Source organism: Acomys russatus, chromosome 8, assembly GCF_903995435.1.
Source record: "Acomys russatus chromosome 8, mAcoRus1.1, whole genome shotgun sequence".
In the NCBI taxonomy this organism is placed as follows: domain Eukaryota; kingdom Metazoa; phylum Chordata; class Mammalia; order Rodentia; family Muridae; genus Acomys; species Acomys russatus.
In genome coordinates, this window is record NC_067144.1 from 69,860,659 (window position 1) to 69,932,747 (window position 72,089).

Here is a 72,089-nt window from a genome sequence, read left to right on the forward strand (position 1 = left end):
GTGATGGGCCTATGATACATTACTGTCAAGAAGCAGTGAAGAAGGGCTCAAGGCATAGCTCACTGGTAGGGGGCTTGCCCATCATGTGTCCCCCACTCTGCCAAAACTACAGGGAGCCATCTCAGTCAACGAAGTGTTCCCCTGACAAGCAAGAGGACCTGAGTTCAAATCCCTGAACCCAGGTAAAGGTGGAAAGGGAGAATTGACTGTGCAGAGCTGTACTCTGACCTCCATGCATGCATAGGCACACACATGGCTGCACAATGTGCTCCCACAACAAAGAAATGAATAGTTTTGTTTTTACAGCTGAACATGGCAGTAAGAACTTGAGATTCCAGTGTCGGAGAGGTAAAGACAGATATCTGGGGTTCATTGGGCAGCTTGACCTTATCTGTGAGGCCTCAGGACAATGAGACATCCTGTCTCAGAAAACAACATGAGTGGCATCTGAGGGGTGACAAGTGGCTGCTATGTGTGCATGTGCAACGCACACTCATATACAAATTTATAGATGCAGATACAAACACTATACACACACACACAATAACAAGAGACTTGAACCCCCATGTTTGTGCTCCAAGAAGTGCTCAGAATGGCAGAGTGTGGCCTTCAGCACGTGGTGGAGACTGGGGACAGTAGAGAGATCAGAGGGAGGAGTAAGCCCAGAGCAAAGGGCAGGGGGACACAGAAGGCAGGACAAGGGGCCCAGACAGCCGGTATGCTAGCCCTAGAAATGAGGATGTGTCTCTGGGGCATTCTGTCTCCCTCAAGCGTGACACAGGTTTTCCATTAGGTCCCAGAAGAACTCTTTTTAGACCGCATGGGAGCCTCTCAGGGGCTGTGCTACACCTAGGGACACTAGGTCTCCCAAGGCGCCAACCAAATGAAACTCATTGTTCAGAACACAAGGAAAATCCTCCTGAAGGGCCTGAGTCACTTAGGTCTAGCCTGTCCCCACCCCACTCTGCCAGGCACATAGATGGTTTTCAGTCAACAACAAAGACTTCTTAAAGGGATGAGATATTCGGGTGACACATTGTGAGTTCTGCTGCCCTTTTCCTGAGGTGTCAGCACGCTGAAAAGGAACTAATTGAGACAACTGTTGAAGAATCCTGGAAGCTCCAGGGCACCTTTCCTTATTGATGGTTTCTGCCTCAAGCATGTTCTGTGTTTGTTGTTGCTTCCTTCAGCCAAGTAGAAAACTTTGAGGAAAACTGTTTTCTGTGGAGTCATGCACTTAAAAAGGTTCTTGACCTAGTGTGTCTTTAAGGGTGTACGTATACATGTTATGGTCGCCATTGCGTTCCATGTGGGCCTCTATATACCTTCCACACCAAACATCCACTGCTTTCTCCATTTGTCTGTCTGTCTGTCTGACCACTGGCTAGATTATACCCCTTTATCTCATCAAGGTTATTTGTTATCTCCACCCCTGAGACACATGCACTCAAGGGGGCCAACAAAGCCTGCCTGCGTGGTCTGGCAATTGAGATGCGTTGAGTCTTTGAGTAGAAGCCAAGTCCATGCAGAAGAAACCCTAAGCTAGACATCAACACCTCCAGATCAAATATGACCTCTGTCACCAAGAACCCAAGGCTGTCCCCACCAAGGAACTCTGTGGGGCCTGAAGAGCCCATTGCTCCCAAAGTGTAACTTTAAGAATCCTCCAATGCACAAACAGGGGTGGGGGGGGTGGACTCCTTGCCTGCATAATGAGGCAGTGGAGGGCTGGCCCCAGTCCCTGTCTCAAGGCTGCAATGTGGGTCCATGTAATTGTAACTGTAGGATACTTTTCTCATGGTGTAACACTACAAGGACTTCACACACACACACACACACACACACACACACACACACACACGATACAGGGTGGGATGGGGTGGGGGCGGGGAGTACTCACTGGGAGTGAAGACATCAGGCTTGTTTGGCCTCAACACCAAACTGGTGCAGATCCAACTTTCCCCCAGTGAACAGGCAAAGTCTGAATTCCCTTTGGCTGCTGCTGAAAACTTCTGCTTTTCCTGGGGACCGCAGGAGGCTCAAATGGGGTGGGGTGGGGGGTAGAGCGCTGGGCACTAAGCTCCATCCTGGCTCCACATAAAGAAAGAAAAACCAAAATGCAAGCGGGGTGGGGGGGGGCAACTAAATTTAATTGGCTAGAAAGCCGGATTCCTGGGGCCTCGGCTTTCCCAGCTTCCAGAAGGATTTAAGAAGTGATTCTTCCCCGCCCAGCCCCCGCAGCACCAAAAAAAGAAAGGGGTGGGGGTAACCCAGGTTTGGTCTGGCTAAGACAAATGGCATGCCCAGTATACAGTCGCTTTGCACACGGCCTGTGCTTTTCATGGAAGTGGAAGAGGAGAGAAGAAGGAGAGTAAAGGGGGGGGGGATATAGAAAAGGGGGGAACACTAAAAACAACTTACTGTTTGCATATGGTCGGCGGAAAACGATTTTGTCCCCAGCACTGTGCAGAATGTCAGTGGTGGGCACCGTGTCGTGACAAGTTTCTTTTTTTTTTTTTTTTTTTTTTTTTTTTTTTTTTTTTTTCTTTTTTCTCTTTCTCTCTCGTTTTAAATTAAGCTAAGCTCACCCCGAGCCTCGCGCCCCCCCCCCCCGAGGTCCTGCAGCTTTAATTGTGTTCGGTATGATCTGGCGAACAATATGTCTTGATAAATGTGACTGGCGATCCAGCGCGCGGCTCCCCTTGGCATTGCCGCAAAGCCAGGCCTCGCTTTAGTGAACCCGTTCAGGAATGTGGGTTAATTCGGCCGACCCTTTTTACCCCCACAGCTCTGTTTTTGTGAGGTTGGCAGAAACTGACACGTTTTCTTTTGCTTAATTAACTTGTTCAGTGGAAGGCTGGTCAAACAGTTGCATCTACGTGGGGAGTCTGGGGATGCGCAGAAAGCCGTGGGCGTTTCCAACATAAAAAGGGGGATTCTGTTATTGTTTGGGTGTAGACGGGTCATTTTTTCAAAGTTACTGCTGCCTGAATGACCACAACCTTGCACACAGCCCTGAAAGAACATTAAAGCTACTTAGATACAACTACCTTGGGTTCCAAAGTGTATTTCTAAAAAGAGGCGAGATGGAGTGCGCAAGAGAAGGAAAACTAAAGTTGTTTATGTGTAATATTCTTCCATCCTAGACTTTTTCATTTTATTTTAGGCAAAGCATACGTTCATTTAAATAAGAGATCCTAGGAATTAGGGCTGGTGAGGTACAATTCTCCCTTTTCAGTCAAACAAGACTAGTAGCTTGCCTTGGCACTGAGCAGAGAAGTGGGTCTAGTCACCTCGTACCAGGCACCAGGGCTGGCAAAACTCAGCGCCAAACCCAGCCGGCTTTCGTTCCTTGCTGATGTCACGACAACCACAGAAATATGGGTCTCGTGGGTATTCAGGGTAACTGGGGCTCTGATCCCAAGCACGCGCACGCGCGCGCGCACACACACCCCTACTCCCCGTCCCATTTGGAAGCCCCTATGCATCTAGTTCAAATCACCTTAATCATTCATGTGATCGCCTCACCCCCATGTTGTGTGGATGTTTATCTGGCCGCTAGAGGTTTCCCCATCACACGTGCTACCTGGTATTATTAAGAAAAGGCATGTGCTCAAGAAATGGGTCCTATTGCACACACTGGTCAAGATCTACTATATGAGCCTGGGTAAATTCTTATTGAATGCCTTTATGCCTCAGTTTACCCAGATCTCTAGGCAAACAAAACAAAACATCTATTTTGAGCTGTAGCTCCGTCTGCAGCGTTAACTACGAGCAAAACCAGCCATTGCCAGAGTTCTTTGTGTGTCCAAGATGTCTAGGTTGTATACATATAGGTTCCCACCCTTCAACACACACACACACACACACACATACACACACACACACACACATACACACACACACATACACACACACACACATACACACACACACATACACACACACATACACACACACATACACACACACACATACACACACACACATACACACACACATACACACACACACATACACACACACACATACACACACACATACACACACACACACACACACACACACACACACACACACACACGTTTCAAGGTCCTTCTAGCCTGAGTCTGTGGAAGGCTGAATTGAGAAGCTCTGGTTGTGTGTGTGAGAACTCCAGGAAATCTTGGGCGTCAGTCCCCACCTTCCACCTTATTGGAGATTGGATCGCTCTTTGCTGTCTGCTACCTCATGCATCGGGCTAGCCGGCCCACAGAGTTCTAGGTGTTCCCTCGTCTTTGCCTAGCATCTCACGATGGCATCCAGCTGGGGTTTTAGACATGCTACCCCGTGCTGTTCTTACGTGTGTTCTAGGGATTAGAACTCCTCCTGTCCTTGTGTTTGTGTGGCAGACACTTTTATGTCACTGAGCCGTCCCTAGAAGGTCTGTTTTACACAGCCATTCTCCAAATGACTTGTTCTAGAAAACTAAAGCCCAGCCACATGAAAATAACAAGTGGTCTCTCCAGCTCTGGTGGCTAACATTTAGGGAGTCTGTAGGATGATGGTCCCTTGGTGTTCTACACTTATTCTTCCCTCAGCCATGACTGAAGGGAGGCACTGGAATTCAGACCTTGTTCCAGCCTATGGCTCTGGGACGATGATGGTGGTGTTGCCTGACTTACCTTCAAAAAGGCAAGATTGAACCTACACGCCCTCACATAGAACTCAGAAGGAACAGCTGTCTGACCAGTGCCAGCGTCTCTCAGAGCGAGGGCTGTGAGAGGCCAGTGAAGGCCTGAGCAGATGGGAGCCGAGATGGCCGACCGGCAAGTGGCTGCCAGAGTCTTGCCACCTGGCACTCTTCCCACAGTTTGGGGGTGCTGTATGTGGCTGCTGATCTGATTCCCACTCTAAGCAGGCGGCCTTCTCCCCTTCTCTGATTCTCTGACAGCCTGGGCAGACTCTCTTACTTTGGCTTTTTAAAATCCAGGACACATTTTTCCCTCAAAGTCACCAAGTTCCAGCTGCCAGGGAGCTGGCCTTTCACTCTGTTGCCCCACCACCAACATTATGTCTTCACATCCAGAGAAACAGAAGGCCTTCCTCCGTGTGGGCAAGCCCACAAGAGTTCGGAGTCTGCATTCGGGTCTTGGGGACAGAGGGAAGGATTCACAAGAGCTGGCCAGAAGCCATCCCACTATCCCTGGCACTTGCGGCACCACACGGAGCTGTGTGGCTCCTCAGGACAAAGAGGAGTGTTTTCACCAGCCCAACGTTCTGCTGACAAATGCATAATAAACTGACAGAAAGCAACCAAGCAGCATTTCAAAACCCCCCAGTTACAGAGGAGGCCAAGCCTGAGTGGGGATGGTCACTTTCTGCAGGTGTCAGGCCAGTGTCCCTGCATTTGCATGTATTTGCATAGACTGTCAAACAGTTGGCTGACGGAGAGTCTGAGGAGGTCTGGACACAACCCAAACCTGTCAGTGGCTTTCTCCTTGCCAGTCAAGGTTGGCTTTGGCTGCAATTAAAACAGGAAACGAATACTTCTGACATTGCAATGGACCCGGCCACAGCTGGGCCAAGTTAAATTGAAAAGTGTGCTCGGTTTAAAAAGAGAAGGTGTGTGCTCAAACAAAAGAGGAAGAAGAGAAAGGACTAGTGCCACTGGTAAATGCAGAGAAAGACACCAAACACATTCTTCTAAGAAAAACTATTATTTCACAGTTCTTCTAAGCATTTGCGCTATAGCTCGGGGTGCGTGGGCAGCTCACCCCACTGATGGACACCAAGTGGCCATGCAAGAAGACCTCTCCAGACACCGCCCCTTCTGTATCCAAAGCATTGGGAAGAAACCACTTCTGCAAGTGAATTTCTACACCCTGCACACTGTCCTATAAAGCCCTACTGTGCCACTTGAGAGTTGACAAATAGGTGGCCTGGTTCAGAAGGGGTGAGAAAATTGAAGAGGCTGTTGTTCCACCACTGCGTGGGCGCAAGGATTACAGATCATATTAGCATATGGATTGCGGTGGGAAAGAAACAAAAATCAGAGCTTCCACTACTGTAACCATGAATGGGCTCTCAGGATGGCGGGGGCGGGCAGAGAAGAAAGCCAGGAGGGAGGCAGCAGTTGCTTTTAAGAATATGTGAGATTTCTAGTTTCTGAGGTGCTGTGTTATAGCAGCTTTAAGCAAGACCTAACAATTTGTTAAATACTTCATCTCCAAACAGCGGTGGGCACTACAGTTTCATGAGCAGCAGATAAAGGATCTGTTTATTCACCAACAATACCGACACTGTTTAGCCCTGGACTGCAAGTGGCTGAGCCATCTGGCTCATATCTCCACAGTAAAACATTGTCCGTGACACAAAAAAATGACTACATCCCCAGGACAAACTAAATAAAGCCTTCCTCTGAAGCTATGATATCACACTGCACAGGGGACACCAGCACAATTGAATCTGGTCACCAAAAGCCCAAGTGAGATAGGACTATGTAAATGGCCTTTTATAGGAGACGTTTTGTCCTCCGTGGCAAACCATCCAGATCCGTCCACAGCACTGAAACATCTTTCTCATTCACCCTGAGGACAACAGCGCAGTTCTTTTTAGGAGCTTGGCAGTCCTCTTTCTCCGGCCCCAGGCCGAGGAAGCACACATCCGTGTCCCAGAGGCGGCACCTGCAGTCACTCTCAGCTTCCAACAACGTGTCACTGACAGCCCCACCTGCACCAGCCTTTTCGGTGATACTTCACAAACAAACAGCCCTTTCTCTCGCCTGCCAGGGAGAGAGCCCAGTCTGCCAGTTTCTTCACAAATAGCCGAACAAGTCACCCTCAGCCTTGCGCCACCTGAATGCTCGCTTCATGAGGCAAAGAAGTGCACGCACGCGCACACACACAAGAAGGGATCTATTTCAATGGAAGAAATGTCATTCTCAGGAAAAGACCCAAATCCAGTTGTTACTACCAACACATCTGTTGCTGTGATGGGAATTTTTTATTACAGAAATGGAAAATGTAAGACCCAAAAGTGGGCTCAGCTTGTGTGCCTAGCTCCAACCCCTGTTTGTATTGCTTTGAGTTTTAGAGGAAGTCACTCATAGGCCTAAAACAGCTTGCACGTGGGATGTCTCAACAAATAATATCTCTAAATCCTTTCTCCACACAAAGTGGACCAATTTCGCAGCCAGAGCCATTTGAGGAGACAACAGAAAGAAAACCATCATGTCTGGGGCAGACAGGGAGAGTTAAATAATTCTCCTCCTCTCTTTCTTTTCATTTATGTATTTACATGTGCACATAGACAAGTGCATGTGTGCATGTGCACATGCTCATGCCATGCTACACACAAGACCATGTTGAGGTCAGGGGACAACTTGCAGGACTCGGTTCTTCTCTTCCACCATGTGGGTTCTAGGGATCGAACTTGTCAGGCTCGATGTCCAGGGCTTTTACCCCTGAACCATCTTGCTAGTCCAAAGGCTTGAATTCTTATGTGAGAACTTGCTAGTTCCATCATCTCAGAGAAATCAGGTAATAGCTATTCTCAGCTGTAAAAAGAGATAACATTTATTTATTTCACGTATTTAGAAAATGGAAAGAGAAATTCTTAACAAATCCCTGGCCATATAGTATGAGTTTAATAAACGGTAACTAACAATAATTGTAACTTTACAAATCTTAGGAGGAAAGTAATCTAGTGGCCACCTGTCATGTACTTAAATATGCATTGACCCTTCAGAGTAGTAGATATGTTAACACTGTTAAATTTTACTATAAAGGCAAACTGTTTGGCATTAGATTAGAAGCTTGGCTTACGCCCTGCTTTATTTCTGGTGTAGGACTTTCTTTATGCAGGATGAAGCTGGGCACAATTTTTCTGTCTATTCTTATGACTGCCAGGTTTTTAAAAAATGAGATGCCATGCACACAGTTGTCACCTTAGGTATATGGCCATCTGTACAGCTTGAACTTCTGAACTCACTTTGTAGGCCAGGCTGGCCTTGAACTCACAGAGCTCCGCCTGCCTCTGTCTCCCCCAGTGCTGGGATTACAGGTGTGCAGGCCACTTGGGATCTTAATTGCTTGCAAGTATTTTCTAAGTAAGTTCTGCACTAGGGGCAGACTAGTCTCTAGAAATAACACTTTGGGTTTGGGGACTTTGTTGTTTCTGTTTCTGTTTTTGTTTTTGAGGGCTGAAATTTGAAAATGGATTCCCCGACCCCACCCCAACCTGTTAAACTTGAGATCACATTCAGACCTAAGATATAAGGAATGATTCTTTGTACAAAAAAAAAAAAATGGGCACAAATGCCATGTTTGGCCAATTGTAAGCTGAATTCTGGCCCTTTCCTGCCTATACTTTCTAACAGGCATATAAATAATTTGCCACAGCCCAGTGGCTTTGGCTCCCTCCAAAGCACCCCTGTTGACATTTTCAGTGGAAATTTAAAGTGTAATATTCAGTAGAATATTCAAGCTAATTGAAATTTCCACCTGGAACTATAGGAAACCTAGATTTTCTTTGTATATGAAATGTTCACCGTGTATGTACAAGTCATACCCCATCCATGCAGGTAGGTTCAGGTGATGTTTTGGTAACTGTTTTGGTACGTAAATTGGAAACAGCTTCACATCACACTGTTTCTGTGCATTCTGGTTGATATGGATGGGAAACTGCTCCCAAGGTAGCTGTCACTAGGCAAAACACTCCTGACCCTGGATCCTGGGACCTACAGGAAGTGCAGTGAAGGCCAGACATGAGTGGAATTACATTTAGAAATACATCCTGGGATGAGAAAGCACACCGGCTCTTACTTTGCTGGTGGCAATGCAAATTGCGACAGTCTGTCTAGGCAGTAATCTGACAGTTTCTAGCAACGTGTATAATATTTACGCCCAGTGACCCGGAAACTACCCCCCCTCAGATTGTCTCCTAAAGAGCTCATCCTTCAAGTGTGCAAGGAAGGGAGGCACAGGGGAATTTATGACCACACTGTTTACAGGAGAGGGAAATGGGGATGACCTAACGCCCACTGGCAGGGGATGCTTACAGCCTGTGACCCGGAAGATCTCCTTCTGGGACTGGACCCTACAGAGCTGGCCCTTCAGGAATACAAGTACAAAGGGCTCAGCAGATAAAAGCGCTGGCTGCTCTTCCAGAGGACCTGGGTTCCATTCTCAGCACCCACACACTGTCTTGCAACCATCTGTAAATCCAGATCTGGGAGATCTGAAATGCTCTCCTGGCCTCCAGTGACTACTGGGCATGCATGTGGTACGCAGGCATATACCCAGGAAAAACACACAAACATAAATGATTTTACAAAGCAGAAATGAGTGGGCTGGAGAGACAGTTCAGGATAAAGACCTTGCTGCCCCTCCAGAGGACACTTGTGACCTCCATGGGCACCTGTGGTCAGGTACACACATTCACATGTGGGAATACATATCTATACATGATTTTAAAATGATTAAAAAGGATGTTTTATATGTGTGAGTGTTTTGCCTGCACATATGTATATATACCGTATGCTTGCCTGGTGCCCGTGGAAGTCAGAAGAGGTTGTCAGACGTGGCTGTGAGCTACACAGTGGGTGCTGGGAGCCAAACTAGTCCCTTTGTAAGAACAAATGCTCTTGACCACTGAGCCATATCTATAGACCCCCCCCCTTTATTTTTAATAGAAAAGAATGCAAGTACATTGATACAAAGGTTTGACTAGATTATTTGCAAAAGGGAAAAACTGGTGATTACCTACATTTCTAGCAAGAGCATATTAAATAACTTACAGTGCACTCCATAAAAACAAAGTTGGAAAGACACTGTGTGGCATCTGGGCGGGCATCGTGGCACACGCCTTTAAGCCTAGCACTTGGGAGGTAGAGCAGGCAGATCTCTGTGAGTTCATTTTTTTTTTTTTTTTTTTTTTTTTTTGAGAGGGAGGAGGAGGAAAAAGTCTAGAAGAACGCATGCCAAGTCATCCAGAAGACTGACTAGAAGACTCTTCAGTTTTACAGGTGGCTCCATGTTTGTAGTTTAAGTTGTTGTTGCTGTTGTTTTTCTTTTCCAAGACAGGGTTTCTTTGTGTAGCCTTGGGCTTTCCCAGACTCACTTTATAGATCAGGCTGGCCTCTAACTCACAGCAATCCACCTGCCTCTGCCTCCTGAGTGCTGGGATGAAAGGCGTGCACCACCATGCCCAGCTGTACTTTAAGTTTTAAAACCAAAACACACAATCCCTTTTTGTACTTGATGAAGTAACGCACATCCAAACAATGCCCCCGGTAGCTGTTCACTGCCAGGCTGTCGATGGCCTTAGCAAAAGGTACATGGACTCTATACTGGAAAGAGGAAGGATAGTTGGCCAGCCAACTTCCTGGATGCCCACTGTGTGGGGTGGATCCTGAAGGCTGAGTGCACTGCAGCCAGGGACAAAAAAACTCAAGTCCCTTCCCTAAGTGTCATACATCTGTAGCTTAACATACAGCATAAAGGAACTAAATGCCTTGACTTCGCCACCCATAGGATTTTAGTGACTTGTGATTAGTTTTGCAAAAATAATAAAGGCCATTTTTCACTGTGTTCAGCGCAGGGGATGCCTATTGTGGGACTTTGCTGCTGTCTCTGGGCCTGAGTTCCCTGGGATAATTGTGTCATTTGCCTCACAGATTTGATGCATTTGATGCGAAGCCTAGTATGTGCCGTGTCCTGGGCATGTACCATGAGTTCAAATCCTTCTTCGGTCGTATCTAGCCATTGTTGGTTTTGTTGCTATAGTAACCTCTATTATAGCTAATCAGTGTGGCCACTTACTTCCCTTCACCCAAAACGGGGGATTTTGACATTTTTGTATCTCTGAGTGCACATAACCCACTACTAGGTAAACATGGGTTGCAGGCGACTCCACCCACAGAGAGCCTTAAATTGCCACATGTGTGTAATTCACCTGGCACAAGGGCACATTCACTGGGACAGGCACAAGGACATATAGCTTGCCCAAGATATCATTAAGTCTGAAGGATAAAAGCACCCACCATACTTCAAGCCAGCTCCTAGTGACCTTGGCCCATAGGAAGATAATTTGTGTCATGAGATCCCTTCTCTGTTTGTAGTGAAAGGGCATCTAGATTTAGTGATCGGAAACTGTCTCCTCCCGTCTTCCACATCCGTCCTCCTCGAATGAGGCTGAAGATGTCTGTCTGGGATGTCCCCTAATCCTCGTCGCACAAGGCTGACATCAGAATGGAAAGCACTGGACTAAGGGGCACAGGTCCAAGCTGTCTTCTTTTCTCTGGGTCTTTGCTCCATCCTCCCGCCTTCTTTCCTGCAACCCCTACTTGGCCCTTACCGGCCACTGTACCCTGAACCTCACATGACCTCTTTACTGCTTCACCTGATGCCTTCACTTGAGGAATTTTCTTTCCCTCTCTCCCTCTTCCAGTGCTCACCAGAAGAATGAGAAACAAGAAATTATCAGCAGATAATATCACCAAGGGTCCTTTCAGCCTTTTATGGGACTCTGGGTAGAAGACTACCCAAGCCAAGACTAGCACAAGTCAACAAAAAGACCCAGAGAAGACCTGGTGGTGTCCTTGAGCCCTCTGGCTCCCTCTGGGTCAAGGACATCACAAGAAGACCTACAGAGCAAACTAACCTGGGCCCATGGGGGCTCAGAGAGATGGAACTACCAACCAAAGATCATACATGGGCTGGACTTAAGCCCCCTACACATATGTAGCAGATATGAAGCTGGTCATCATGTGGGTCCCCTAACAATGGGAGTAGGGGCTGTCTCTGTCTCTGTTGCCTGCCTCTGGATTAGAGGAATCCCAGTTGGGCTGCCTTGTCAGGCCTCAGTGGGAGAGGATGTGCTTAGTTCTGTTTTGACTTGAGGTGCCAGGGTGAGTTGGTACCCTGTGGGGGCCTCCCCTTTCTCTGAGAAGAGAGAAGGAGAGGGGGTATTATCTGAGGGGACTTGAGGGTGGGATTGGGAGGCATGGAGGGAGGGAGCTAGGATCAGGCTGTAAAGTGATTAAATAAAAAAATTAACTCTAGATGCTGCAAGACGGGGGTCGGGGTGGGGTGGGGGGGAAGGACTCAGAGAGGGAACCTTTTCTACTTTGGATTGGTCAGGGCTGCTTGTGGAGGCACAGGTGCAGAGAAAGCAGGGGGAGTGGCATTATAGTGACACCTGGGGTCAGAAGGTGGTGCGTGCTGGAAGGCCAAAACTGGAGAATTGGCTTTACAGCAAACCCTTGTATTAATTAATCAATTAATGGTTTGAACAACTGTGACCAAGAATCCCCTTTTAATGTTTATTTTGATTTGTGTATGAGCCTCTTGCCTGCTTATATGTATGTACAGTGTATACATGCCTCAGAGGTCAGAAGGGCACCATCTGAAGTTTACAGATGGTTGGGACTGGGAATTGAACCCAAGTCTCTGAAACAGCAGCCAGTGCTTTTCATCACTGAGCCATCTTTTCCCTCATCCTCAGAACGCACTTTTTTTTTTCCATAGCTCTTTTGCAATAAGGTGTAGCTCCCAACAAGAGTGGCCCACGCCATTTCGTCAGCATGCCTTGTTGGTTTGATGAATATTAAGGTTTCCTGCAAACCATCATCTCTCATTTGAAAACTGCTTCACACCTGCTCCTCTGGGTAACCCAAAGGTGAGGGGTGTTTTAACACCTTCATTCTCTGAAGAGGGGACAGTATTCTATAGAGAGGTCAGCTGTGTTTGCTCAAGGTCATGGAGCTGGAAAAGTTGAGAGTGAACTCAAATCCAGCCTCTTGAGCTTTTAGGCCAGTTTTCCTCACATGTTTCTGACTGTTTCTTGAGATGTTCCTAGCACCCTGGTCCTCACATCTCCTTCCTCTTGGTTTTGTTTTCTATTTAGGAAATCTTTCTGCTTAAGGGTCAAAATAGTAGACAAACTCAAACCAAAAAAAAAAAAAAAATGGACCAATGCAAAAATAAAACTTCTTAAAGGTAGGAAATGATTCAGGACTTGTGTGGAACCTACCAATGAAAAACTGACTCACGGGATGGGCCTGGCAAGGAGCAAAGTGTGTCCCTGGTGAAGTCTCCTTGCTGATCACCACAGCAGAAAAGACAGAGCCCATGCATACTCCCCTGTGATAACAGTTTCAATAGGAAAGCACATGGTACCCACCTCACCCAGCCTCTGTGGCTTTCAGTCCTCTTGCTGTGATTGGGTACCCTGGAGACAGTGAAGCATCTCCTCTTCCAGTATCGCCTATGTACACATCCCAGCCCACGAGGATGCTCTGGAAGACTTCCGTGCCACCCCACACTCACCACACCCAGAAGCTGCCAAGTCCTTCTTATTCACAAAGATAAGATTCCATTTCTTAAACAGAAGTGGATAGAAACCTCCGCGTCTTTGGGGCCTTTCGTGAAACCTCCTCGATGGCCGTTTCCAGTGGCCTCCTCAAAACCAAGTTAAGAGGACTACCACAGCCCCAAACCTCCTCGCTGAGCTCTGGATATATCCATTTAATACGGCCAGATAAGCAGCCAACTGCTGTTTTCAAAAGACAATCTGACAGATCCTATTCACTTTCAAAGTAGGTCTCTGTGGCTGGGATAATTATCACTCGTTTCTCTCACTCTGACATCGTTCAATGATTTGTTGACATCTGGAGAGTTGTGGGCGATCTCAGAAGGGCCAGCTGGACTTTCTACCCGCAAAGATACACAGAGGAAAGATTCCAATACAGCATCAGAAATAACTCTAATTTCTGCAGAGGGGCAGCCTGATCTACATATTAATAGGGCTCTCTTGCCTTAACCAAAAGCTCAAAGAAAGGAGAGGCAGCCAGTAACTCAATCACTGGCCGCTTTGAAAAGTTCGCTTCTCCCTCCAAACCAGGGTTCCCTCACTGGACTCACTAAACACACACACACACACACACACACACACACACACACACACACACACACACACGGGGGGGGGGGGGCTGGCAAATAACCCGTATTTTCAAACATCTCATGTTTGATGCAATCCTCTGAGGGAGAGAATAACAGCCCAAGCAAACAGCAGGAGGCCCCCACTGTTTCATCTACCCCCACCCCCAGAGCCAGAGGGGTTTGGGGATGAGCATCCTGCCCAGGCAGCTATTAATACTTTGCATATGTGCTCTCAGGACTGAGTGCTTTCCTAGAATGCATTAGGTCCTGGGTTTGAATACAAGCCAGGCATAAATAGGGTTCACAGCAGACTGACCCCTGAGCCTGAAGCCGCTTCCACCTGGGAACTGGAGGCAGGAGGAGCAGAGAGTTAAGACCCTCTTTAGCTATATAATGAGTTTGAAGACAACCTGGTCTATGTGAGATCTTGCCTCAATAATAATGATAAATGCTTACTATTATTATTATTTAATAAAATATTATTATTTGTACTGTACAGCCCTTTGCTGCAGGCATCTCTAACGGTTTTTCTTTTCTGTGCATAGGCCATGGGTATAGCACCCTTTACATGTTTTCCTTAAAGCCCAGGCTAAAGGGATGATGGCAAGTTCTTTTTTTTATTTGTTTGTTTTGTTTTGTTTTGTTTATTTATTATGTATACAGTGTTCTGCCTGCATGTACCCTTGCAGGCCAGAAGAGGGAAGGAGATCTCACTATAGATGGTTGTGAGCCACCATGTGGCTGCTGGGAATTGACTCAGGACCTTTGAAAGAGCAGCCAATGCTCTTAACCGCTGAGCCATCTCGCCAGCCTCGTGGCAAGTTCTTAAGAGGCTGTGTGTAACCAGTAACATTGGGACTGGAGAGCCCATCATCAGAGGTGGAACGTTCAGTTCAGTTTTTAAAATGCTGTTCTTTCCTTTCTCCTTTCTCTAAACCGCCCCCCCCCCCCCCCCCCGCCTTGGGAACTTTACAACAATTTAATAATCTATGGACCAAAGTGCTTGGTCGATTTCAATATAGGTAGAGGAGTAGTGATAGCATTCAGACCAGTTGTCCTCAGAGATCAGAAAACCTAAAGACAGCAATAAGAAAAAATGAGGACCTGATATATTAGCCACACCAGGGTGGGTGGGGGCCACACCCCTGGGAGTAGTGGGCCAACACAAAACGAACTCAGTGGCGTTTATGTAGGCTTTTTGCCTCATTTTACTTTCTTTCTTTTTTGTGGTGTGTGTGTGTGTGTGTGTGTGTGTGTGTGTGTGTGTGTGTTGTTTTTGTTTTACAGAGAGGGAGAGAAAAGAATGTAAAGTTGGGTGGATAGGAAGATTCAGAAGATCTGGGAGGAGCTGAGCGAGGGGGGCATAATCAAAGTATAGTGCATGAGAACGTTTTTCAATTAAAAAAAAAAAAAAAAAAAGGCAGGAAAAGATCGAAACCCAACAACAACAAAGCAAAACAGAGACGAAGACCCAATCTGCAGTGGGCAGCCAGACCCGTCACAGGGATCTCTCTGTGGGGTTTGGAGCCCTAGGTAGAGCTGGGAAGAGCCAAAGGGAAGAGGGTCCTGGCAGTCGGTCGGTTCCGGAAGCCTGCCTCAGGGGTGGGCTTCCATTCAGAGACTGCACAGGTGCTTTCCAATTCTCTTCAGTTCTCTCCCAGCAAAGAGCCGGCGAGCACTGACAGCACCCACCGGTTCCTTCGATCAACAGCGCCCCTTACTGGCCAATGTAGTATTGCAAACTCACGGGGTTCTGGGACCCGTCACAACCCTACCCTGGAAACTGGTGAGTGAGTTCCTGTGTGTGGAACCTCAAACATGCAGAGCTGCAGGACCCTTGCAATCCCAGCTCAAAGATCCTGGCTGCTAGGCAGCTCTGCCTTATCGATCTCAGCAGAGTCAGGTTTCTCTTTGGGAGCTGCGTCTCCTGGGAGGGCAATAACCACAGATACACTGTGATCTCAGCAGATCCAGCAGCGCGGAGATCCAGGGTCCCAGAAGGAAAACCCGCTCCTGAGTGAGCCAGATGGAATTGAATTCTATTGGCGGCTGTCGCGGAGCAGAAACTGAAAAACAAAGTCATTAGTCTTTTCCAAATGCTTCTCTGGAGTTTTCCTTGAAACTCCTTTATTCGTGGGCACGGGGCTCCTGAAGCTAACGGACCACGGGAGCTCAGTCCTGGCTGGGTGCAGGTCGAGCTTGAGTTATTTTAGGTATGGAGGTGTCGCAGAGGGAGACAGACACGGAGGTGGAGGGAGTTTATTTTGGTAGAGGCACTATTTTGCTTTCTTGCCTGAGAGGATGTGTTTCCCTCGGGTAATTTAAAGTTTGTTAAGAACCTTGGAATTCCTTGGAGGGAGGAACACCGTTGCTAATAAAACAGATCATGACATAGGGGTGAGAGAGAAAGGTGACCCCACGCTGGCTGGGTAGCATCTCTGGGTTCTGGGCGTTTGACAGTGGGGTTGGCTAAGGTCTAGGCAGCTAAGGAAGCTGCTATGCCCAAAATAGCTCTTGTGCCAACATTTGTTATGTGCCTGGGTGTCTAATATTGCTTGTCCCCAGCACCATGCTATGATTTTTTTCCATGTGTTGGTTGACCCATTTCATTTTTTTCATACAGCCATCAGAAAACTAATTCGGAATCCAATCCACATGCATCTAATTAAAAGAATTATATCCTGCTCACCCCAGCTTTCCCCCACCCCCCTTCTTGGAAAATGAGTCAGATGAATTGACTGCTCTGAGGCGGCCTTCTGAGCGCAGCCCAATGCTGTGGCCAACATATTGACCCCTAGTCTAGTCAGCAATGCCTGACCCATCAAGATGGGCTTCCTTTGCTTTGCTCAGAAAACCTCTGGGACACTCTATCCCTCTTCTAGCCTCACTCCTGTTTCTCTTTTATTTTATTTTATTAATTTATTCTTATTACATCTCAATGGTTATCCTATCCCTTGTATCCTCTCATTCCTCCCTCCCTCCCATTTCCCCCTTACTCCCCACCTCTATGACTGTGACTGAGGGGGACCTCCTCCCCCTTTATATGCTCATAGGGAATCAAGTCTCTTCTTGGTATCCTTCTATCCTTCCTCTGAGTGCCACCAGGTCTCCCCTTCCAGCGGACGTGGTCAAATATGAGGCACCAGAGTACGTGTGATGTCCCATGAAAATCTTCAATTACCAGGAAACTGGGACAGAGGGGAGGACATCCTATTGGGACTCTAAATGAGAGAAGCATGGGAGAATAGCAAAGTAGAAGGATCCAGAGGGTCCTAGAAACCTACAAGAAGAACATTATGATAGGCAGATTTGAGCCCAGGGGTCCCGCTCAAACTATGGCACCAGCCAAGGACAATACAGGCCATAATCTTCAAACTCCTGTTTCTCAAACACACAGATAGTCACTGTTATCTTGGTATCCCGGGCAGAAAGAAATCCTCATTCTATATTCAAAGGCCCCTGAAATTGTCCAGCAAAACAGGCAGCACACTGCAGAAGGCACACACCACACCTCCTCTCAATGATGATGTCTGCCGGTATGTTCGGAGCCTGCCGGCGATTTGAGAGTGGCTTCTACAGGCTCACACCTGTGAGTCATAGCATCTGGACTGTGAGGGAGCCCTTTCTCTACTTTTGAGACAGAAGAGAAACCAATGTCCCTGTTATTGTGAAGTCCCGCTAACCCTTGGAACTAGAGCAAAGCCAGCCTTCTTTTTAATGCCACTGCGAGTGCCCTGGATCCTCACGTTCTCTGGGGATGTAGTTTTGCTTTAATCCATTACTTATTGCGCTTAGGACACGGGTTCAGAAGTGTGGCACGTCAATGTGTATATCTTTACAAGATGCTTATCTGTCAGTCATCTCAAGAACAGAAAAATGGCAAGGTTAACACAAAGAGCTTTAAAAATAATAATAATAAATTAATCTGAGAGGTAAGTGGCCCACATGTTTCCCCATCTGTGCCAGGACTTTTTGTCAGCGTGACACAAGCTAAGGTCATCAGAGAAGAGAGAGGCCTAACTGAGAAGATGCCCCATCAGGGTGGCCTGTAGGCCAATCTGTGCACCATTTTCTTCATTAATGATAGGTGTGGGAGGGAGGACTCAGTGCCACCTCTGGATAGGTGGTTCTGAGCTGTATAAAAAAGGAAAGTGGGCAAGGTGTAGGCACAGGGCTGTGAGCAGCGCTTCTCCTGGTGTCTGCTTCAGTCCCCTCATGGCTAACTGTAAGCTGTAAGATGAAATAAGCCCACTCTTCTTCAGCTCACTTTTGGTCGTGGTCTTTATCACAGCAACGGAGAGCAAACTAGAGTGCCATCACATTCAAACACTCCAGTGTGTAGCTCCTACGGAACCCTCAGTCATAGCCAAGAAATTGGCACTGACACCTATGACCCTCTAACCTCTGAACGCCACCAGCCGCCACTCAGTTGCTTACTCAGCAATCCAGGATGGCTCCCCATACCTTCAGACTGCCCCCCAATCCAAACTGCTTTTAGTTTTCATGACCCTGACACTTGGTAATCAAGGGGCAATTATTCTGTAGGCCTTTTTTTATAGCCTGGGCTTTCCATAGTTCCTTTTTCGTACTCCCGTAGGCTCTGTCATTGGATTCATGCTTTGCATCTTTGGCAAGGGCATCATCACAAAGTGACGGTGACTTGTGGTCCAGGAGGACATAGTTTTAAAGTGTCCCAGTAATGACTGAGAGAGGCAAGATGAAGAAAGTGGAGTTTTCATGACCTCACTTTATTCTCCTTTATAAGCGATTCAGATCCCCAACACTCACTTAAATGCCAAGCAGCTATGGTGGCCACTTGTAACCCCGGCACTCAGGAAGCAGAGACAGGTGACCTTCTAGGCAAACTGGCTTACTGGACCAGCCAGAGTTGGAAGCTTCAGGCTCAGCCAGAGGCACTGCCCTAATAAAGCACAGAGTAACTGAGGAAAACACACAACGTCAATGTCAGACCTTTGTATTCAAGTACACATACATGTGCGTTCACACACATTTCTCACATACATGCAAACACAGCCATACCACACACAGTACATACACACTTGCAGAAAAAAGAAAGAAAAGGGAAAACAAGATGGACAGTGCCCAAGGAATGAATACACCTGAGTTTGACCTCTGCTTGCATATACACACATATGCATAAACACACATACACAGGTATATACAAAACAGACACATGCATACATGTAAATACACAAACACAAAAATACATACATGTAAATACAAACACAAAAATACATACATGTAAATACAAACACAAAAATACATACATGTAAATACAAACACAAAAATACATACATGTAAATACAAACACAAAAATACATACATGTAAATACAAACACAAAAATACATACATGTAAATACACAAACACAAAAATACATACATGTAAATACAAACACAAAAATACATACATGTAAATACAGAAACACAAAAATACATACATGTAAATACAAACACAAAAATACATACATGTAAATACACAAACACAAAAATACATACATGTAAATACAAACACAAAAATACATACATGTAAATACACAAACACAAAAATACAATTACCATATGATCTAGCAAATTTACTTCTGAGTATATGTCCCCAAAGAATTAAAAGCAAGAATTTAGGGCTGAAGAGACCATCCAGTGATTAAAGTACAAGAATAAGGACCACAGTTCAAATCCCCAGAGTCCATGTAAGTGCCAGATGGGTGTGGCAATGCACCTGCAGTGTCAGCTTTGGGAGGTGAAGACAGATGCCCAGACAAAGCCGGCCAGCAAGACCCAGTGAGCTTTGTGTTTGATGGACAAACCCTGCCTAAAAAAAAGAAAAAGGAAAACCTGTCAAGGATGCTCCTTGACACCAGCCTTAGGCCTCTGCAAGCACACAGATGCACACACACACACACACACACACACACACACACACACACACACAAAACACACACACACACACATACACATGCACACCACACATACACACACGCAAAATGGAAAAATGAGAGAATTCAAAGAGGCCTTTGTGTTCATAACACAATTTTCATGTGTCCATGAAAAACAATCAATGCAAGCATCCCTCAACAGATGAACAGGCCACCACAGTGCAGTGCATGCATGCACTAGAACAGTGTCCAGCCTAGGAAAAAGACAAAAGAAAGTCTGACTCACGCCCCGTTGTGGATGAAGGCTTGAAGACTAAATGAATTAAGACAGATACAAAAAGACAAGGGTTTTACAATCCCATTTATGGGAATATCTAAAGTTGGCCATTACAGAGACTAGAGAGAAAGGCACAGTGGCAGTTGCCAGAAGCTGCTGGGGTTGAGGAGTGCAGGGGAGGTGAGTTCCTATTCTGTGGGTACTGAGTTTCAAGTTCCCAAAAGGACCAGCATTTTGCAGATGGATGGAGGAGGCACTCACCTGACAGGGTGCTTGTACTTAGTACCGCTTGAATGAGACCAATATGGTAAAATTTGTATTATGTGATTTTTATTGTAATTTTTTAAAGCTACAAAGCTTAAAGTTTATATGAAAATGAAATTAAGATCTACAAAGCCTTCGTATGTGCTAAATGCTTCATAAATAATATTATTATGGCTTTACAAAAATGCTGACTAAGTGATGAATTCACAAAGCTATGCCTCGTACCTCCTCCAAGAAAAGCTTCCTGGCTTTTATATAACGCGGGGATGGGATGGGAGGAGAGCTCACGCGTGTGTTTGCACAGAGGCAAACAGAGAAATGGCTGACCGGGCTCATGACTGATGCAAGAGTTCCTCCCCCAGCCCCAAACTCAGTCCACTTGCTTGAGTTAAATTTCTAACAAGGGCCCCATGTCCAGAAAGCCTGCTGCAAAAGACTCAGGTCAGCCTATGAGAAGAATCCATTGGCCTCCCTGGTCGGAGGTAGCATAGATCGTGGCAGGAAGCAAGAATACTGTCATGGGGCATGGGTTATGGGAAGGGGTCGCATGTGCTCAGGGGACCTCTCTGTGGCAGTCACAGAGCATGCCACTGGTGATGAGACACTCACTGTCTGGTTGATTCTTACAACAGCTCTGCAAGGCCGCGGACAGCAGCAGCAGCAGCAGCAGCAGCAGCGTTTTATAGACGGAAGGAAACTAATTCCCAAAGCTTGCCCTCTGACCTCCACACTTTTGCCTTGAACACAACTGCCCTCCTACGTCACACAATAATGATAAAGATGATGATGATAATAACAATGACAGTTTTCATTCCTATTATCATAACTGCTACTACCATGGCAAGCTAGAGGCTCTTTTTTTTTTTTTCTTTTTCTTTGAATTTCTGTTTAATGTTGGGTTTTTGGTTTTTTGTTTTTAGATAGGGTCTTCTATAGCCCAGGCTCGACCCAAACTTACTATATAAAGAAGAATGGCCTTGAACTTCTGACATCAAAAACATCACTCATGGGAAGCTCATTAAACGCACCTGACCTCCTAACCACCGTAGTGTGTCCTCAGCTGCCCACAACAGGATCATACGGACAACTGTAAACTACAGCGCCTGTTACCACCCACCATGTTCCTACACCCTTAGCTCAGGAAAGGATCAAAGTTAGAAACTTGAGGTATGGCCAGTAATCCCAGCACCTGGGAGGCAGAGACAGGCGAATCGCTGTGAGTTCGAGGCCAGCCTGGTCTACAAAGCGACTCCAGGACAGTCAAGACTACACAGAGAGACCGTGTCTCGAAAAAACAAAAAACAAAACAAAACAAAACAAAAACCCCCCAAAACTTGAGGTGTGGTTTCTATCAGGTGGGGATTGACCTCATACACTGAAGTGGGGGAATGACAAAATATCATGTAGGGTCTACATCTTGGCCTGGAGATCGAGGTGACAATAAAGGCATCTTGATCAGTGACCTTAGCTTGCTGTGTTGCTTTGGAATTGCTGGACCGTTCTACATCAGTAGTTTGTGTCCGTGTGTGTGTGTGTGTGTGTGTGTGTGTGTGTGTGTGTGTGTGTATGTGTGTGTGTGGGGGGGTGGAGGGTTGTTTTGTTTTATTTTGTTTTGAGACAGGGTTTCTCTGTGTAGCCCTGGCTGTCCTGGACTCTCTTTGTAGACCAGACTGGACTCGAACTCACAGAGATCTGCCTGCCTCTGCCTCCTGAGTGCTAGGACTACAGGCGTGTGCCAACTGCACTGGCTCAGTCTTAATTTTTTATGCTCACAAACTGTTGATGGCAGTGATGACATAGAAGAAGACTCAGCATTAATCAGCTTCCTGTTTGTGCACATGCTTCTTCTCCACAGGTGAAACAAACTAGAAATTTCTCGTGAGTTTGGTTAACAAACTCCCAGAGAAGAGACAGAAGCAAAGAGTCAAGAATTATTTTTGCAGAAATGGGTGCTGGGCAAGATGGAGGGGGTGGGGATAGGGTGTGCCCTCTGAGCTGCTGAGTCGAGACTAAAGCACAGGGGTGCCTGTGCCTCTCTTCATCAGCTGACCTCAAACTCCACTGCCGTGCGTGCGCTGAGTCCAAGTATGCTAAACGAGCTACGGACACTGAGAACATTTTACCGGCCTATCGGATGCTCCTAGCAACAATAGTATTCAATTTTGAGGTGAAGAATGGTGGGTTTTATGTGGGTTGACACTGAAGAAAGGAGCCGTTTCTAACCACAGGCCACAAACTATGTGTCTGGGGCCCATGGGCCCACAGCGTGACTCCGGAGCAGCGCAGGACTTCTCACTCCTTGTCGCAGTCTACAGAACACAAAAGCCTCCACCTAATGTAATTTTACCTCTGGCTGCACCTCATTACTGTGTGGTAGCTCCTTTCCTGCAAACAACTGCTGGTTTCAGCATAACGAGGAGACCCGTGGTGTCTGTATTGAACATATTCCTCGGAGAATGAGAAATCTCTAACCGGGGAAGGGGGAATCCTTGTTAAGCGCTGGAAAGAGGCTGAAATGTGCATGTGTGTTGCCTTCCAGAACTGCCTAATTGCCCATAAATGTCATTAAGTTGAGAAATGTTTTCCACCAAATTAGCTTCAACTCATGATGTCTAATTAGCTGGGGAAACTGGAAGTTACTTACCTTCCAGCCAGCGTTTGAGAAAACATGGTTAGCGGGTGACTTTGGGCCAGCAAGGATGTGGAAGCAGGTCACTATCTGTGGGGCCCAAACCTGAAGCCAGCAATTAAGCAGTGTCTCCTTGTTTGTTTGTTTGGTTGGTTGGTTGGTTTTTGTTTTGGTGCCAGGAATCTTACAACTCCCCCCAGACTTTTTTTTTTTTAAGCCAGGGAGAGTGAAGCTTTCCTAGAATTCATACAACATAGGCTTAGAGTGTTGGGGTGGGCATTGGTAATTAACTCAGACGTTTCCTTTAAAAGTTGGTAGGCAATGCATTTGAAAGGGTAGTTCAATTTTCAGTCTTTCTCTGCACTCACAGAGTAAGCTTGCCCCAGTTAATTAAGAATAAAGAATGCTCACCCTCAGCTTTTCCTGCAACCCCTTGAAAAACAGTGCCCAGAGGACCAGTGAGGCTTGAAGTTTGTGAAAGCCCCAGAAAATGGGTCTTTTTTTTTTTTTTTTTTTTTTTTTGGTAAGTCAGGTGCGTATAGAAAAAAACACCCCTTGGTCTGGCTTTCTCTGAAGCTCCCTCAAATGAACAGCTTTATGGAACTGCATGGTGGCCAACACACAGCCACACTCTCTCTACCAGAGCCGGGACCAATTCTGTGGCCACTCCTGTCCAACCTACAAAAGAATGTGTTTCAAAGACCAAGAAATAAGACTGAGTCAACGAGACTTCGAAGTCAGAAAGCTATCTGAGGTTCCCCAAGGCCACGTGTAAAAGCAATGGGTCATCGAAGCTATAAACGCTGGGGGAAAAGAGGCCAGGTCATGCTCAGGGCATCAGGGCACACACCCACCCTTCTTGGGGACCTGAAGCTGTGGTTCCTCCAGGGGAGGCTATAACAGTCCAAATGACAGTTGCCAAAACTACGACCCAAGCTCCAACCAGACCTGTTGTCCCACATCCTGTGCTCACAGTGGAGAGGGGACTGTGTTTGCCAGGACAGCAAAGGACCTAAGTGTGTGCATGACTCTGATTCGGTTTATTCTAGTCATCTGTGGGGACAAGGAATTTATCCTCTGACACAGTGAAGTAAAGATTTGGATATTGTTTTGATTGAAGCTCCCCAGACAAAACTGTGCTGACAAGATGGATCAACTTAGTGCAGGGGAAGTAGGAAAACACAAATATGTGAGTGGTTTGAACACATTTGGCCACACTAGTGGTATATAAAGCTACGATGTAAAGCAAGTCATTGTGATACTAATAATAGCTTACTCAGAGACAGTTCTGGCATTCCATCATTCTCCAACTTGCCACGTCACCTGGACGGAACCGACTGTTGGGACTTACAGAATACACTTACACTTAAGGACGAATAAGTGGGATCTCGTCTGTTTGTGGTCTTTCTTCTCCTGGAGAAACAGCGATGAAAATACCACCATAAAAGCTCTATGGAGATGACCTGGCCATCTGATTAGTTAGAACAAAGAGTGGAAGGGTGGGTGGATCAGTCTGCCATGTTTGAGCAAGGAATCAAAACTTCAGGGTCTTAAAACAGCCCCTACATTGGCTACAGAATCTCTGTGAATTATTATTAGATTCCATTCTTTGTGTGGCATGAATGAAGATTCACAGATGTCTTTTTTTCTGCTCATACAAAGAGCAGAGAACCAGCCTTAATTATTCTGTGCATCACGAACATCTTATGCATTTATAATTTTAAGGCTGTTTAATGCTTGTGAGAAATTATATGTTTTCAGAACAAAAGATACTGACACTGGATCAGACCTGACAGGATTCATTCCTTCCAGCATGCTGGACGCTGACATCTTGCATCCTTCATGCTCCAGCACCAAGTGCTTCAGTTGCTGTTTCTTATCAGAGCAGGACAGCTCCCTGGACAGCCTTGAAGAAAGCTTCCAATCCCAATTGGCCCAGCATTTCAGTCTGTCCTACACAGGACTCTAATTAAACCTGAATTTCTCAACATTTAGAAACTGGACCACAAACGCTATTCTTAGCTTGTTTAACCATTTTGCCCAATTTTATTTGAGCCCCTACAAAGTTATTATTCATCCCAAATCAGCCAGAAGAAACCTTAAGAGAACGATGCCCCATTTCCCTTAAGGGGGGTTGGGTAGGTTTTGGGTTGTTTTCTTGGGCAATAAATGTTTATTTTCATTGGTAGTTGATTATAAGTTATTATTGGTCTTATTTAGAGAGAAAACAAGGTTGGACTTAGGGATGTCTCTCCTTTCCTTTACCTTTCATTCTTAGGTTTGGAGATAGGGGTTGAAAAGAAAGAAGGAATATAGAAATATATAGGGAGGATAGGACGAAAAGTAGATTCATCTACTCCACAACTTAATGCCTCAGTTGTTACTCACAAAGCTATTTTTAACTCACTGGTATAGAATTTTGTATATAGATGCAAAATAAGTTTAATTTTAGATACACGGGTATAGAACTCAAATTTAAGATTATTCTTTACATGCATTATCTAATATGAGGTAGTGTACCCAAACAACTCAATTATAATACAAGATTTACTTCCAATACTTTGAAAGTCTTATTGCAGGCTGTTTAGGACAACTAACAAGTTAATTGTTAGTTGATCAAATCTTGGTCATATCAATTACCAGTCTATTTTTATCACAAGAATATGCATCCTAGGTGTAACAGATAGATATGATTCTATAGAAACATAAGGTAAAATAGTTAAATAAGGTCTTCAAAAACCTCAGAAACATACAGAATCTGGCATTTAAAGATGTTTTTATTATTTCAAAGATAAATTTACAATGAGACAAGTTAACTTCTGACAACACACAACCTACCTCAAAGAGGATGATGAACATCAAAGAACCGCCTTATGGAGATGACTTCAAATGTGGCAAACAAGCCACTGGGCAAAATGTCTTCATTTCTACCACAGATGGAATTCTGCCTAAAAAAGGACAAGCTTGAATGCAGGCCGAGTTGAAGGCCAAACTCTGCCAAGAAAGGGTAAGCAAGTCCTCAATAATTCCTGCCTCACAAATATGTCTGCCAGATATATTGGGCCAGAAGGCTAAAGATAATTCTCCAACATTATAGAGAATTTTGGGTGACTGTTCAGGAAGCAAATTGTCACTGTCATCTCATTTGGGAAGCTGCTAACCTGCACTCCCTGTGTACTCAGGTAATTAATTTTATTCCTTCTCAAGTCTCTGATGGGGTTGAAGACCAGATAGTTTAGTTTTACAATTAAGCTTAGTTGTTTAGGGGTTAAGATGTTTTTAGGTCTAGATAGATGTTTTAAGTTGATAATGACGAGATATGATAGATACTGATTTACATTCAGAATTTAAATGTACCAAGATAAGAAAGACGTTTTCTTCAAGGCTGCCAAATAAAATAGCCAAAACACTAAGAATGCAATATTTATATAATTCCTGATTGTTTCATGGTTCTTCTTGCTGTAGGTAGTTTATTGTATATATGTGTGGTAATGTGTACATGTAAAAATATTTAATAAAAAATTTTAAACATAGTTCCTATGTTGTCTCACACTTGTCTGTGTGTCTTGGGTTGGCTGGGACTGGTTAATGAGCCTCACCCTCACAGGCCCACAGGCTGGTCAAACGTGCCTTTCGCTCAGCATTGACAGGGACACAAGAGAGGAAGCCCAGCCTAGCAAGACCTGCTAAGGTCTTGGATCACTTTGAGTCTACTCACATCCCATTAACTCAAGTCACAAGGCCACCCCAGGCTCCATAGTGACACCTAAAGTCAAATGGTGGGGTGACAATAAAGCATGAGAGGATTTCATGGGACCTTTGAGGGGTGTGGTCCATGGGAAGGTGGGGCCCCTAGGAAGTACTTTTCTTGTTTGTTGTGGCAAAATACTTAAGAAGGCACAGCCTAAGCAATGGAGGGTTTGCTTTGTTTCACACTTTGAGAGAACAGTGTGTCATGGTGGGATGCCACGGCAACAAGAGCTTGAAGCAACTGGTCACACTCCACCCACAATCAGGAAGCAAAGACAATTGAAGCTCAACTTACTTTCTCCTTTTTAATTAGTCCAGGATCACAATCCAAGGAACGGTGCCGCTTTTCAAACTGGCGTTTGCCTCTCTCACATGGGTTACGACCCTACAGCATTCCCCAGAATTGCCTCCCTAATACGTCCTTTGCCTTGGAATTTTTGCCTCAACATCACTTCTAGAAGAATCTAGGTGACATCATCAGAACTCTTAAAGAGCATGGTGTCTTACTAGACCTGTCTGGGTCCTGATTTTTCTGCTCTGTAAGATGTGTTCTTACAAGGCCATCTTTGCCCCTTGCACAGAGAAGAGACTCACGCCACCAGCCCTTAGGTTAAGGCCACCAGCTCTCAGTTAGTTTGGGAGACATCAGCTGCCTCTGTGAAAAACAGGATGAATTTCCACAGGGCTTCCTGAGGCATAAAGCCAAAAGGACCCAAAGCCATTATGAAATGGAGTCTTGGCCAAAAGAAGAAATGGAGAAAAGAGCAGACAGGCAAGAAGGAAAGAGAGGAGGGGAGGAGGGAGGTGACAACAAAATCTGTGTCTTTGGAGTGTCACAGCTCAACAGTAGTGGTCATTGCCGGGCTGTCCTTAAAGGACACAGAAAATGCCTAAGGACAAGTTCTCAAGGAAGGACATGGACAGCTTCTGTACAGGATTTAAAGAGACTTCACTTTTCCAGGCCACAGGGCTACAATGTGACAATGAAGCCGGTGAGCTAAAGCTATGCATAAAGGTATCAACCTTCCCCCCTTACCAAGGGAGACTCCACATTTGCTGACACAACAACACAGTTAGGAAGAGGAGAAAACATTCAATTCAATACTCCTTGGGTGACAGAGACAGGGAAAGCTGTGTGGTGCTCCCCAGTGGCGTCTTGGTTTACCTCATTGTTTCTGGGCTCTGTAGCCTGCCACATACGGTGTGTAACGTTATCCGAACACCATCACACATGGACAGAGGGAGAGCTACATCCCAGTCTTGGTTCAATGCCTCATTTTAAAGCACTCAACCTTTTGTTTTTTAGAACATACTATTTTGTGCCTCATGAGAAGGGCGAAGGGAGCAGGGGAAGGGAGAGAGAGATTGCAAAGAAACAGCTTCAGGCACACCTCTAGCGCACATATGAATCATGACACAGCTCTATAATTAGGGGGTGTGCACAGCACAAGGCAGCATCCCAGAAAGTGCATATGCTGAGGTACTGTTCACACAGCAGTAAGACAAGGAATGGGGTGGGGTTCCGCTCCATCTCAACTCCTAGAGAAACCTAGGTGGTGCATCTTGCTCCGTTAAGTGCCAAACTTCTCCGGTGAGCTATTTAGACGAGAGGAATCAAAAACTGTAAGGGTCTTATACATGCTTTCCACTCCGCCCACACTTTACTTTTTAAAGCAATCCGTCCTTCCCTCTCTCCTTCCTTTCCTCTCAAAAGCACACACATACACACGAAGCTAGACACGTTTTCATCCCATATAAATTCAGACGATGAATTTACACAAAGCCCCCCAGGAGATTTGCAACGGAAATGGCCACTGGCTCTTGACTACAGTGCCCAATGCGTAGCATTATCACAGTCTCTGATTTGGAATTCAAATTCTCCCCAAGCAACAAGCCCTTTATTATGGTTCCTGACACTCGTTACCTTGCCTTCTGGCTGGCCACATCCCATGGACCACATATCCTTGGAGCAATTTTAAGTCCTCACCAAAAGACATGGAGGCAACTGGCCAAAGGGAACCACCCAAAGACACAGAACTGACACCCACCCAGCTCCCGCCCCAGACTCCTACTCTCTGCCATCCGCTAACCACTGTGGCTGCCACACCAGTCGCCATCTCTGTGACTGCACCAGGTCACCTGTTGACCAGCCTCTCTCCCCCACCCTCTCCAGCACAAATCTGCACTGCTGTCACTGACACATGCTTCCTGGCTCATCTGGGTGGCCCAGCCTCATTAGGAAGGGATTTGGTGCCTGTGAGTTAATTGAGGCCCGTTCCTGCCACCTGCCACTCGTGGGCCTCATCTGCACACTAACTGCCCCTAATTGTCATCATACGGTGGATCCCCGCAACAACTTGAGAACAGGTCCTCAGAAGTCGGTGCAGGCCCCTGTGATGCTGTGGGAATCAGGGTTCTGGGAGCATCGGGTGTGGTGACAGTTTATCAGAGGCCAGAGGTCTGGAGAAGAAAGGCACCTTGGGCTAACATCAGTCTGGCTTTGAGAATCTGGGAAACAAAGCCTTCCTCAGACCCTGATAGACCATGAAGTCCAGACTTCACAGTGTGTGGATACAGTTGGCATGTTTGTGTAAGATGTGCAGCCCACTCATGTGTTTAACCAAGAAAGGCTGGGATGCCAAGGATATTCCCAGTATCCCTTGCTGGGAGTGGGGGGAAAAAAAAAGGCTAGAAAGGGAAGCAGAGGAGAAAACAGAGAACTCCTGGGAAGAAAGTCAAACACACGGTAAATGAAAAGAGGGGGGGTGGGCTGGGGCAGGAGAAGGACCATTGCATTGAAGAATTAGGAAGTATGCTGAGGTACATACAGGACGCCTATCTGATAAGAAACAGATTTCAGAGCCCTGACGCAGAGTGTCAAGACTCTGCCTACAGAAAGTGAAACTGAAGGACTTAGAGGCTCAGGAGTCATGTCTGCTCAGAACCCACTAGGACCTTCCAGAAACCCAGCTGTGGCAAGTAGTGCACGTGGTTTTGCTTTGGTTTTCATCTTATTTATTTTCCACTGTGCGCACACTTCCCTGGGGCCGTGAGACCAACGCTCTTGAAACAATCCACAACCAGGGGACTGTGTGATCTCCCCACCCAGAATTGGGAAGTGGGATTTGCTCAGAGATTCCTGATTTACTGTTCCCTCGACCCGGAATGCAAGAAAGTTAAATAGGAAAAACCAGAGTGATTCTGAAAGAGAGAAGAGAAATAAGATAGGAGAAAGAAAGTCAAAAAGAAGGAGAGAGAGAGGAAGGGAGGGAGGGAGGAAGCAGAGGAGAGAGGGAAGGAGGGAGGGGGAGTAATGGAGGGGGGCAGGACCAACTGAGGGTGCCCCAATATGGGAGAGGTCATGTGTTTTTCAGAGGTCTCTGTGATTACTGACCAGACCCATGTCACCAGCTCCAGCAAACTCCCCACAGACAGACCTGAGGGGAGGGCAATTGTATTTGGGAGAACAAAGCCCCTTCTGTCAGGCACTGCACACACCCCCATTCTGACACACATATTCTTAGGATTTCTTCCACAGTGTAACAGACGTTTTAAACACACTCAGTTTCCTTTGAAGTCTCTTTAAGGAAGTCTTCCCCTCTCCTGGTGTGTACACTACCTGGTCACGCAGCTAAGTGTTAGCATGCCCTGGGCATCCTCACACTGCACCTATGTCTTATGAAACCCAGCTTTACCCACAAAGCAAGCTGCAAAGCACCTCTTCTCACAACTTGCCCTGAGGCCCTCCAGCTCTCTGAATCCCCACCCCCCCCTCCACGGCTGTCCTTCCCTGGATATCACTCACCACCTTCCCTGCTTGTTTCCTCCAGCCTGGGAACCCGAGGGGCCTGGTCTAGGCTGATTCCAAGAGCTGGCAGATTTGAAAGGAGAGAGAGAAAAAAAAACCTACACGCACAGAGGAAAAGAATGGCAGTTTGACACTGCACTGTCACAGTTAAAACGGGCCCCGGTGCGTGACCCGGGCTTGGACACTGGTGCCTCATGCCCAATCACAGCTGAGGTTGCATCTGCCACGGTTCACGGCCGCTGCTCCATGCTGGGGGACCAGATGCCTCTGTTGATGCTGCTCTCCTCCCGGCCTTCTGCCGGACACGCAGCCACAAGACACAGCCGGGCCACCCGTCACTGGACATCATCTGCCTCCACAGCCTGCCCTGTCTGTGTAGTCCTCCGTCCATCCCTCTCTGTCCCCACACCTCCCCACAAGTAGAGGAGATGGTTCTCTTCTTAAAGTTTGACCCGAAGGAGCCAAGTAGAAATAGAGGGCTAACTAGGGGGACTTTGATTCCTGCCACATGCAGCACAACATGGAATGTTCAAAGATGGGGCCAGGAGGCCAGCAGAACCCTGCTCTGTGTCCTCACCAAACTCCTGCTCAAATGTCACTGTGGCCGTTAAGAATATGGACATTAGAGAATAAGTTTAAACACTGTGCACTTAACCTCCTTAGCAGAGTTGACCTGTTTTGTTGGAAGTTTGGCAGCTGGGAGGGGGAGTGACAACAGCTCACTGTCATCAGTGTGGCCTCCAAATGGACTTGGCTTTTGTATTTTAAGTAAATCTTCCTGGAAACATCTTTTCTTGCGCTAGCCCTAAGACGCCTGCCCTGCAGCATCTGAAGTCGAGGACAGGCCAGTGAAGCTCCGAAAGGAAAGGCCTTTGTGTCAGGAGAGCTCATTGACAGCTGGCACCACCCACAGCTCCTTGACTCCTCCCACAACTCTGACTCCGCCCACCCACAACTCTGTAACTCACAAGCACTTTGGTCAGAGAAACCCATGAGGTGATTTCCACTGAATGCCCTCTCTGGGTAGCCAGGTGACAGCTGTTGTTCCTCATACGCCACAGGTTGTTCTTGCTGGGGACTACTGTGACACCATGGCTCCTTGTCACTGTCTTGGTCCTGGAGACCCACTTTTCTCCTCACTTCCCCATCCCGCTCCTCACCCACACCTTGTTCCTGAACACACCTTCATCCACACTTGAACTTTCAGAATGGGGCCTTGCCTAGATTTTATATTTCAATGCCCTTCTTAGTCAAGAACACATTCTATCTGCAGATAGACCCCAATGCTATAGATGATATTTTTCCTAAGGGCGAAATATGCAATAAGGTTTGATCCATACTTTAGATACCATGAAAGGTTAACAACAACTCTTGGTAAACTATAATTATTCTGATACAGTACCAAAAAAGTTATTTCAAACTTAGGCATGGCTTATTCTGGAATTTTCCATAGTATGTTCTTTGACCACAGTTGGCCATGGGTCACTGACACTGTAGAAGTGAAAGCCACAGGTCTGAGGATGTCTGTGCCCACAGCAGTGGGTTCTCCAAGCTCTGGATCTCACCACAGGTGATGCTCATGTCTAGACTGGCCCAGAGCTGTACCAAGCAAGATGGGAAGGCTGCTAGGCATTGGCAGGCAAGTGGCTGAGAAGAGCACACAATTGCAGCAAGTCTTCATCAGTCACTGCAATTCATTGCGCTAAAATGGCACAGGATGAAACCAATTAAGTATTAGTTAACATACTAGCAATAAACGTTTTAGGATGGGGATGCTGAGGAGGGATGAAGAGACTGTGACTGGTGCCTAGCAGGAGTGTAAATGGAGGTGTTACAGTTGAGCAGAGGAACTTCAGAGAAACACCAAAGGTGAGTGCAGGAAGAGAGGCATCTGTAAAGAGGAAAACTGTCACTTTCTCCACCATTGCATGCACACCATAAGCCACACATGGCATTAGGTAACAGAGACACAAAAACAAAGATGACGCTCTCCATGCCCCTGGGTGTGATGACATTTTTACTGAGAAGTTCGCAATAGAAGCCTCATGGTGATTAAACAAATGAGGTTCCAAAAGGCAGTGCATTTATAATCTGGCAGCTACCTAAATATAAATGTCAAAGACACTTGGTTATATTTAGTCCTTCGCTATGCCCTGGGACCAGCATGTATGCAGCAAACAAGATTCGAGGGGATGACTGTATCAAGTGTCTAAATCTAGAAATAATATTTAGCATCCCTCAGGTACATGAAATGCATCCACTAAGTGCTCTGGGTTAATTTGTTCAAAGCATCTGGGTGGGTAGACTTGAGCTTAACAAACCAAGATAACCTGATGTGGTGTGTGATAATCCAATGGTGCTGTACGTGCTGTTCTCTGAGCAGGGCCAGGTCAATAGCGATAATTTTAGATATCCGCCACTCAGAAGCCCTAGCATGTGCTTTCTCTTTTGAAAATGACTTCTACTTGTCAACACAAGGTGACTCTAAAGTAGGGATATACATGGACTGATTAACTCCATGTCTACACCAGCAGCCTTGGAATTTTCCAGACACCGCTGCCCTCGGGCTGCACTTACTGCAGCTTTGCTGTGGTTGCTATTTTAATAATCTTATTCTTTCTGGGATGTTTTTGCTCAGGAAATCCCTCGTGTCCACGTATAAAGACAGGGCAAACGACAACCCAAGAATCCAACCATTGTCTTCCTCCAAACTTGCTTCTCTTCAAAGCAGAGACGTTTATAATATGCAGCTGCTGAATATGTGGTTCAGCACCAAGGACACCTCCCCGCCCTCCTTATGGACCCTGCTATTCTTGCTTCTTTCTGTTGTGTAAATCAAACAGGGCTGATGAGGTTGACTCAGCTGGTAAAGGTACTTGCTACCAAGGCTGAAAAGCTGAGTTCAATCCCAGGCAGAAGAGAACTGACTCCTGCAAGCTGTCTTTTGACAGCTTGACTGTGGAACCTCCAGGAACCACCGACACTCCTCATTTTGCAGATCAGGCCAAGCTCTGTCATGGCAGGGGCACCTGCCTGAAAGTCATAGGTCAGGGACTTTCCTACCGACTGCACCCTCTTCTAAGTTGTGCTCACCCCCTTTGAGGATTTATTATAAATTAACCGCTTTCAGAACATTCTCCCCTTCTGCTTACCCACGCCTTGGGCTTAACAAAATCCATATTTTCCATGTCTTCCCTGGCGCTAGGCTCCTCATGTGTATCATATTCATTTCCACATCTGTGTGCAGTAATGAGTGATAGTAACAGCTGTGTTCGCAGATGAGGAAGTGAAGATGCAAACAGCCCAGTTCTTACCTCACTCGTTCTGATTCCTGAACTTTCTGTACTTGCCCATCGCCTGCTAGGAACCATTGGTTATGTAGTCCTCAGCCCTAAAAGGGCACAAAAGCATTAGCTTTTTAATGTCTGCTGAGTATTCATTTCCACCTCTTGGTTCCTAGCTGGTGGTGCTGTTTGGTAAGGTTCTAGAGCATTTGGAAAGTAGCATGTACTTGAGGGGAAGAAGCTGATAGATTGTAGCCTGGTTCCAGTTCTGGCTCTGCTCTCTGCTTCCTGAATTTCCAGTGTAATATAACCAGCTGCCCTCCAGAATGGCTGTCCCATCTGAAAACCCTGTCACTATGCCTTCCTCACCATGGTAAACTGTATCCCCTCAGAGCAGGGGTATAACACCCCCCTTATGCTATTTCTGTATGATATCTAGTGGTGGTGATGAGAGAAATAACTATATCATTAATTTTATTTCTAAAGATAATTAGTCTTTAGGCTTTTTAAAAGTGTGTGGCTGAAGAGGTAGCTCTGCAGTTGATAGCACATATTGGTCTTACAGAGGACCTGAGGGCTAGAGTAGGGCTCCCAACAGCCTTGTTGAATAGCATGCAGCATGCCTGTATCTCCAGCTCCAGGGAATCCAGCATTTTCTTCCGGCTTCTTTGGGCACCTGCATCACGCACATATTCCCAAACACAGACACACATGTATACATATGCTTAAAAATAAAATACATCCTGAAAATACTAAATGAGTCTATAGTTACAAAAAGAGCTTAAGTTATGAAAGGCAAGATCAAAGGCAGTTCCACCTGAGAAGGGTGGGACAAAGGGGCTAAATTGCTTAGCATTTTGAAAAACATGGGTACCTTCAGCTTCCTCTGGGTTGGCACAAAAGGTGAAGTAATCAGAGACTAGCAGATATGGGTGGGACCCCACAAGAAGAAAGCACCAGGCTAGCAGGAGCCATGCAATGATGGGCAGCAGAGGATGCCCAGTGTGGGTTTTACCAAAGTGGGCACACTATTGTCCCCAGGCCTGTGGACTCTCCTAGAACATTGCCACTCTCTATCAAGGGGTAGGAAGTAGAGACAAGGCAGTGTGAACACGGGCTGGACTCTGACTTCCTCAGTGAGCAAAATGTAGAAAGTGTGATGGAAGTCATGCCCAGTTAATAACACAGCCCTGGCCCAGCTCACTCTCAGAGCCCAGGCCACATGGTGCTGTCCAGCTGACAGCCCCAGCTAAGATCTCAACCACAACAGGCACCAACTGCAGCCCTGTGAGTGAGGGGCTTTTCAGGTCATGGCAGCTCATACCAATCAGTCTTCTATAGGCAACATTGGGTGCATATAAATGAGAACTTCAATGACAGTGACAAAGGAAGCCTAGTTATGTTTTTAACCTATCTGGTATTCCCAAGGTTTCAACTGAAAAGGAAAACAAACAAACAAACAAACAAACACTTTTACCATATAGTAAAAATTCATTAGCAATATGGTGGTGGCTAATAGCAATTATCAACTTGCAGGGTCTAAAATTATCTATGATATGAGCCTGTGAGAACAACCTTGAGGGTTTATCTTTGTTGAGTTCATTGAGGCAGGAGGCCCGCCCACTGTGGGAGGCACCATTCCCTGCCTGGGATCTCTGCTTCCTGACAGTATGATGCAATCAGTCCTCTAAAATGGACTATGCTCTCCACGTATGAGGTAGAATAAATCCTTATGTTTCTCTTGCCATGGTATTTTTTATCATAGAAACAGGAAAAATAAAGTAAGACAAATACGTTAACAGTGTCTAAGAAATGGAAGCAGCATCTCTGAACTCGGACAGTGGTGGTGGGAGGGAGGAGTAGGAAGCAGGTGGCAAGTACTACACAGGAATCATAAAGATGTGATGGGTCAAAAAGCCAGGGCGAGATTGCCATGAAAGGCATCAATATCAAAAAAGAGTCCCTTGACTCACACCATAAATAAGTAAATAAAGCTGGGGGCAGGTGTTATGATGGCAGATTCTAGTGTACATGTTCCTGATAGTGAGAGCTATCAGAGACTCTGCCAAGCCTTGTCTTAGACAAAAAGCTCTTCAGACACATCTGCCCAGCAACCCCCTATCCAGCTAGGACTGAGTCCGTTGCTGTCGTTTATCTTTACTGACCCCTTGGCTCTGACTGACGGCTAACAAGAAACAGACAAAGTGTAAACATGAACTTTTTTTTTTTTTTTTTTTAAAGCACGAACTTTTGGGGCACGGTGGCACACACTCATAATTTCCGGATTCCAGAGGTTGAAGCAGGAGGGATTGCCATAAGTTTCAGACCAGCTTGGGCTACAAAGAGTGCTCCAGGCCAACCTTGGCTAGAGACCAACCAACCTGCCTCGAGCAAAGACAGAAAACCACGATCCTCAGCATTAACTAAAGAGCAGCAAGCTGTTGTAAGACCAGACCCTCAGATGCAGGCTCAACTGCATCCCAGTATTGATTCAAATGAATACTGTTCCCAAGGAACCTGGGGCCACTCTCCTGTACTTGGCAACACTGAGAGGAAGCTCTGTGCTTCTGGAGACTGACTCAGAGTTAAGTGCCTCTCTGGAAACTAGGTTTTTGCACGGACTCTGTTCCTTGGGGGCATCTGGACCGAACAAGAGAAAGTCAACAACCCTGCACATTCCCAGCCTGAGCCTGGAAAGTCGGGGCTGCTGTGGCCTGGACATGGCTGGTCCCTATCTGAGCCTATTCTCCTCAGTGCTGGGAGGTGAAGTGTAGTGGGAGGTGGAGTGTTCATAGTGTGTCCGTGATTTTCTGCAGTTGTGAATGCACCGGAATAAGAGTCGGCCCTCTCTCCTCTGTTTTGCACGCAGCCATTTGCTTTTCCACCTCACAACAAGAATAAAGCAACATGAAGCTCTAATGAGAGGTGGCCAACTGACTTTGAACTTCTCAGCCTCTAGGACTATAGGCCAAAAGCAACCTCTCTCTCTCTCTCTCTCTCTCTCTCTCTCTCTCTCTCTCTGTCTGTCTCTTTCTCTCTCTCATTCTCTCTGTCTCTGTCTCTCTGCCTGTGTGTGTGTGTGTGTATATACACACACATATATATACATGTATATATATGTGCATATGTGTATATGTGTGTGTGTCTATGTATATATACATAATATATATATATATATATATAAGTTATCTAGTCTCAGATACTCTGTTTTAGCAACAAAAACAAATAAATTATTTTTTTCATTTATTTCCATTTTCTTGTTTGAGTTATTTAATCAGAATAACAGAGTAAAATATTTTTTAAAAACTCCAGCAGTCCGTATTTCACCCGTGTAAACTTTCTTGCCTGCATTCAAGGCTGAAATCAGACACAATTCCCATCATTCCTTGTAGCTCACCAGACATTTGTAGCTCCCCCTCCCACCCCCACCCCCGCTCATCCAGAAAGAGTTGGAAGAAGGAACTGCTGTGAATTTTACAGAAGTCATTGCGCTGTGACAAAGTTCATGGCTCCCTACGCCACCTGCCTCTGATTCCCACCAGAAGCCATCATCCCTGATTAAAGCAAACACTGTCAGTTCGGCTGCGGCCCAGGCCATTCAAGTCCCCTCTGAAAACATTGCCAAACAGCTCCCTGACTGGGTCACGTTAGGTCACAGTATCCACGGGTGGACAAAATGTAGTAAAAATTTTATGGGCCACTTGAGACCTATTGGATCGGCAAGGAACAAGCTAGGTCCAAAAGAGCCCAGTTGGATCCAAGGCTTTTCAGAAACTCCTCACATATGGAAACTTCCCCAAGACTTCGCCGCCCCTCCGCAGCCTGTGTCTCAACCACCATCACTCCTCCTGTCAGCCAGGCCAGCGCAGCTATTCTCTTTTAACTTCCCCAGGAACAAAGAAAATTTCAGGGCTGTAGCTCTCCCCTTTGTTACAATTCCAGAGAGCTCTTCAGGGAACAGGGTGGAGTTGGGGGTGGGGGACTGTGGCCTGGCCAGAAGGCATTATCTCGGCCAAATGCCTACAGGCCTCCCTCCAGCAGGGCTGGCTTAACTTTGAGGAGCAGTATGTACACTTGTTTAGTGTGTGTGTGTGTGTGTGTGTGTGTGTGTGTGTGTGTGTGTGTATGTGTGTGTGTGTCCACCCACATGTGTGTGCCCGTGTGTGTGTGCATGTGTGTGTGCCCATGTGTGTGTGTGTGCCTGCCCATATGTGTGTGCACACCCACCATGTGTGTGAGCATCTTGCACATTTGAGTCTGTTCTTGCTGGTGCTAAGGAGCCACTGAAGGTCTCTGAGCAAGACAGCAAACCACCCTCCACTCTGTAGAGCCTCTGGATCAACACCAACTTCCAAGAATCACGTGAGAGTTCTGAGGCCCCATCAGGATCCCTGGGGAAGCTTTCAGCTCAGAAACCACCAATGCGGACTTTTAGCTAGTTCTGTTGTATGCTGGGCTCTGGAGGTCTTCTCAGAGCCTCGGTATCCCCATCAGTAATATAGGAAGGAAGGTTTGTTGGGTCGGCACCCACACATCAGCCAATGCTGTTAAGCAATAGAAAAAGGAGCGATTCTTTATGGCTTATCCCTCAAATTCACTTGACAGGCTTCTGAAGAAAGACCTCCCCGGGTCACAAAAGGAAAACATCCAACTCCTTGAGACCGGTCAGAAGAAAGGCGGCTCCCCCTACCACCGACATCCTTTGCTGTCCTTTTTTTTTTTTTTTCCAGGCAGGTTCTCACGTAGCCCAGGCTGGACCTGAACTCACTATGTGGCTAAGAATGACTTAGAGTTTCTGATCCTCCTGCCTCCACTTCCTGAGTGCTGCTGTTTATGGATGTGTGCCCACCCAGAGATCTTGTTTCTATAGTAATTTTTTTGATTTAGAATGTAGTATATACTCTGTCCCTATATTCATGTATAATTATACCTCATACATAGCTACTCATATATGTAATTATTCACATGTCCAAGTGTGGCATATTGTTATAGAGGCATGTGTAATTGCCAAAGATGGTCGCAGGAATGCCTTCTGTCACAGCTGGTCATCCATAATGGGACCCATACTTCGTCCATTGGGAGAGATGTCTAATGGCCCTTCACCTTGATAAATCTTATCAAGACTTCTAACTCGCCTGCATCCAACAGTCTGAGATGGGAGTGAGTTACAGGACTCTTGGAGCAAACCCATAAAAAGTGCTGCAGCTTCCACAGTGGCCCCGGACACATTTCTGCAGGCCCAGAAACCCCATGCCCTGAAAGGCAGCCATGCTGTAAGGAAGCTGCGGTGACTAGTGTTACGTCAACTTGACGCATGCTACCATTGTTTTGGAAGAGAGAATCTCAGTGGAGAAACTATCCCCACCGGATTGGCCCATGGACAGGCTTGCGGCTGTTTTCTTGGTTGATGATTGATGTGAGAGGCAAAGCTCACTGTGGGCTATGGCATCCCTGGGCGGGTCGTCCTGAGGGTTAGAATGAAGCAGACTGAGCAAGGCATGGGAAACAAACCAGTGGGAAGTAGCGCTTTCCCATGTCTCTGCTTCAGTTCCTGCCTCCAGGTCCCTGCCCTGAGTTCCGATCCTGAGTTCTGGTCCTAGCTTCCCTTGGCGATAGACTTATAAGCTGTAAGCTGAAATAAACCATTTCCTCCAGAAGTTGTTTATGGTCATGGTGTCTTATCACAGCAGTAGAACCCCTAACTAAAACAGAGGCCCAAATAGTCCCACATAGAGAGGCCTCCTGGAAAGGCCTCTGAGCACACACGAGGCCCAAAGAACATGCAGCCTCGGTAGGCCTGGGCCTCTGGTCTCTATGCCTGGCCACCATCCGACAGCAGTTATACGAGAGACCCCAAGACTTAACCCTCAGAAGCTCAGAGCTTCCTGAACCAGAGCGTCACAGCTATGAGAGGTAATAAAACGGCAGTTGCTTGGGCCACCCATTTCCGCATTGGTGTGCGGCCACAGAGTGACAAGGACTAGAGATGTTCCGTAGCTGATGCGCCAGGCTTGGTGCTGATCCAGCCGGCCTGCTCTTCTCTCAACAGCCACCAGCAGCTCAATGGGTGCACCACCAAGGCTTTACATGTATCTGAACCCCAAGAATAGTCAGGCCTGTCATCCCCCTGCCTCCTCCAGCAGCTGTCTCAACGGCGGACTTCGCCTCTCCGTTTGTTGCTTCTAGTCTCCTTCTTCCCATCTCCTGCCTCTTGGAGTCCCCTAGACAAACTACTCACACCCAAGCCCTTGTCTCGGGCCCTTAACAAAGGAAGGGAAATAGCTCCAGGCTCTGTGGCTGGTGATGGGAAAGCCAGAGAGCCACCAGCAACCAGCAGAAGCTGCCCTGTCCCTTCCCCTCCCTGCCATCTGTCCCTGTCTGTCTGTCAAGCAGGGTTACAGAGCAGGATTTACCTAGGCCTGTGACAACTGCCTTGTGGCTCCATGACAAGGCTCCCAGGGCAGGACCATCTTGAGGGATGGCAGGGAGGTGGGGAGGCTGGAGCAGCAGCACAAAGTGTGGGAACAGATGGGGCTTCCTGGGTACCAGGGCTAATTAAGACTCTCAGCAGCTCAGGGCCTGGGCCCCAGATAGTACCCATAGCCTCCAGGGGCTGAGCACACATGGCCGTGCACTGGATCCCAGGGCCAGCAGTCTAAGCTGAAGAGCCCAGCCCTGAGAGAAGGCTGGAGGGAGAGGGGCCATCTCTCCATCCTAGGCCCAGAAGCCATGATCAAAGCAGTTTCTCATTTCCACAAGTGGTCGTGCCACAGGGTCCAGGGCCCTAAAGGGGATCCAACAGACGGGAGGACAGGGAATGAATGAAGAACCCCTCATGAGGAGAATTCTGCCGCCACCCTGCCCCAGGTAATGGGACTGACCTTATGTGATATATTTGAAGCTCTCAGACTGACTCTGGGTACATGTGTGTGTTCGCATGTGTAGGAGTGTGCAATGTCTGAAAAAGTGTGTGTGTATGTATGTGTGAGCATGTGTGTGAGAGTATGTGAGTATGCTTGCATGTGTGTGTGTGTGTGTACATTTATGTGAGTGTTTATGTGTGTGAGAGTATGCATGTGAGTTTCTGAGTGTAACTGCATATGCAAGTGTTCATGTGTAAGTGAATGTGCAAGTGTGTGCGTGTGTCTGTTATGCTAGGGATGGAACCCATGACCTTGCACATGACAGACAAGCGCTCTGTCACTTGAACACTGCCAGTAAAATTATAAGCAAGAAATAGTTCCCTGACACAGATCAACTATATACACCTCTGCCACAGAGAACTCGAGTAGCGTGTGTGTGTGTGTGTGTGTGTGTGTGTGTGTGTGTGTGTGTGTGTGCGCTTGCTTTTGCAGTGCTCACAATTGTACCCAGGGCCTCAGACATGCTGGCCAAGGACAGCCCTCCTGAGCCATAGCTGTAGTCCCTGCATTTGTGTTTGCATGTGTGTTTAATCAAGTCAGCGTCCCTGGTTCTCTCCCAGTTTGGAGTGTTTTATCTCTGAAAACCCCATGCATGTCACACTTGAAACATTAGCAAAATTTTCTGAATACATCAGCTCTTTCAAATATAACCTCAGACCATAGAAACAGAATGGCTAACACGTATGCTATTTGGGGATGGGGAGGTGAGTTTTTGAGACAAGGTTTCTCTGTGTAGTCCTGGTTGTCCTGGAACTCACAAAGATCTGCCAGCCTTTGCTTCTCGAGTACTGGGATTAAAAGCATGTGCTACCACGAGCAGCTAGGTATGCTATTTTGTATGTGTATGTATTCATGTGTGTGCACATGAGTGTGTGGGCACACATACAAGTATGTACAAAGTGTATGGAGGCCAGAGGCCAACATCATGTGTCTTCCTCAATATCATGTCACTTTATTTTTGGAAACCAGGTCTCTCATTGAACCTGGGGCTCACCAATTTGACTAAGCCAGCTAGCTAGGTAGACCCAGCGATCCCCTGTGTCCACTTTGCCAGCACTAGGATGACAGGCACACATGTCCAGCTTTTACATAGATGCTGAGGGTTGAGGTCAGGGCCTCATGCCTCAATTTACCAGCTAAGCCAGCTACACATCCCTGTTCTATTAGATCAATCCAGAGTTCCCAGTAGCAAGCCATAGTGACAAAATAATTCTGGAATTAGATCCTTTCCACAGCAATTGACTCTATTTTGCCTTTATTCTATATTAGGGTGTGTGTGTGTGTGTGTGTGTGTGTGTGTGTGTGTGTGTGTGTGTGTCTTTAAGGCACAATGATGATGATGATTTGGTGAAGGTTTGGGTTTGTTTGTTTGTTTGTTTTTTAGGTTTTTCTTTTTAATGTGTCTCTTTGCATGTGTGTCTGTGTGAGTTCCTGTGTACCGTATGTGTGCAGGTGTCCTTGGAGGCAAGAAGCGGGCATCAGATGCCCTGGAACTGGGCTCACAGGCAGTTGTAAGCTGCCTGATATGCATTCTGGAACCAGAACCTTCTACAGTAGCGATGCAGCTCTTAATCCCTGACCCATCTCTCCAGCTACTATTGCTGTATTTTTTATGCACTTTTTTCTCACTTTCTAAGGTGTTTCTATGAAAAAAATGTAAACCGTTTGCTTCAAAATATTCCTTAGGCCTACATACACACAAACACATGTATGAACACTTGCCCACATACATTCAATCACACATACACACATTTATACCACACACACATGCACATATGGAGAGAGAGAACATTTCTTATGTTTGGGTTTGTAGGACTCTCAAATTCTTTTTTTTTTTTCTTTAAGTTTTATTTGTTTATGTTTATTATGTATACAGATTTCATTATAGATGGTTGTGAGCCACCATGTGGTTGCTGGGAATTGAACTCATGACCTTTGGAAGAGCAGTCAGGGCTCTTAATCTCTGAGCCATCTCTCCAACCCGACTCTCAAATTCTTTCCCTTCATTTATGTATTTGTTTTTTATGTCCCCAATCACAACCACACACTCTCCTCTCCTCCCAGTCCACTCTCCTTCCATGCCTGCCACCCTCACCCCCTTCCCTGGGTACCAACCCACGTTGGCACATCATATTGTATCAGGACTAAGTGCCTCTTCTTTCACTGAGGCAAGACATGACAACTCTGCTAGGGAAACAGGATCCAAAGGGAGGCAACAGAATCCAAGTCAGACACAGCCCCGGCTACAATTGTTAGGGGACTCACTTGAGGACCAAGCATCTCATCAGCTTCATATGTGTAGGGGTCTAGGTCCAGTCCATGCATGTTCTTTAGTCGGTGGTTCAGTCTCTATGAGCCTTCATGAGCCCAGGTTAGTTGGCTATATAGGTGTTCACACATACACAAAACCCTCAACCTAAATTTGTCCTGCCTGCAAGATATGCAGGGATAAGGATGGAACAGAGATTGAAGGAATGTTTAAGCAAGGACTGCCCAGCTTGAGGCCCACGCCATGGGAGAGACCTAACCTCTGACCCTATTAATGATGCTCTGCTATCCTTGCAGACAGGAGCCTAGCATAGCTGTCATCTGAGAGGCTCAATCCAGCGGCTGATGGAAACAGATGCAAAGACCCATAACCAAACATTAGGCGGAGCTCAGGGAGCCTTGTGGAAGGGTTAGGGGAAGGGTTGAGGGAGCTGGAGGGGTCGAGGACACCACAAGGGCTCTCGATTTTAATGGATTTTAGAACTCTCTGTTCTGTGTCTTCCATATATACTTTGAAAATCCAGATGTAAAAATTGATTTATAGTCCTTGGGTTTTCATCCTTGGCTCCAAATTGAAAGACATCCAAGTACCTAAGTATTTACTATCTAAATGATATTTCAGAAAGTGCTATTCTTCTGAAAACAAAATGAGTCTGTGTATTTAAACACTTTAATGGACTCCCTAGTACCAGCCAGGGGGCCAAGTTATCCCATCAAAGAGATCATCAGTATGTGACCGAAAGGAAGCACACTGCACGATAGCAACTGTCCCCAGGCTGGGATTTGAGCAAGCATGACCATAAATGCTGAGGCTGTGTTTCCAAGTGACTCCCAGGGGACCTTGGAAGCTCGGTGCAACAAACTAGGCCATTTTGAAGGGGAGTAGCTGGACTTGGGAGAAAACAGCACCACGTGCGTTTTATCTCTAGCTGGATGTGATAAGGGAAGAAAAGGCTCAACTCCAAAGGATGGCCCTAGGCCTAACCCTTTCCATTACTGCCGTCTATTAATTGTGCTATGTGTTCTTATATACGTTATATATATCACACCATCATTCCGCCTTTAAAAAGGGACATGTGGCTGGGCAGGGTGACATAAGGCTCTAATGCCAGCACTTAGGAGCAGAAGCAAGCAGTATCTATGAGTTTGAAACACCTTCACCTACCCAGCAAGTTCTAGGCCTGCCAGGACCACATAGTGCAACCATGTTTCAAAAAACAAACAAACAAACAAACAAACAAACAAACAAAAAACCTGATATCTTTCTGTTTGCAAAAAATGTAAATATTTGGACTACTTGAAGCAATTCCTAGAAAAACATCATATGATGTCACTTCTGTGTGAAAGCGGTCAAGTACGTAGAGACAGAAGCAGAGAACAGGGCAGTGGTTTTACAGGGTCAGAGGTTCAAAGAGTGAAAACCTGTGGTTACAAAATAGACCCACTCCAGAGCCTCAACACACAACATTGTAACAAAAGTCGAGAATAATGAAATAGACACTTAAATTTGTTGAGGACACATCTTGAGTGGTCTCATCCTCAGGCACATAAAGTGACTTGATCTTCTGACCAGGTTAACTACAGAAACCATTTCACAAAGCACATGCGTGTGGCACTGCCCTGTCCACCCTGAGTTTTCAGTCAGCGGCTGGTGTCTGCGGGGACTGGTTTCAGGGCTCTGCATAAATGCAGCTCGTCCACCTCAAAGATTAAAGCCAGAGGGGACAGAGAGATGGCTCAGAGGTCAAGGTCAGTTGCTGCTCTTCCAGGGGACGTGGTTCCATTCCCAGCACCAACATGGTGGTTCACAAACATCCATGACTCCTGTCCCAAGGGATCTGATGCCTGGACACTTCAGACCCTAGGTGTACAGACTTAAATGCAGCCAAAACACCTATACATTCAAAATAAAAATAATATTTAAAAAAATTAAAGCCAGGATTCACAGTGGAAAGTTCTGCTAAACCTGGGACAAACAGGGCTGTTTTAAAAGAAATGAAAAGCAGTGCAGCTTCCTCGGGAATGAACAGACAGGCAACGACATCGTAACAGCAGCTCAAATCTTCCCCAGCTCAGCTGTGCTCAGCCAGCATCATTGACTCCACCCTCTCTCACTGCAGAGCTGATCTCTTAGAAAATCCTAAGTTTTTAAATATATGGAGAATATGACCACTTCTCATGCTCCAACGCAACCTCCATTGGGGGGTCACTGCTGTGGTCCTCAACGGTGGCCTTGCTGGGCCACAAGCCTCCCCATGAAGTTCTTTTAACCTAGTAGCAAGCCAGTCCTCTCAAACCTACATCAGACCACGTCTGCTGTCTGCCCCGCAAAGGGTCCAGAACTCTTCTCCTGCATTCAGAGAGAAAGCCCAAGTGTTCCCTGGGCTCCCTGGCCCTGTAGGGTCTGCCCTCCCCACGCCCTACCCCCACCTCCTCTTCTGCTGTTTTCTCTTTAGCTGATTCTACTCCATGTGCATAAAACACCCAGGTACCTCAAATACGCAGGAGAATTAATCTCTCCTCTCCCTCCTCTTCCTCTTGTGATACAGGCCTTGTACATGCTATGCTATAGCCTACACACACACACACACACACACACACACACACACACACACACACACCTCTTACTTTGAGAGAGGATCTCACACACTGCACAGACTGGCCTTATACTCACACTGTCGCATCCGGCCTCCTGAGTCACTGGGTCACTGGGCCTCCAGGCCTGGCTATTCACTCATTCTCGCAACTCTCCCTCACCTCCAGTGAAGTCTCACTCACACATCACCTTCTCAGTGAGCTGTGCCTCTACCTCCCTGGCGAAAACTATACCCTCCTCCACCTGTGCTCCCTTAACCCTGTGCTGTTCTACCCCATAATACTTTCCAACTTCCTACCTGTATACCAGTAACCTATTTTGTCTTGTTTTGGACACAGTCTCTCCTGCCTCCCATCCGCAGTGGGTAAGGACCAGGGAGGCAGGAATGTTTACATCCCCCAGAGGGTCAGCACCAGGCTGTGGCAGCCACAGTGTGAATAAAGTGATAAGTAGGTGAATGAATGTAAGGCCAGGAAAGGTATGAGATAAACATCAGCCTTTCAAGACTCTCTCCCGCCTCCCATCTTTATGAAAAAGCTGCTGATGTGAGAGAATGCAAAAGCCCTGCTATACTGGTTCAAAGTCACAGGCCAGAACTTTCCCCAAAGCCTTTAGACTCAGGAGTTAACAATGAAAGTAGACTTTGGTCAAGGATGTTCCCTGAGCTCAGCACAGGGAAAGAGGTTCTCAGTTCCCAGGAATTTGGGAGCATACAACTTTGGTGCTTTTTGTGACAACTATCCTGATAGCAGCTGGCGTCCTGCAGCACTTGCCACCAGAGTGAGGCCAGCCCAAGTGAGAGGCTCAGGCCCTCACAGGAAAGCTCTTACTGCAGACACCAGCACCTGGTCCTCTGACTGGCTGGCTATACATTCAAGGTTTCCATGATCAGTAGCAAATCTCAGAAGCCAGGGCATCATTATGTGTACACGGAAGGCAGAACTTGGGTGCCCTGTCTTCATGGACTCTAAGTATGTCGCCTTCAGGTACATTGATGTGGCCACCAGCCCAGGAACTCCATAAGTCCCAGGATCTGTAGTGGAAGTTCTAATATCTTTTAAAACTCATTTCTGTTATGTAAATATGTTTTTCATTAATCCCAAGTGTGGGATATGTATCGCAGAATATTTTATTCCATTGTGAACTCTGAGACTGTGGACTATAAAAACCTGTTTATTCTTTGGTGTGGCTCAGCCCTACACACACCTGTAATCCAAGAGCTTTATGTACACAGGATTTAATAAAATTAATCCTAGGTCAAGAGGTGGAACTAGAAACCAGCTGACAGGGATTAAGTAGAAAAGAGGGACTTAGAGCTGAAGGGTATTTAAGACAATGTGGAGAAAAAGACCTTCTTTAGCTATTTAGCATTTTGGCTTTTAGCTGTTGGGTTTTTCCTCCTGGGCTCTTGGGTGAGCTAGCAGGCCTTTCCCTCCTGTGCTATCAGCTGAGCTAGCAAGCTTTTGGCCTTGGGACTTGAGCTTTTGACTTTTGGCTTTTTCCTTCTGGGATGTGAGCTGAGTAGGAAAGTCAGCTGGGTGTTTTCTCTGCCTCTCTGAGCTAGCAAGTTTTTCATCATAGCATCTGGCTCCCGAGTCTCTATAGGACATTTGGGGTTTTCTTTTTTTATAACAACAGATATGGGGCTGCTTCAGATTGTCCACAGCAGCAGACTATTTGCCTTATGTGGGTTCTAAGAGGGGCGTGATCTTTGCCAGCTGCAGATTGTTTAATTCTGAGGACGCTGGCGAGGGATGCGTGCCAGAGCTCGGGGTGGGGTGGCAGGGCACTTGGAGAAGAAGACAGCTGCTGCTCTCCCTGCCACTGCCCACCACTGCCCACCGCTGCCCACCACTGCCCGCCACTGCCCACCACTGCCTACCACTGCCCACCACTGCCAATGGTTTGTCCCGATGCTGCATTTGCTGTTGCATTTGCTGGTTTGCTGGATATCCTTACTACAAAAATTGGATTTTCCCCCAAGAAACTCATCCTTGAGCACTGGGAAGTAGTCTAAAGAGACATATTCTGTCCCTTTCCCCTCTTTCTTTCTCTCCTACCTAGTGTTAGGGGGTTGGAAAGGAAGTAGAGGTACAAGAACCCCAATAAAATAGATTTTTAAAACTATATGCCTACAAGTAGCACACAGACGTAGGCCTTAGAGTAGTGGAAAATATGGATTTTAATGCCGTAGAGGAAGTATCAGGGTAAGAAGAGATGAATATGCTATTGCAGATGTGATCTAAGGTTCCCTGTGGCTGCAGGATGTGATCTAAGGTTCCCTGTGGCTGCTTCCACTGGGTTCTCTCCCACTTTGCTCCCAGAGCTAATTTTCTGTTTCTGCTTTGTCTTCCTGTATTCCATTTTTTAAAAAAGGTTGGGAGAATGGGTGAGCGATTGGAAAAGTTGCAACTGGATATACAGGGTTGCAGAGTTGGCTGTGCAATTAGAGAGTTTGTGGGTAGAGATGGAAGCACTTGGGAAGCAATAGTGCCCTGGAAAAGGGAGACCAAAGGGTTCAGACCTGGCGACTGAAAGCTGGAGCTTTCCACAATGGCCACCTCGCCCTGATTTGAGCACTTCCAGCATCAAGTTCCCACAGCCCCTGGGCATGTTGGGGAGCCAGGAGGAACAGAAGGCTGTACAAGATGAAAGGGTTAAAGAGAAACAGAGAAAGGGTTAATCTTGAGCAAACTGAGCTGCCAGAGGAGCAGCCTCAGGTTCCAAGATTACGCCCATTAGCTTTCCTGGTAGCAGCCAAAAGCCTTAGATAGCAAAATGCTCAGTGCTTCAATTGCAGTAAATTTGGTTATTTGAAAAGAACTTGTGACAAAGCCACTAAAATCCCCAGTGCTCAAAACGGCCAAAGCATTAACTCTAATAAACAGTGTACTTTCTGCCAGAGAAGCAAACAGTTTCTGGTGGCAATGAGCTCTCTGAAAGAATGCCTAGGTGTCTTGAGGTTTGTAGACGCTGTGGTAAAGAGCACCACTGCACTAGTGAATGCAGGTCCAAGAGGGACATACAAGGTAACCTCTTGCTGGTAGGAAGCAGCTTTGGAGCTCTAGATCAAGGCTCAGCAGCGGAAAGTATGAGCCGTTCCAGACAAGAGCAGCGAAGAGTTACAAAGTCATAGGAAACAAAACAAACAAAAACACTAATTTGAAAAGCATTTGGTTTGCTGATAATCTCCTTTTAAGAAAGCAACAACTTCATTCATGTGAGAGAAAAGGCCATTTTTTGGACTAAAAGGGGGAAATGTAGTAGGCGTTTTGGCGTCCTTAAAAAACTCAGCTATGTTATGTAAACATGTTTTTGTTTTAGTCCCAGGTGTGGGATATGAGGCTGTTTTATATTGTCCACAGCAGCAAACTATTTGCCCCGTGTGGGCTCTGAGAGGGGGTCTTTGCCAGCTACAGAGAGTTCAATTCTGAGACTCTGGAGAGGGAATAAGTTCCAGAACCCAGAGAAAGGAGAGGAGAGAGCACTTGAAGGAAGAAGGCAGCTGCTGCTCCCCCACAGCTCCTGGTTGCTGCTGTTATTGGAGATATCCTGAAATGAAGATTGGACTTCATTTCCCAAAAACCCTAAACAGCAGGAAGTGCTAAAGAGAACTATGCTCCCTCTCCCCACTAACTGTCTCTCTCTTCTACCTGGTGTTGGAAGGGATTAAGGTGGAGAAGGGAGGTAGAGGCATAATAAACCCCAATAAATAGATAAAAATATACACTACAAGGACCTAGTTTTCCTTGCAGTGATATGATTGATTGAATCACTGGTCATGTGACTGAACTCAGAATCTGTTGTCCTCAGCCCTTCCTGTAGGCCAGGCTGCCACAAAGCCCCAGTCCTTTGATGCCAAAGCTGGTCTATTTGGTGAACAACTCCTACCCTATGTCATTTCATCCCTTAAAATAAAACCTAGGGCATCTAAGCAGCTCAAGAATAGCAAAGATGGCTGGGCGTGGTGGCACATGCCTCTAATCCCAGCACTCAGAGAGGCAAAGGCAGGTGGATATCTGTGAACTTGAGGCCACCCTGGTCTACAAAGGGAGTCCAGAATAGCCAAGGCTACACAGACAAACCCTGTATCAGAAAAAAAAGAAAAGAAAAGAAAAAGAAATAACAAAGATGAAATCTATGGGCACCCCAAGGCTTTAGCCTTCTCCTAAGAACCAGTAATTCAGCTCAACTCTTTACTGTGTCATGGTGGCATCACCTACACTCTCCCAAGGCCAGGCCTAGCTGGCAAGGAGGCCCTTTCGCTCATCTGGGGTCTTGCGAGGCCTTCTCTGACCCACATTGGAATGTTGACAGGCATGGCTTCATTCAGATCTTGTGCACGGAACCACAGCTATTGAGAGGTTGTGGGTGCTGTGCTCCTGTCATTGCCAGAAGATGGCGTATTGAGCACTCCTTCTGACTCTCTGGCTCCTACAATCTTTCCAGTGTGCTCCTGAGCCTCAGGAAAAGAGGCTGTGTTACAGATGTCCATTCTGGGGATAGGCATTCCATGGTCACTTATCCTGTGGGTTTGAACAATTGCAATTCTCTACAATAGCCCATTTACTTCACTGATACCAGGTAAGAGCTACATTTTTATCTCTGGCTGTAAGCACTAAGAAGGCAGCTGCATGTTGTACCAGTTGAGCAAAATGGTAGGTAGTATGTCCTCCAGCCACGGGTTTTGGGCTAGTTCAGTACCAGAAAAGAGTTACCGCCTATTGAGCAGGCCTTAGGTTCACGCAGACAGCTGTTGGTTACACATAAGCTATTGGTGCCACTATTGCAGCATTTCCCCAGCTGGTCATTATTGAAATTAGTAGGACTTACAGCTGGACATGGCTGTTGATAACCTTTCTTCCCCCAAGAGTTTTCATAACACCTTATAACACTATGGAACCCAGTTATCAGAGATGAGGCACCCACACCCGTACAGTTTGCTTTCCCCAAGCCCTGCTGCTGAGGTGTATGATATCTTCAGCAATAATCTTATCTTCAAGTTCTAGCCTGTATTGTTTTCAGAATCTCTTAGATGACTCCTCCCACCGATCTAATTACTGGGAGGGAGGATCCTGAGCTGCTTGTGTGATACTCCATGGTGTCTGGGTTGGGAAGAAACGTTATCCCGTTGTATGAGGTAAAAGAAAATAATCAAAGAGTTCACCATAAAATAATATGCTGGTACACACCGGCATCAGCCTCGTACATCTTGTGTTTACAGTGACTCTTTGATTGATCACAGATTGCACCTATACATTAATATATACAGTTAATTTTGGCATTGCCAAGTCTGAAGTCACCATTATTCCCCCAGTGTCTAGCACACAGAAAATCTTTGTAAAATGAATGTTGTCAGGGAAATGGATACTGCTGAGGACACTGGGCAGCTGCAGCAGAATACCTGAGGCTGAGCCATTTATAGACAACATAAGTGCATTTGCCGCTGTCCTGGAGGCTGAGCGATGCATAATCAAGATGCCCACACACTAGAGCTCGGGCTCTCTGCTTCCAAGATCAACACACCACATGCTGCATCCTGCGGAGGACGCATGGAAGGAATAATGGGTCAGTGTGGGTACCTGCCCCATCCCATGCAGCTTCCTCTACTGTCACACTGAGATGACATTTCAGTGAAAACTCCAGAAGGGACACAAAAATGTAAGTCAGAGCAGGATAGAAACATGATTTATCTTTGACCAGATGGGTGCAATTAAGTGGCTCAGTAGTGTGATGAAAAATGGGTACTGTGTCAGGTAAGGATGCCTTGCTTGTGACTGGGGCGTCAGGCACACAGCTAGAAGTGATCGGCGCCAAGGACCCGTTATTTTCTGCATTCGCTCCCCCATCACTTGCCTGACTCATGAACGCTCTTGTTCCCAGCTAGTACCACGCCCTGGCCTCCTTGTTCCTGAGCTCACTGACAGGCTGTCCTCCCTCCTTCTGGTTGGGCTGGAACCTGGATGTAAAGAGGACATTTGCTTATTGTCAGTGAACCTTCAGCATCACTAGTCGGTACCTAACACTAGATGAAGAGGCTGGTCATTGTCTCAGAGCCGAGCTAGGACCTAGGACGGTGGGCAGTGAGGCTCACAGAGGGGTACAAACAGAGCCCCTGGCCTTCCCTTCTAGGAAAGGTTTTAGTGCCAGCTAAGGGGGACAGGCCTCTTAAGGGAAGAGGGTGGAGACACAGTGCAGGATGTGGCAGAAGGGAGGGTGCGAGCCAAGGCTGGAGTATGCTTAGGGAATGGCCAGCATATTTCTGGGTTGGTCTTCAGAGACTGGATGGGGCTGAGATGCCCCTGACTGACTGACTGACTGACTGACTGACTGATGTTGTACCCTGCATGTGCTTAGTCCCCAAGGCCTAGGCGGATTCTAGTTCACTGTATGTACCTGTGGGTCACCAGCAATGTGCTTTCCCTGTGAGCTGGGCCGGTCCGTGGTGTCACCCAGATGGCGGAAGGATCCCCAATGGCTTTGATTATTTTCCTGTCAAAGAATGGAAAATATAGAGGCTGGGTTGGCAATTCTGAGTTATAGAGAGGAGGTGCCCACTCTCAGGGCCACGAGGTTCCCCCACCCCACCTCCACTGCTACTGGGGAGCAGGACAAGCAACAGGTCTCCAAGAATGCTTCAAAACAGAGTTCATACAGACAGCAATGAGTTCTACCGGAAGACAGAGCAGGACAGGATATTAACCTATGAAAAGGTCTCGACACTCTAAAGATGCTGGCACCAGCTTCCTAACCCAGAAGCCTGTACCATGGGTGCAGAAAGTCTACCATTTCCTCTCATGCTTCACCGGGGGCAAGAAACAAACGTTAAAACAATTACCTGTGAATGACTGTGTATGTTTCTTTCATCTAATTACGTAATCTGCCCAGGTGTTTAGCACCAAGCACTCGGTGCTTTAATTGGAAAAAGTTAAGGACAGAAACTAATTAGCAGCCATAACCCAAACCAGAAGTCTAATGATATTAACCACAAGTCACCATGGCTACCAGGAACCTTTACCACCATCGCTCACCTTCAAAACAGAGGACACGAATTTTTAAGCTCTTAAATACTGACATTCAACACCAATGCCAGGCAACTTTGGTTCACAGTGTCAAAGAAATGCAAAGAATTGTGAATGTGAGTCAATGCAAAATGATTAATTGAATGGACACTTTATCCGTGCCTCCTTCGCGCGTGTGTGTGTGTGTGTGTGTGTGTGTGTGTGTGCGCGCACATATGCAGGCATCTGGAAGCTAGAGGGTGACCCGCGTGTCCTCAGGAGCCCACCACTTTGTTTTTTGGGCTGGACACTACCAAGTGAGCTAGTCTGAGAATCCCAAGGATCCTCCTGTCTCGGCCTTCCAGCAATAGGTTTGCAAATGTGCCCGGCTTTGTTTTTGCTTTTAATGTGGGTTCTGAGGACCAAACTCCCTGAGCTTACAAGGCAAGCACTTTACCAACTGAGCTGTCTCCCCACTTCCTCAACACTCTATGTATTTGTATTTGTTTGTTTATTACCTATTTATCGTGAGTACGTGTTTGTGTATACTCACATACCAGAGCTCCAATGTCGAGCTGCCACATTTACCTGAAGGGCCATCTCTCCTCCCAGGTCCCCTTGTCTGGCGAGAGGGTGTTGCTATGTATGTAGCACAGTCAGTCTGGTCTTGGACTCCCTGTGTATCTCAGGCTAACTTCCAACTCTTGATCCTTCTGCCTCAGCCTTCCAAGAACTGCGACTAGAGGCATGTGCCTCCACAGCAGGCTCCAGGCCGAGTGGTAAGCACGACATCATTAAGACTGTCTAAAAGTTGGTTTCCTTCGCTCCCCTCTTACTGAGGAGGACCCACAGACCCTGGAACTCTCAAAGAAGCAAAAACTGATTTTTATGACCTGAAACATCTTCTACTGTTCCCCTCATTCAATTCTAGTTTTCCTCACAAAATGGAAAAAAAATAAAGTCATACACACACACACACACACACACACACACACACACACACATACACACAAATCCTAATTCCAAATGGCTGCTGAATTGTTGGGTAGTGTTTTTTATTGGAGGCTAGTGTTTTTATTGGAGATTTTTCTGCTTGTACCTTTGGTTCCCTTCTAGAATGTTTCATTTCTGTGGCATTTACTTCAGAAAACTGCCAGCATGAAAACACAGAAACAGAACACATGGTATTGGCCTGCTTTATTTTGCTGTTCATGGCTGTAAACGGCATTAGACAATTTTAACCCTCTGGTAATCTGACATTTTAAATGACTAATTAGCTGGATGTGAAAGTACATGGAAAGCCAGAATTAGGTCCCAGAGAAAGACAAAGGGAGACTCTCCATCGCAGACCAGGAGACTCAAGCACATATCTTTTCTAACTTGTAACAGAAGTGTGCTGTGTTTAACCCTTCATTCCCTGGCTAACTTCAGCTTCCTTAGCACGGCCAGCCAAATACTCAAACCTGGGCCCACGAGTAAAGAGCCTCGACCTGTTATCTTGAGCTCCAATTCACCTCTGATTTTGTTCCTTATTCCCCACTTTCACCATTTCCCGTCAACTCCCTCAGAAAATAAAACAAAGCAAGCAAATGTTTAAGCAAAACTCTTCAAAGGAAAAAAAATACAACAGTTTGCATAAACCAGTATTTTTTTTTTCTTCAGGGGGAAAAAAATAACTGGAGAAAAAGTATTTTTATTCCCTCTCCTAGAACGTAAAGGGACTCTGCCTCGGGAGGACATGCCTGCGGCCCCAGGACTGGCCCCTGAGAGGCTGCGGCTTGGAAACAGGAGTGAGTAAATAAACCGTGTGTATGTGTGACTCTCTCTCCACAGCTGAGTCAGGTAGGGGTTTGTTTACGTGTTTTCCTCCCATACTCTTTGTTTGACACTAGGCTTTTCTAGCTAGCTATCAAACGTTGCTCATGTTCAAGGGTTAAAATAATGGCATGATTATGGGCCTATTCTGGAGGAACAGGCCAAAGAGACCCCCAGTGGACTCACCGCAGCTGTCAGGAGCCACCACCGGCCACTGGGGAATTTGCTTATTTCTCTACCACACTAACCCACCTTGATACCAGGGACAAAAACACACCCACTGCATTCGGGCCCTGTGCTAAGAATAATTGTCACCAATATTGATTGGCCCTTGGGGACTCGGCTGAATTTAAAAATTGCAGACTGTGAAATTCCCAGGTGAGGTAGCCTCCCTGTGATTGGGGCTTATTTGTGACATGTTCCTATGTTTAAACTTATCTGTGAAAACTGTGAAATTAATAACCTCGCGTTGGGTACAATATGGTAACACGCCCTGCTGCAGCACAGCTAGTTTTGTTCTTATTGTTTTCAGGCTGGTTCCAGTCTCCACCCCCTGGAAATTGTCTGAAAATGAAACCTGCGTGCATTTATTACCCGGCATCTCACGTTCCCATGGTTTCCGGGGACTGTGAAAACGAGGGGTCTCTCTCCTCCTTTTGCTGGGCGGTGGCTTTCCAGCTGGTTTTAGGACCTAAGCAGGCTGGTAGGAGGCCTGGGTGTGGAATGACCTCAGCCCCGCGAGCTCCATTTCTGCCCTGTGAGGACGGTTCAAGCTTAACAGCTTTCATCTGGACTCAAACCAGTGACGTGCACTGATGCTATGGGCTGCAAAGTTCACACATGTGGGAGACAAAAAATTCCAAACTTGTGCTGAGATTAGTTACAGCTGGGGGAAAAAAAGGAGGCAAGGGGAGACACTAATCCCGCTCACACTAACCCCACTCGGGCTTAGGCCTCTCAGAAGGGAAGAGCTTTATGTCACACACACAAATGTGCGTCTCTGCTGATGAAACTCCCAGAGAACCCCGGGCCTGGCTCCTTGGCACGATTAAAAACTGCTGAAGACAATTTCAATTCTGCTTCCTGTGTGCCCTGAAGTTCTCTGTGTGGGGCACTGATGTCACAAGCCTTGCGAAAACTCTGCTTCCTTCCTCTTTACTCTGGTTCCCTCTCCCTCGGGATAATTTTGGGGAGGGAAGCCGTAAGTAATATATTTTTTAAAGATATATAAGAAAAATGAAGCAGTCGAGTCAAACAGTAACCAGCCCTCTGTTTTGCAGTCCTCTGTACCTTGTATTTTCTCTGGTGAATCTCCATACAGTAAACCTGCTGCGGACTACACAGTCAGGTTTGGTAACTAGAATTGCAATCAGGTTGGTTTTTTTTTTTTTTAACAATACAGCTGCTGAAAATAAACGGCACACTTCTATCCCTCTCATGTAATTACATACATAATTCCCCTTTGTATCTTAAAGTGGAAACTCAGCTTAAAAAAAAACAAAACAAAACAAAACCAACAACCAAAAAAAAAAAAAAACAAAAACAAAAACAAAACCCCACACCATTAACATTTACCTTTATATTTCATGTTTAAAAAACTCATTTTCCTGCCCAATTTTTTTTCAAGTTTCTCTTAATGCCTGCCTCCTCAGGAGATGCTCAAATACAGCTGCTTTTGGTTTCTTGCTAGCTTGTACTTTGAGAGGACGGACTGGTGTTATAAGAATTATTATCATTGTTTAACATTTATCTTTTATTGTCGTCTAGACTGTCAAAGACTGAGCATCATATTTTTGAAGACATAAGAAAAAAGAAGTAGTCAAGGCAGACAGTAACAGTATCGTAAATATAAATTATAGCTGACGAACAAGAGCATGCGCAAGGTGTGAGAAATGCGAAGGCAGCACACACTACAATTTGCTTCATTACCCACACTTTCAAAATAGTCCTTAATATTTTGACTAATTTGCTCGACTAATTGAGCAAATATGCTTCCATTGGACCAGAACAGCGGAAAGGCAGGCCAAAGCCTCTGAGCCACAATTTAATTTACATAGCAATCTAATGTGTCTTCAAATAGGTCCTTCTTGCTTTTTACTGAAAATAAAGCCTAAGAAACAAAGATAAAGTGGGTGGCTAATTGCCTAGGGATAAAATTGTCTGTGGCAGGGATATTGTAGGATCGATGTGTTTGGGGACGTTTTGTCTGAGACCAGTGAGCAGCGTGGCGGGCAGCGTGGCGACTCTGGTTTAACAACAGTATGCTCTATCTTGAAGTTTGCTAGGAAAGTGTATCTTAGGTAATCTCCCCCGCAAAATCTCACACACACCAATGGTAGCATATGAAATGATGTATCTGGTTTTTTGTTGTTGTTGTTGTTGTTTTGTTTTATTTTTGAGATGATGTATTTGTTAACTAGACTGATTCACAATGTATATGTTCATCAACACACTTTCTATACATAAAGGATATGTCACTTTTTTTGTTTTGTTTTTTTGTTTTTTGAGACAAGGTTTCTCTATGTAGCCTTGACTATCCTGGACTCACTTTGTAGACCAGGTTGGCCTCGAACTCACAGAGATTCACCTGCCTCTGCCTCCCAAGTGATGGGATTAAAGGCGTGCGCCACCACTGCCTGGCAAGGATATGTCACTTTTGTCAATTCTTCTTTGGTAAAGAAGAAGAGCTTTTTAAATAATGAAAAATAAACTGTTTCAAAACTAATATGGTGTGTGTGTGGTTTTGTTGTTGTTGTTTGTTTAGTTTTGTGTTTTAGGCAAGCTTTCACACTGTAGTTCAGGCTGGCCTGAAGCTCACTGCATAGCCCAGGCTAGCATGGATGTCAGGCTAACCATCTCATGCAGTGCTGGGATTCTAGATGTGAGCCCCAGATGGAAGAGCAGTCTGAGGCTGTGAACACGGTGCTGATTTAAGTTGTGGGGGGTTTGTTTGCTTGTTTGTTTCATTTTTTTCCTGAAGAAGTTATTTTCTTATTTGGTCTGCTCCAGCTCTCCCCTAAAAATGGGCCATACAGAAACTACAGACATTACAACAGGCTGGCAGTCTCTGCGCCAGCACAGCCACATAAGGCGGTCCCCAGGCAGCAGAGGACACTGGATTGCTGAAGCCAGCTGAAGCCTCCCCCAGGTGTCCTGTTTGCTGTCACCTCTTGCTTTGCGTGTCAGTGGTGTTTTTAATGTGTTGCTGCAGGCGTTGAGAGCAGAAGGAACGACGGCAGACTTGCCTACAAGGTGACCTTAGTGAAATCCGGAATGTTGAAGCCATCGCTCATCTAACCAGAAAGCACATAGACTTTGTGTTCTAGAGCATTCTGTTGAGCCTGGGGGCTGCAAGACATAATTCCCACAAATGAGCCCGACGCTGTTGTCTCTGTCACCACAACCTTGTGGTTAGGTGTGGCTTGAAGGAAAAACAGAAACAAAGGGAGGGCTGTGGACACAGCATAGTGGTGGAGCTCTGGCCTCGCTGTGTGAAGTGCTGGGTTTTCCTCACTACTATAAAACTAAAATAATAATAATAATAATGATAATAATAATAATAATAATAGTAATAATAGCAACAATAACAATAATATAGAAAAGGAGCCGGGCCCTTCTCACGTTTGGGAGGTGAATGGCTTGACCGTAAGCACAATGCGCAGACATTGCCATCAGGAAGAGTCAGGAAAAGCCATGCCCCCATATCAAGGCAGTGCTGGAAAGCAGAGCATGTGGCCTACAGAGTCACCCTCAGAGCCTCTTAAGCAGGCTGGAAAGGGTCATTTATCTGGGGTTTCTAGTGCGTGAAGCATGTGAGCTTCACATACTTGCCTGGAGATCTTCTCAGCTGTGCTACTTAGCTAGAAAAGGCTATCTGCGTTATCCGCTTAGGAGATGTTTATCAAGTGCGCAGGAGCAGAGTCCACATCATCGCCTGTGGAGAAGGCGACAAGGCCACAGGTGGCCACTGGCTCTGAGGCTCTATGTCTTGTGGACACCAAGAAAAGGGAACAAATGTTTTGTTTTGGTTTGGTTTTTAGGTCATTTCTATTGCAGTGGCCTAGCCCAGGAGCCCCGGTCACACAGGGATTCACCAGATAAAATACAGCAGACCTATCTAAGTTTAATTCCAGATAAACAGTGACTCTCTTGGTATAAATATGTCCCAAATGCTGCACTGGCCATACTAAAAAACTTATTTCAGGAACCATCAATTCTCACAAATCTCCATAAACTCTGAAGGAAAACAATATAAAAACAATGAGAACCAGCTCTGCAGGATGAACACAAGCTAAGACGGTGTCTGCTGTGTGGCTTGCAGTGCAATGTGGGTGCAAACCTCTGGGATTCTCTAAGATGGCCTCCAAGCCCCGCGGCCTGCATTTTGACCCCCTCCACTGGGAGAAAGTGGAGCCATTCCTAATTCTCCTGAGATGACTAAAACCCACTTGTTCTAGAAGCCCTAGTTTGCTTTCTGTAGGTGTGAGAAAACACCAAGACCAAAAGCAGCTCAGAGAGGAAAGGATGTATTTGGCTTTTTGGCTTTCCCATCCCAGTCCATCACTGAGGGAAGTCAGGACAGGAACTCAAGCAGGGCAGGAACCTGGAAGCAGGAGCTGATGCAGAGGCCATGGAGGGTGTTGCTTACTGGCTTGCTTCCCATGGCTTGCTTGGCCTGCTTTCTTACGGAACCCGGGACCAATCAGGGGTGGCAGCACCTACTGTGGGCTGGGCCCTCCCACACCAATCATTAATCAAGAAAATGTCTTACAGACTTGCCTACAGGTCAGTGTAACAGAGGCGTTTTCTGAGGTTTCCTCTTCCCAGATGATTCTAGCTTGTATCAAGTTGACTAAAAACTAACAAGTACGTCAGAGTAATGACTCCCTAAAAGATGATGAATTCGGATTCTGCTCATGTCTGTGCGGTTGTACTGGCTCTGCTTTCCTAGTGGACTTCACTGTGTGATAAACAGAGGTTAAAGATGGCTGCCTCGGGGCCTGAGGGCCATTTCTGTTCCAGGCGGCTACCTGTGAGTCCCTTTTGAAGCTTGTGTGTCCCCTCTTGTGTGAATGTTTACAGGGGATTTTTTTAAAACTATTTTAACTTTACCTACATTTCCAGGAAGACAATACAGTGTTTAATTCCATCCATATTATTTTTCTTCATTTAAAGGTCTGAAAATATAAAGTGGATAGGAAGGAGTTGACAGCTCCCTCTTCTGCGACAGTCATTTCACCCTCCACAAGTCAGTTTTCCTGTCTTCCACCCTTTTTCTTGAGAAACAGCACCACCTTCTGGCTACTAATGGCCACAACATCTGTCAGTGAGAAAACTTGACTAGTTTTTGGTTAACAAGACAGTCATTGAGAAGAGGGAACCTCAGATGAAGAACAGCTTGCATCCAATTGGCCTGCGTTTTTTTAATCGATGATTGATATAGGAGGGTCGAACCCACAGGTGAGTGATGCCACCTCTGAGCAGGTGTATAAGAAAGCAGACCGAGCAAGCCACGGGGAGCAAGCCAGTAAGCTTCACTTCTCCGTGCTGCTATGCTGGACTCGAGGTTCCTGCCTTGAGCGCCTGCCTTTGGCACCCCTAATGATGGGATGTTACCCAAAAGCCAAGTAAATCTTTTCCTCACCAGGTTACTTTTGGTAATGGTGTAAATTATGGCAACAGACCCAGTCCAGAGTTACACAAAATTGTCTTATTGCATTTTACACTGCTCCTTGGGAGTGAATTTCCACACTTTTCATTAATAGCACCCTGACACCCAGGCCCGGAGTCAGCAGAGCTGAGGCAGGTTTGCACATGCCACCTGTAGACCGTCCTCCTCCACAGACAAGACAGTAGCAGCCTAAAAGACAAGGGCTTTTCTCTCAGCACAGCGCCACCGTCAGCACCTGGGAGCCAAAGCTGGATGGAAAGGCCCACTGATGTCTATGAAATAAAATCTGCACAGGGAAAACAGCTCTGTACTTGCCAGCCATGCTTGGCGGCCACACTCCGAGTCACTGGCTACGGCTGTGTGCCCTAGGGGTGTGTTACTAGGTACTGCTGTTTGTGAGGGCTGACTCCTCCTTCACACCTGATGGAAAACAGTTAAAACGCCCTCTTCAGTGATACCCCAAACTCATAAGCTTGCTTGGTTAGGAAAAGGAGCACATGGAGGTTATGGGGGTGCATCCAACAGAAAAATGACATTGTTCCCTGCTTATCGATGAAAAAAGAAGGCAGCATCTCTTGTCCACACTGGAGAGGCTTAGGGGGTGTGTCTCATGTTTATAATCACATATACTCAAATAATCTGGGAAAGAAATTGGGGCTTCTGTTCTTGGTTTCCTCTATTCTGTTTTACATAATTCTGGCACGCAAATATGAAATAACTACACACACACACACACACACACACACAGTGCTGGACCCTGAATGCTGCCATAGCAACTTGCCAAGCAAGAAGTGCAATAATGACATGACTGTTACCAGGTAAGCAACTACTTCCTGAGTGAATTTAAGGCTTGTCCCACAGAAGGAAGTTCCATGTCTGATACTGTAATCCTGGTCAAAAGCCCATGGCTAGAGAGGTCACAGGGTAGAACCTATTACTGTTATCTTACTAACTGCTCATATTGTCAAATTGCCTTCTGAATGTTTATGTTTATATCCACAGACCTGGATGCTCTTAACTTTGGTCTGAGAAGCTTCTTTTTGCAGCAGCCAATGGAGAGTTGATACACGGCTGTCAAAGTGCTGAGGGTGACAGAGCGGTCACTTAGCCCCTAACCATATACTTAGGTTCACCACCTCTTACACACACTAAGGTTCAGGGACCATTTTGAAAGAGAAGGTAGAAAGAACATGGGAGCTGGAGGATGAGCAGCAGTGCTATAAAATGCTGTCATCTAGACGTGACATGGCCATCAAACTCATGAACTCACAGCAGCTGTGGTGACCTGCTGATGACCTATGACGGAATGCTGTGACCCAAGCAGCTTGAGGAGGAAAGGGTTTATTTGCCTTACATATCCTACTGAAAGAAGCCAAAGTAAGAACCCACGCGGGGCAGGGACCTGGAGGCAGGAGCTGGTGCAGAGGCCATGGAGGGATGCTGCCTACTGGCTTGCTCCTCGTAGCTTGCTCAGCCTGCTTTCTTATAGAACCCAGGACCACCAGCCCAGGAGTGTCCCCACTCAGAATGGTCTGGGCCCTCTCACAACAATCACTAATTAAGAAAATTGCCCACAGGCTTGCACACAGCCCAATCTTAGGGAGGCATTTTTTTTTTTTTCAGTTGCTCCTCTTGGATAACTTTAGCTTGTGTCATAAAACTAGCCAGGAGCTTGGGTAGACAGCAGGTCGCACCCATTACTGAGGAGCTAAGGACAGTTGGTAGATGCCAGCGAGGGGAGGGAGAGTCACTCTCTTCTGAGGGTGTGGTCACTGGTACGTTTCCCGTCCTCACTCTAGTAGGTGGACCTACTTTGTACCCAGGCACATATGTACAGCACTAACTGGACTTGGTAGTTCATGGGGGAAAAGAACAGATGTGAAATTAGGAGTGGGAGTTGTTGGGGAAATATGAAAAGAACTGGAGACGGAGGAAATAGGAGTAAACATGATCATATTTCATTATATATCAGTATGAAATTCTCAAGAATGAAAAAGTTAACTATATATTTAATTAAATATAGTTAACTATATATATGTAACTAAATATATAATGTTTATATTGATTAAATTGGTTTAAATAAGTTGATTTTTTAATTAATTAAATATATATATTTTAAGTGCTGGCTAATTTTATGTCAACCTGAGAGTACTTTTGAAGAGGAAACCTCAACTGAGAAAATGCCCCCACCAAACTGACCTGGAGGCAAACCTGTGATGCATCTTCTCGTTGGATGATACATGTGAGAGGGCCCAACCTATTGTGGGGTAGTGCCACCCCGGACCAGTGGTCCTAGGACATATAAGAAAGCAGTCCGAGCAAGCTACAAGGAGCAAGCCAGTAAGCAGCACCCCTCCATGGCCTCTGCACCGGCTCCTGCGTCCAGGTTCCTGCCCTGACTTCCCTCTGTGATAGACTGGAACGTAGAACTGAAAGCCGAAACAAACCCCTTCTCCTCGTGTGCTGCTCTTCTTCAAAAGAATCCCTAAGACATGCAGTGTGTGTGTGTGTGTGTGTGTGTGTGTGTGTGTGTGTGTGTGTGTGTGTTTTATATAATATATATCTATTCTACCCACATAAAACAGGAACTTCATAAGTTGGAGTTTAGATATAGCAGAGACGATAGCTAAAGTTATTCTGGGACAAAGCCCTCTCAAAGAAACTGCTCACAAGGGGGAAGTGCTGGGGACCGTTAGTGCAGACAGGAAAAGACCAGATTGAACAGGACACCAGGATGACTAGACTTCCTCAGGAAGGAGAAGTTACGATATTACGTGTGAACCGCAAGGCAGATGCCGGAAGACCAAAGTAATAACACGTTGCACAGGGCTGGAGACGCAGCTTAGTGTGGGGAGCGTTTGCCTGGCAAGTATGAGGTCTTGCAATCAATCCCCGGTGGTGCACAGAAATGGTGGCACAGGTCTGCCATCCCAGCACTCAGCAGGTGCAGGCAGGAGGATCAGAAGCTCAAGGCCATCTTTGACTACACAGACACTCACAGGCCATCCCAGGCTACATGGGATCCTGTCTCAAAATAATGACGATGATGATGATGACGACGACGATGACGACAATGACAATGATGACGACGATGACATATCATATAAAGTGATAAAAAACATAATATCACTTTTATACTGGGAGGAAAGTGTTGCCGCAAAGCTGCTAAATTGGGGCTAAGCCAGATCTCGGGATGAAACTCCTAGCCATTGCTAGCCAGTTTTGCACTAATCAGAGCTATATGTCAGCTCTGTGGTATCTCAGGAGCTGAGACAGGAGCGAGAAGAAGGAAGGGAAAGGGGACACCGTGGTCACACCACAGAGCAGCCTCCAAGGGTAAAGCAGGGCCACCTACAGGGTGCTCTACAGCAGTGGCCATCTCTCTTCCTTCTTTCTCCTCACCTTCACCTAGCCACACCTCCCTTCTGTGGTGTCTAATCTGTATCGGGCTAGAGCAGCAGAGCATCGGCCGTGGTTACTATTGTACATAAAATAAGAGTTACGAAGCTGGGGCTGCACACTAAGCGGTTCTGTGGTGTCACGAACAAAGTGTGCCGTGATGGGTCTCTGAAACTTCTTCTTCTTCTTCTTCTTCTTCTTCTTCTTCTTCTTCTTCTTCTTCTTCTCCTCCTCCTCCTCCTCCTCCTCCTCCTCCTCCTCCTTCTCCTCCTCCTCCTCCTCCTCCTCCTTCTTCTTTTTCTTCTTCTTCTTCTTCTTCTTCTTCTTCTTCTTCTTTTTCTTCTTCTTCTCCTTCTTCTTTGTGGGGTGTTCTCAGAAAGGGTCCCCCCCACACATTTTAGGACATACATTCACTCAACTGCGCATTTCCTTGAAAGCAGATGAGGTACTTAACTGGATCCAAAAGATTTAAAACTCATGTATGCTTAGCCAGGGTCACCAGTCTGTGCGGTGTAGCAGGAAGTAAGTGTGCGAGGAACTGCAGGGTTGAGAAGGGTCCGTGGGTTCCAGTTCACTGTCACGCCCCTGTGCATGGCATAATGACATCCTGAGATTTATCTTGGAGGAGCCATGGGGTTAATGAGACCTTCAAGTCCACAGTAACCACACTGCCTCCCCTCCGAGCAGCATGGCTCTGCCAAGACATGCCTTGTGAAAATGCTGTCCCTGCTCAGACAGAGTCCTGGCAGCCGAGGCTGGACAGACTGACCCCCTCGTTGCTTCTGTCACACTTCTTTTATGCATCTAGGAAAAGACACTCTTTGCTCTCTTTTCAAAACTGGGCCACACCTAACCCAGACTGAGGGATGAAGGCAGGCCTTTTTTTTTTAAATAAATCTTTTTTTAATAATTTAATTTCATTTTATGTGCGTTAGTGTGAAGGTATCAGAGTAGCCAGAGTTACAGACAATTGTGAGCTGCCATGTGGGTGCTGGGAATTGAACCTCGGTCCTTTGGAAGAGCAGGCAGTGCTCTTAACCACTGAGCCATCTAAAGGTTGTTGAGACTGTGGATTGACATCCACACCTGGAAGCCAACTGTGAGAACTTCCTTTTTATTTTGTTTCATTTTGTTACTAAGACATTAAAATAAAACCTGCAGGACACTTGGGGCTCTCCCAGCACTAGCCAGGAGACTAAGTTTTCCTTTCTCACCACAAGCCTTTGGAAAACAAATTGCTTTCAGTTGCTCGCTCACTGCTCACACCAACAGCACGAGCCTGGGTTGGAGGAAAGTTTAACCTTCTACGTGAGACGTGCTGAGTTTGACCTCTGGTTATGTTCGTAGTCTTGACATTAGGCTCTGACCTTCAAGGGCCAAGGGAGGTCTACATGTTGGTGACGATAAACCACTGTCAGACAGTGTTTCCTGCTTGGAAAACCCAGCATTTATGGACTATATTCCTTGGTTTACAGGAAAGTGGGGCTTGTTTGCTTGGAAGTGGGAGGCTGTGTGTACATGCACGTGGAGGTCAGAGGTCAGTGTCAGGTGCCTTCCTTCTATCACTCTCCCTCGTGTTTTTTGAGGCAGGGTCTCTTCGTGATTCTAGAACTCACTTGTTTGGTTAGACTGCCCAGCCCATGGGCTCCAGGGATCTGCCTGTCTCTGTCCCAGATCCCAGCACTGGGGTCATAGCTGTGTGCTGCCTGAGAGCTTTCACAAGGGTTCTAGAAGCTCTAGAAGCTCTGAACTTGGGTCCTCGAATATGTTCTGTCTGTGATTTGCTAAGTTGGTCAGTGCAGAACCCAAGAGAAGAAGGGCAGTCATATTTTAACACCTGATTGAAGATGAATAAATAGGCGGGTCTGGTAGTGCACGCCTTTGGGCCGATCTGAGCTCGAGGCCAGCCTGGTCTACATGGTAAACTCCAGGCCATCCTGGTCTACATAGTAAGTTCCAGGCCAGCCAAGGCTGTATACATCAGCCCATGTCCAAAAAAAGAAGACAAATATATATATATATAAATAATTCCATAACTAAGTATTGCTTATGTGTGTTCCATAAGAGTTCCATAAAGAACATAATCTGGCTCTGTAGTCTCTACAGTTCACATTTGAAATTCAATAGTTTTGAGTCAATAACACAAAGAGACAGAAGGGGGCGCTGTTGCCTAATAGAAAAGGAGCTCTCTCTCTCTCTCTTTCTCTCTCTCTCTCTCTCTCTCTCTCTCTCTCTCTCTCTCTCTCTCTCTCTCTCTCTCTCTCACACACACACACACACACACACACACACACACACACACACACACTAGAAAAGATGGCCATGGGATGATTTTCCTAGGGGGCCCCTTAACAAAGAGCCACAGGCTGGATGGCTCACACAACAAAAATACTTTTGTTCACAATTAGGGACTAAAATTCTGGAATTAACTGAAGGCCTGTCACTGGCTAATGGGTGATGTCTCCTCTTCTCATCGTCCTTCTGTGCATGTGTCCTAGCCTGGAGAGACAGCTCGGTGGTTATGAGTCTTTCAAAAGACTCTGGTTCAATTCCCAGCGGCCACAGACGGGTTAAACATTGTGTAACTGGTTCCAGCATCTTCTTCCAGCCTCCTTGGGCACAAGGCATGGTCATGGTACAAAGATACAGGCAAAACACACATGCACGTACCACCAAAATAAACAAGTCCCTTTTTTAAAGTCACATTAATTAGAGCTGAAACCAATAACCTCATTTAACCTCTTTAGAGATTATATATCCAAATACAGTCACATTCTAAGATTACGGCAGGTTGTAGCTTCGGCATACGAATGAGGGTTGGGGCGTGGCTCAACACACAGAAGGGTCTCTGTTTTCAGTGTTGTTAAGCTGTTAAACGACATGGGCAGACATCCCTAAGCTGCAGTGCTTTGATTCAAGGCTTTCAGGCATTGCAAGAAAGGGAACCTGAGAGACTGTACTGTGAACCTCACATTTGACTCTTTCTAGGCTGTCACTGTGTGGTTTAATTCTCTCTCCAAGCTCATCGACAGCCTTAGCGACCACAGCCCCCAGTGAGCTGGGTGGTCAAGAAGGGAGCTGCTAACTGCCTGGTGCAAAGCTGGAGTGTTCTGTAGGTTAACCACAGTCAGCACATTTCCTTTCTGCTTCCTGTGTTTTCAACATGCAATGAACTTAGCAAGAAACATCTGCATGCCAAAGCACTTTTCAATTGTGTTTCCTTTTTGCATGTGTGCCTCTGTATGACTGTGTATGTGTGTGCGGTGTGTGTGGCACATATAGTGTGTGAGTGTGTGGTGTGTATGTGTGGTGTGTGTGTGTGTGGTGTGTATGGTGTGTGTGTGGCTTGTGTATGTGTATATGGTATTGTGTTCGCATATATAACGGTATATATGGAAGCCAGAAGTCAACCTTGCTTGTTGGCATTTTGGTTTGTTTTTTTTTTTTTAAAGATGTATTTATTTATTATTATGTATACAGTACTCTGCCTGCATGTACACCTGCAGGCCAGAAGAGGGCATCAGATCACATTATAGATGGTTGTGAGCCACCCTGTGGTTGCTGGGAATTGAACTCAGGACCTTTGGAGCAGCAGTCAGTGCCCTTAACCTCTGAGCCATCTCTCCAGCCCCGGCATTTTGGTTTTTTTAGTAAGTTGATTTGTTGGTTTGTTGATAAGATCTCTCACCCACCTGAGGTTCTCTAATTAGCATAGCCTGGTTGGGCAACAAGCCCAAGGGATCTGTTCATCTGCACCACACAGTGACAGGGTTGCCTGTGCACAGAACCACACCCAGCCTTTTATTTTTTTTCTAATATAGGTTCTGAGATCTGAACTCAGGGTCCTCTTGCTTTCAAAGTAAGCACTTTGTAGGCTGAGTCATCACCCAGACACACTTTTCTAGAATTATATTGCCTACATGGTTTTGATTCTTGCAATGATTGAATGGTGCAAAGACTTTTTCCTCCCAGTACACTGACTTGCATCCCTGTGTGTTCAGAGGGACAGGAAGTGAGATTTGCCCCCTCCCTCCCTTCCCCCACCCATCCCACTGTCCTTCGGGAGACCCTGTGAGGTGGCCTACCAAAAGACACAGAAAGAAGATGATCACGCAGGACAGAAACGGGAGGTTGCAACCCTCTGCAGAGGCCCAAAATATCCTGAGACACCAAATGGAAGGGTTGAAGGTGTTAAAACCAAAATAGTAAGAGTCATAAGAGGCTTCAATAGCAGCCTTGCAGCATCTCTCTTCCCAGAGACTTTGCACACACAGCCTGGGGCAATCCTTCAAGGTGGCTGGCCTGCATCTGCAAAAGAGAATACCACTGGAGGGTAGGTTAGCTGATTCCAGGAGGGAGAGAGGCAGAGGCGCTCGGGACTCGTGTGCAGAGCAAATATTCCAGGGCAGAGACCAAAGGCAGAGATGCAGTGGAGCAAGCCTAAATGGAGAAGGCTGAGGCAGAAAGCCCACCCAAGCAAGAGTAAGAGCGGCCAGTGGGGATCTGCATGCTTACTGAACACTGAGGAAGCCTGGGGACGCTTGAAACTACACTGTCCCAAAAGATATTGTTGACAGCCGGGTTTGAAAGTTAAGCAGAAATTTAAAATTTAATAATAAATATGAACTGTCCTACTTGGCTTTTCTCTTAAATAAGTTTCTTTTGTAAATGAAATTGCCAGGTGATTTGCACATTTAGGGATGAGAGGGGAAGACTGGCAAGGTTAATGTCACAGACCCACAACCCGTTCAGTTTAAGGCAAGGTTTTCTCACCTGCTGCTTTTACTTTCCGTCCCACCCCACCCCCACCCTCCCACCCCCATTTCAAGTCCCTCCAAAAGGTCAGTGCTGTTTTTCTGCGGGCAACCTTCACACTTTCTTAGCTGTTGGTTGGATCAATGCTCTCCTGGCTCAGCCAGCAAGAAAGGCAAACCAGATACAGAAAGGTTTTTTTCCTTCCTGGGTCCCCTCAGTCTTCCCTTTCTATCCTGTCTTACACCCACACTACACCAATACGCCATAGACACATTTTCCCCTTGACAAACAGACATACTACACACCACAAAACAGACACACACACTCAGATCTTACACACCACATATGCCATACCCATCGCACATGCGCAAAGCAAATTCATGAGAGTCTAATACTATTTTGTTCTCCCCCCTTCCCCCCTCCTCAATATCTGAGGCTCACTAAACTGATTTCATGATCTTGAGTTTGGAAAACACAGACCTCAAGGGAGACAGAGGAAATCCACAGGCCTCCGTGAAAAGCCTCTCTGGTCTGTGGTGTGCCCTTGACCGCTAAGCAGAGTGACTGCAAAGTGACTGCTCCTGGGTGGAGCCCTGGCCTGAGACCCAGCTATGGCAGAGGCTTCCTCACACTGGCAGCTGGCAAGAATGAGAGAGGCTCACTCGGGCAGCCTGCCAGTCAGCGAGCCTGCGGGTGGGACCCTCGAAAGTATGCATGGCGTTCTATCTGGGAAACTCCCTCTCAATTTCTGTGTCACCGCGTCATTTCGCAATACCCTGAGAGTCCTTACTACATTTTCCAAAGCATTGTTTTCCAAGCTGCAGCTCAGTCATGAGCTCTATTTAGTCCTATTTAGTCAGCTCTCTGCATCTGCAGGCTCCAAATCCCCAGAGTTAACCAATCTCAGACAGCATATTGCTGAGAAAAACCGAGGGTCTGTTCTAAGCGTGAGCAGATGCTCTTCGCCATCGCTCCTCCCACAGAAAGCACTGACGTAACATCTACACGCTATTAGGTATTAGATGCCGTCTAGAGGCGGCTTAAACAGGCAGCGGGCATTACATACCAAGAATCTGTCACTTTGTATCAAGAACTTGGACATCTATGGATCTGGGTATGGACACAAGAACTGGGGAGCCAGGTCTCCACAGATACTGGGAGGTGACTGTAGTACATTTCAGATCGTTTTAGAAGAAAAACAAATGAAATGACATGGCTGGGCTGGGCCGGGACAGAATACACAGTAAGGATAAGTACTGATACGATAGAGGCAGGGATGTATTGATTGTAACTTTTCTTCAGCCATCAAGCTGGCTACTAAGTAGACGAAGCTGTAAATACAGGGCAGAAAATAGATCACACTCATGACTCAGACATGAAGCAACCCCAGAAATCACCAGTTTAAAGAGAAAAAAGAAAGACGAAAGCCCACAGCCAATGGCTGACCCTGCGGGGCCACGACATTTAAACCATCTCAATCACTGTTTTTCCTGGCTAGTGTCCAGCCAGGCAATCTTTCTTCCTGTTTCGATCAGTTCTACTTCATAGCACAGAGCCGAGGCCCCGGTCATGAGTGATGTCTCACTGTGAGGGTAGGAAGCCAGTGGTTTGCGGGCTGGAGAGCCAGGGACAGTATCAGCTGCAGCTACAACACCTACACCCCACCTACAACAGAACGCAATCTGCTTTACTCAAGGGTCACTGGCATCTCTGTTAACTCATCCTGACACTGACCTCACAGACACGTCTAGACTGATGTTTGCCCAAGCAGGTCATGGCAAGGTGATGAATAATAGGTGAAATTAACCATCGCATATAGTATCTATCTCAGTTCCATTCCTACTGTGAGAACACACACACACACATACACACACATACACATCGACACACACTCTGACACACACAAACCCTGACACACACATCCTGACACACACACACACACACACACCGACACACACTCTGACACACACAAACCCTGACACACACATCCTGACACACACACACACACCGACACACAATCTGACACACACAAACCCTGACACACAAACCCTGACACACACACACACACGCACGCACGCGCACACACAAGCAACATAGGGAGAGAGGGAAGGGCTCATTCAACTCACAGATCCGGGCTGCAGTCCGTCATTTTAGGGAAGTTAAGGCAGGAACTCAAACAGCTAGTCATATGACAGAAAAGAATGCACCACTCACCAGCACCCCTATTTTTTAATTTAAAAAAAAAATTCTGTTTGTTTGTTTTTGCCTGCCAGCGTTTTTCACTCTTACACAGTTCAGGGCCCAGACTAGGGAATGGTGCTGCCCACAGTGGGCTGGATCCTCCTACATCAACCAGCAATCTAGACATTTGTCTACAAATGAACCTGAGCTAGATAATTCTTCCCTGTGATTCTCTTCCCCCTGTTGGGTGGTCTACCCAGCAGACCACCGTAGGGCATAACACCACCAGCCCAACTGAAGCCGCATCCCTTATTAACTGACACCTAACCCAGGATGCCACGGGTTAAGTTTGGTTCCATACACACTGCCATGACCCTGTCTGAGGATGAGCAGAGGTTCTGTCCCAGGGTGCACTGTAGAAAGCTGAGGTCAGTGCTAGCAGCATTTGATGAGCTGTGGCCAAGGACGCTGAGCACTCTGTGACCTCAGAACTGCCCTCTATGGTGACTCCACAGATAGATCAATGCAGGCGAAGTCCCTGTTTGTAATTACTCAAGCTTAGAACCCATTTCTGTTTTACACTTAACTACATAACTTTGGGCTACATTGTCATATGCAGCGTGTACATGCATCCAAATTCATGTGTCTCTTCCTCAACACTGAATGTGACTGTCCCTAAGGAGAACTCTGCTCTGAAGTTCACACTCCACCACACTTCCTTTCATCCCTAACTTCAACACTAACTGACAGCAGCCCCGCCCTTACACACACCCATCATCTATCTCATCGCTTCGGCCAGGACTCCCTCCCACGTTGCTGCCCCAGCAGATCCACCCCAGCCATTCATTCTGAACCCCTCTCCACAAACTGCTCCTTCTCTGATTTCATTAGCTCACCTTTCTCCCCTTCCTAGGTCCTACCCTCTGTGGGAAGTCCTTCTCACTCTCGGATCAATCAATCAATCAATCAATCAATCAGGACTTTGAACTCAAAACTATTTTCAGACAAAAGCAACTCTCACTTTTCCTGCCCGCTGTTCAAGAGATAGACAAAGGATCTAGCCAGCCACAAAATGGTCCTGGAGCTTGTCCTGCGCGATGCTCCCTCCTCACAGAGATTACTAGGAGGCCAAATCTAGGTTCTTTCTTTGCTAATGCTGTAGCTTCCCTGGGTCCTTGGGGCTAGTCTTCTAGTCTTGCAGTTTTGCAGGGATCCCCCGAGCCTTCTGCTTACACGTTCTGAATCCACAAAGTCAACAACCTTATATTTAAAATACTCAGGCAGGACACTGGGGGGATGGTAGTTGGATAAAGCATTTGTTGTGCAAGCACTAGGACCAGAATTTAGCCTCCCGGGTCACCAGAGATGGATCTTTGAAGCCCAGCCCTGGTTCCAATCTCTCTGCACCTTGGGTTCACCACTATGCACTCTTGCGCCACCAACACTGCAGTGTCTCCCCCAGTAGGAAGAGCAGAAGATTCTTTGAGCACCATAGTGTCTCTCTTTAGAATATATCCTGAGGAGATGGGTCCATCAGCCAACTACCCTGCAAGCATAAGGACCTGAGTTAAATCCTAGAACCTATGTAAAAATGTGTGTGTTGTGGTGCACACTTGTAACCCCAACACTGGGGAAGCAGACATGGGAGGAC